This window comes from Zingiber officinale, chromosome 9A (genome assembly GCF_018446385.1).
Source record: "Zingiber officinale cultivar Zhangliang chromosome 9A, Zo_v1.1, whole genome shotgun sequence".
Classification (NCBI taxonomy): domain Eukaryota; kingdom Viridiplantae; phylum Streptophyta; class Magnoliopsida; order Zingiberales; family Zingiberaceae; genus Zingiber; species Zingiber officinale.
Window position 1 is genome coordinate 14,792,098 of NC_056002.1, and position 72,089 is coordinate 14,864,186.

The window sequence follows — 72,089 nt, forward strand, 5'->3', positions numbered from 1 at the left end:
TGCATCTACCACAATGAAGTTTGACCGGCGAGTTCTCATGAGCGACTCTTCCCTCAAATAGATAGCTACCTTAACTTGTCTGATCGGCTACACCTCATTATGAGTTAACTCGTACAGAGGTGTAGTTATTGGCTGAAGCTCACTTTTGTCTATCTAAAGTTGTTCGAATGCCTTCTTGAAAATGATATTGATCTAGCTGCCTATGTCAACAAAAGTACGATGAATATTATAATTGACGATCATAACTTTAATAATTAATGCATCATCATGGGGTATTCCACCCCCTCCAAATCTTTGGGACTAAAACTAATCTCGGACCCATGTGCTTTCTCTTGACTGCGCCCAATATGTGGATCTCCAATCGACGTGCATGTGACTTCCTAATCCGATTGGAATCACCATCTGTCGGACTACCTGCTATTATACCGATGTCACCTCGAGAGGCATTGCTATAATTTTCTTCCTCCCGAGTGTGTTGGCACAGAGAGCGCTTGGCAGGCGCCCGATCCGATGCTTGGTTATTTCCTTATTGGGCCCATTGCTAGTTCCTATCAGTTGCAACACGGTTCTGACCCGGGGGTATGTTCAGTCGACATTGATGCTGGGGGTTAGAAGAAGGGGATTGTTGACAAAATCCCTAATTAGCTGGTTGACGCAACTCTTAATTATAATAGTAGCAATCTTATGTAATATGAGTCCTCGAGCGGTGGTAAGTACAAAACATATGAGCCCATTGTTGGGGCTTGGGGAGGTGCACTCGATCGACCTCAATATGTTGGACTACGTGTAGCCTTGGAACATGTTGTGGTAGAGGGTCTAGTTGGGGCCCTTTTGGAGGCACGGTATTGGGGGCCGCTCGACGCTTAGGAGCGGTGACGGGAGAAGGAGCCACCTCTTTTTTCTGAGTGGGCTGAGCTTCTTCAACATTGATGCATTTGGTGGCTCATCCGAGTAGGTGATCGACATCCCTCAGAGGCTTCTTGATGAGGGATCGAAAAAAATCACCATTCATGAGTCCCTGTGAGAAACCACTCACTAAAATCTCCTAGGTGGCAGAGGGGGCGTCCATGGCCGCCTGATTGAATCTTTTTATGTAGACCCTCAATGTCTCCTTAGGCCCTTGCTTGAGCGAAAACAGACTTAACGTCGTCTTGTGATAACGACGGCTACTTGGAAAATGATGGAGGAACGCCCGACAAAGGTCTTTGAAACAACATATGGACTCAACCGGAAGTCGGTTGAACATTGCTATGTCGAACCCGATAGAATGGTGAGGAACACTCTGCACTTGACCTCGTCCATATACTGGTTATATGGTGGAGGATAGCCGCATTTTCAAATTTGAGTAAGTGATCCTTGAAGTCGGTCGCGCCTCTATATTCGCCGATAGACAAGGGTTAGAAATGAGCCGACAGTTTGTCATTCAGGATTTCATGGAAGAACAGCATACTCACCCACTCGAGAGAGATACTGGTCATTGGGGTCTTTCCGCTCAGCCCATGTCATCAACACTACAAAAATAAGGGTTTTAGAACTGGTTGTTTAAATTTTTCGAAGCGGTTTCTGACCACTTCAAATATATTATAAGTGGTTTTATTTACGGCCCAATTTCTACCGCTCCAAATGGGGCACACAACTAAAGGATGTTGGGCTCTTGGGTTGTCCGCTACGAGCGCTTCCTGATTTACCTTGGTGGCCGGTGGAAAACTTCCATAGGACCAGACTGATCACCCCAAATTCGATGTTATCTAGTCTGATTAATCTTTTTTTTTACTGTATCGTAATACCCACCGGTGGTGGTGAAACAAAAAATAACCGGTCCAAATGATTCTTTTTGAAGCGGTTACTAACTGTATCAAAATGTAAGTACATGGAGTGTTTTATTAACCGCTCATGTTGTTTGACTCTAGAAACGGTTTTTAACCGATCAGAAATGTCCTCATAGCAAGCGGTTAATTTACAAATGCTATTGTTGCTTTACCATTGCAGCTAGTGATTATCAACCGCTTCAAAATAAAGATGTTAAAAGAGATAAAACAGAATTATCAAAATTGACCAGATCAAATTATCAAATCAAATCATATTAGTATTTGGATTATTCTAATAATTCTATTATAATTATTCTCAGAATTATTCTTAGAATAATTCTGTTATTTATTAATTAGTTATTGACCAAGTACTTTTTGAACATTATATATTGTATTGTCCTTAGAACAAATATCAATGAATAATAGATTTTATTGCTCTCATATTATTTCTTGCTCTCTCTCTATTCTTCCTCTTACATGGTATCAAAGCCATCTCTTTTTTTATCTTCCCTCAACTTCTTGAGAACAAACGAAAAATACTTATTTTTCTTCCACTGCCAACCCCATTGCTTCTCTTTCCTTTGCCTTAATCTCTTTTTTTTTTTCGTCTATGTGGTTTTTTTCTCCACTACCACCGGACAAGTTATTTTTTACTTTAGATGTTGAATACTCGACGACATCAAAGAGGCCAAAAGCAAAGTTCAGACCGATGTCAGATTTGTCACATCGTTGGTCATACTGGAAATGTATGCCCTAAAAGACTTGATTGGTCTAGGGTAAAATCTCAAATTTGCCTTGGAATTGGGCATTTTGGTATTCAATGTCCTAGTCCATTTGATTCAAATTTCATTGGTGGTCCTACAACTTCAAGACAACCATCTATTTCACAAGTATATCTTAAAGTTCTTTCGTCTGTGCCTACTTGTGGTAAAACTCTAGAGTTTTCATCTACTGATTAGTATATTGACACTGGAGCAACTCATCATGTCACATCAGATTATAATATCCTTATAGACATAATACCATATTATGGCTCAGATACGGTGCAAGTAGGTGATGGTTCAGGTTTACAATTGCTAATCTTGGAAACACATATGTTCATTTATCTATTCGAACTTTTCACATGTGCAATGTCTTTCATGTTCCATTTATTACTAAAAATTTACTTTCTACACGTCAGTTTTGTCTTGATAACAATGTCATTTTTGAGTTTCATCATAATCATTATCTTATAAAGGATAAAGGAACAAATGCTATTGTGTTTTATGGGAGAATCAAAAATTGCCTCTATTGTCTTCAGAGTTCTTCAATCAAAGCTTTTGTTGGTGAACGCACAAATAAACCAGCTTGGCATACTCGACTTGGTCATCCTTCCCTTTGTATTGTTTAGTCAATCATCAATAGGTATGGTTTACCTACTTCTATTACCTCCTCTCCATCTCATTCATGTAGGGCCTGTATGGAATCTAAAAGTCATAAGCTACCTTTCTCTTCATCTGATCATGTTTCTAATTTTCCACTTGAAATAATCCATTCTGATGTTTGGGGCCCTGCACCTATTTTGTCTAATCAAGGTTTTCAATATTATGTTACATTCATTGATCATTTTAGCAAATATACTTGACTCTATCCTATGAGAAGGAAATCTGATTTATTAGATATATTCTGTAATTTTCAAATTCAAGTTGAACGATCTTTTAATCGTAAAATACTCTCTTTTCATTCTAATTGGGGAGGCGAATATCAAGCTCTCCATCGTCATCTTGTCTCTTGTGGAATTGTTCATCGAGTTTCTTGTCCTCACACTCCAGAAAAAATTGCTCTGCTGAGAGAAAACATAGACATATAGTTGAAACTGTCTTAACTCTTCTTCATCATGCATCGATTCCATGCAAATTTTAGGATGAAGCTGTTAGCACTGCAGTATATCTCATAAATCGACTTCCTACTCCATTGCTCAATCATAAATGTCCTTTTGAAAAACTTTATAAGCAAACCCCTGATTACACTTTCCTTCAAATTTTTGGTTGCGCATGTTATCCATGGTTACGCCATTATTTTAAACACAAACTTGACTCTCGTTCACTACAATGTGTTTTTCTTGGTTATAGCAATTTACTCCATGGTTATCGTTGCTTGCATATACCAACAGGATGAATTTATATTTCACGACATGTTACTTTTGACGAGTCTTTATTCCCTCTTTCGGTAGCTTCTTCAATCTCTCCTCCAGATACAAGGGGCACTTTCTTAATGCAACCTAATATTATCAGAAGTGATGGCATCCTAGGTCATGCTCTAGAGCTCTCTAATAACTCTCCTATACCATCAGAATCACCTCAGGTTACTGCTCCAATCTTAGAAGCCTCACCGATCGAAGATAATATGTTCTCTGGTTCCTCGGATAATGCAATTCCGTCATCTACATCACCATGTTAGCCTACTTCCTCATCGTCATCAACAAGTGATTCAGATGATAATGCTCCTCGTCGCATGCTTCCCATTAGTGATATTTATGAGCGTTGCCCACCAAATGCAACTCGATATCCCCTTCCACGAGCTTTAGTGGTCTCTTCAAAATCTATTGAACCAACTTGTTTTACACAAGCAAACAAGGATCCAAACTGGCGTAGTGCAATGGCTACAGAATTTGATGCACTTCTTCGCAATGGAACATGGACTCTAGTTCTGCGCACTCTCTCAATGAATGTTGTGGGCTCTAAATGGGTATTTCGTCTTAAGCATCAAGCTGATGGTTCTCTTCAAAGATACAAAGCTTGACTTGTAGCTAAAGGATTTAGTCAACAATCAGGTATTGACTTTAATGATACTTTTAGCCCAGTCATCAAAATTACATCTGTCAGACTATTATTATCAATAGCTGTTAGTTCTAATTGGCTTATACGACAATTGGATATTTTAAATGCATTTCTCCATGGTCATCTTGAGGAAACTATATTTATGGAGCAACCACCTGGGTTCATTCATCCACAATTTCCATCTCATGTTTGCCAACTCAAGAAATCCTTATATTGTCTTCGACAAGCTCCTCGTGTATGGTTTCATCGACTATCTAATTGGTTACAAGCTCAAGGATTTTGTGGATCAAAGACTGACTTGTCTCTATTTCACAAATATAATGATGGAAATATGATATTTTTTCTTATTTATGTGGACGACATTCTGATAACCGGCAATGATCACAAGGGTATCATAACTTTATTAAGTCTTCTCAATCAAGAATTTCCTACTCGAGATTTGGGTATTGCTCGTTTTTTTCTTGGTATTGAGCTTATTCCACATAAAGATGGCTATCTTCTCTCTCAGAGCAAATACATTACTGGACTTCTTTAAAGATCCAAAATGGATGGAGCACGTCCAGTCTCTACACCAATTGCTGTAAACAACTCTCCAACTTCATCCTCTCCTGCTCTATCTGATCCACAGATTTATCGAAGTATTGTTGGGGCCTTACAATATGTCACTATCACACGCCCTGATATTACTTTTGCAGTAAATCGTGTTTGTCAATTCATGCATGCTCCAACTGAACAAAATTGGGATAATGTAAAAAGAATACTTCGCTATCTCAAAGGTATTATTGTATATGGTTTTCTTTTATATCGCCAATCGTCTCGAGATTTACATACATATAGTGATGTGGATTTGGCAAGTTCTCCTGAAGATAGACGCTCTATTAGTGGATATGCAATATTTCTTGGACGAAATCTTATCTCATGGAATTCGAAAAAGCAACCTATAGTATCTCGTTCAAGCACTGAGGTAGAATATAAAGCTATAGCAAATACAACATCAAAAATTATTTGGCTTCAATCACTTCTCTCTGAACTTCATCTTGCATCAAATATTACACCAAAAATTTGGTACGACAATATTGGAGCAACATATCTTACAGCAAATCCAATCTTTCATGCTCGTACAAAACATGTGGAAATTGATTTTCATTTTGTTCGTGAACGTGTGACAACCCAGCAGTTATCTGTCTCTTATATTTCTACTGAAGATCAAATCGCTGACATCTTTACTAACCCACTATCCAGACAACATTTCAACAAGTTAGCAAGCAAACTCAACGACAGAGATCTCCCGTTGAGTTTGTCGCGGGGGGGAGGGGGGTAAAAGAGATAAAACAGAATTATAAAAATTGACCGGATCAAATTACCAAATCAAATCATATTAGTATTTGGATTATTCTAATAATTCTGTTATAATTATTCTCAAAATTATTCTTAGAATAATTCTGTTATTTATTAATTAGTTATTGACCAAGTACTTTTTGAACATTATATATTATATTGTTCGTAGGATAAATATTAATGAATAATAAATTTTATTACTCTCATCTTATTTTGGGCTCTTTTTCTATTCTTTCTCTTACATATGTATGAGCGGTTTTCCTGAACGCATGTATTGTTTTCATGGATTGTTCTCGAGTTTTAAGCTTTGTTGTTGCTTCATTAATGAAGCGGTTAGGAACTGCTTCAAAATTAAGATGTAGGAGCGTTCTTATTTTCAAGAGCCATTTAAAACTGCTTCGGAAATCAATTTTTTATAAATTAAAAATATTTCTAGATTTTTCCATTCCATTCCCCCACAAGCAACTTGACAATGGGAAAAATATTATATATCCAATAGAAATAACTTGGCAATAACAAAAATAAACAGCCAATTACTGGCAAACAAAAAAACTGCACTTTATAATCCACAAAATCAATATCTAAGCTTAAAGAAACATTAAATTCTAAAAAGAAAAAAAGCATACTAATGATCTCAAAAGATGGCTCAAACTAAAATATGTTTCCCCTTTCAAATTTTATCTAATTACCATCTGATTCTTCTGATGAAGGAGTTCTACGATCATTTTACTGTGAATTTGATGGGGCATCCATGTGTTGATGCATGATATTTATCATTATACATGGGATATTATCATATGAGGTCTTGGGATTAAAACTCGGTGTGACTGAGCATAACCTTCCCCATGTCTTGGTCATTTGCACTAATGGCTAGTAGCCACCCGTGATTTACCTCCTCCGTGTTGGCCTAGGGACGGGTTGGCGGAGGGTGCTGAGGGCGAGCGAATCGTCTTTTGCCACATGATATTTATCATTATATGTCCCCTCGGATGGGTTTAGTGGTTGCGCATGATGTGTTGCCACAATGAGGTTTGGGGTTCGAATCTCGGTAAAGTCAAGGTAAATATCTCCCTTATGTACTAGTCACTATTCCAAATGTACTAGTTGTTAGGACCAAAAGTAGCTAGAGGGGGGTGAATAGCTCGTCGCGTTCTCTCGTTGCTCGGCTTTGCTCGGCGTTGCTTGTTTCTTCAAAGATGTGCAGCGGAAAATACAGAAACAAACACACAACGCTAACACGGTTGGTTTTACTTGGTATCCACCTCACAAGAGGTGACTAATCCAAGGATCCACACCAACACACACACCCTCCACTAAATAAAACTCTCCTTTATGGTAACTACCAAGGGCGGAGAAGCCCTACAAGACTCAATACAAGAAGAGAGGGAAAGGATACAAGAAATACAAGCTTACAATGAGTATAAACCCTAACCCTAGCTTCTCTTCTTGGCTTTGATCCGCCTCTTGACTTGGAAAACTTCCAAGATCCTTCAAGAACTGGCGATCTGAGCTTTGTGAGTACTGTGGAGGAGCTGGCGAGAATTTCGCAGCCATCACACGCCTGCAGCTATAAACGACGCCAACGGTCGGATCCCGATCGATTCGAATATCCCAATCGATCGGGAGGCTTTGGATCGATCCACGGATCGATCCAGGCGCTTTTCCAGAGCAGCCCGGATCGATCCGGCGCTTATCGCGCGGAGCGTCCCAATCGATCCATCGATCGATTGGGACCTCTGATCGATCCACGGATCGATCCGACCTTTCAGTCGATCATGGATCGGTGGATCGATCCAGAAGCTGGATCGATCCATCGATCGATCCAGCACTTGATTTTTGTCCAAAACCAAGCCCCAAACCTCCCAAACCAACATCCGGTCAACCTTGACCTGTTGGTATGTCATGCCTAGCATCTAGTCGCTCCCTTGACCTGCTAGGACTCCCTTACCAAGTGTCCGGTCAATCCCTTTGACCCACTTGGACTTTTCTCTGTGCCAAGTATCCGGTCAATCCCTTTGACCTACTTGGACTTTTCTCTGTGCCAAGTATCCGGTCAATCCCTTTGACCTACTTGGACTTTTCTTTCATGCCAAGTATCCAGTCAATCCTTTGACCTACTTAGACTTCCCAGCACCAGATGTCCGATCATCCTTGATCCATCTGGACTTTTCTTCTGCCTGGCTTCACTCACCAGGACTTTCACCTAGCTTCACTCACCAGGATTTCCATCTGCCTAGCTTCACTCACTAGGACTTTCACCTGGCTTCACTCACCAGGATTTCCATCTGCCTAGCTTCACTCACTAGGACTTTCACCTGGCTTCACTCACCAGGATTTCCATCTGCCTAGCTTCACTCACTAGGACTTTCACCTGGCTTCACTCACCAGGATTTCCATCTGCCTGGCTTCACTCACCAGGACTTTTCTTCTGCCTGGCTTCACTTACCAGGACTTTCATCTGCCTGGCTTCACTCACCAGGACTTTTCTTCTGCCTGGCTTCACTTACCAGGACTTTCCTTCTGCCTGGCTTCACTCACCAGGACTTTCCTTCTGCCTGGCTTCACTCACCAGGACTTTCATACTGCCTAGCTTCACTCACTAGGTCTTTCATTTTGCCTAACATCCCAGTTAGGACTTCCCAGTCAAGTATCCGGTCAACCTTGACCTACTTGACTCTTCTTCAATCAATATCTTATTGTCAAACATCTAAACCCAAACCAAGACTCAGCTTGGTTACCCAGGTCAACCTTGACCTGAGGGATATTGCACCAACAATCTCCCCCTTTTTGATGTTTGACAATACCACAATAACACTTACAATCCCATATGTAAGTTAGGCTAATCCCATAGCCTCCTTCTTCATGCCACTAGGTAATGAAAGCATAAATTAAGCTCTTCATTCTCCCCCTAAGAGGGCAAACTCCCTCTAGGTAATGAAAGCCTAACTTACTCCCTTTCATGAGTCCTTTCATTCTCCCCCTATGACCTTCCCATAGGTAATGAAAGCCTAAACTTAACCATACATTCTCCCCCTATTGGCACACATCAACCCATCGTTGGACACACATCAACCTATGCTCCAATTCTGGGCACACTTCAACAAATCCATTTGTTGAAGACTCTCCCCCTGAAGAGTTGCTCATCGTTGTTCACAACATCACTCGTTGTGATCAACACGATAATGAAGGTCCCATACCCTTCATTTATCCTTAACTTCTCCCTCAATGTAGACAAATACCCAACCTTGAGCATTATCTAACCACTTGAGTTCCCACTTGAAATAATGAGGATATCCACTCCCCATTTCTCCCATTTCAAGTTTAAATGCTCAACCTTGAGCAAGTTCACAACAGAAGGTTAACCACCTTCCAAGGTTCATGAAAAATAATTTTCATGTCTTTAAAGAGTCCCTCCCCCTAAAGACATGGTGGTAACTTCTGTCATTGCACCAACAATGACTTGGAATCCCTAAAACATTAGGAAACCCAAATTTAGAAGTTTTGAGGTTCAAATATTCAAAATTTGAAACAACCTCAACCTAAACTTCTACTTAGTCTTCGTTAACCAATCCATCCTTGTTTTCAACATGAAAACACCCTTTGTATGTATACAAATATATTTAAGGGGTTTGGAATGGTTACCTAGACTCAAGGAGGTTCAAAGATGCTGAAATCAAGCCTTCCCAGCCAAAATCAGCAACTTGGATCGATTGGAGTTGGGTTCCAATCGATTGAACCTTTCTGAATCGATCCACTGATCGATTCAGACTCCCTGGATCGATCGGCTGATCGATCCAGCGAGCTTCTGCTCGCGGGAGACTTGCCTTCTGAATCGATCCACGGATCGATTCGGGCACTCCAATCGATCCATGGATCGATCGGAGCTCTGATAGTTGCTGAAATTCCATTTCAGTCAACTTCAGAAACCCCTAGAAAATTCTACAAAAATCCAAAAATCATGAAATTTCGTGTAGACATTATTTAGGGCATATACTATCAAAGAAAAATAGTTTTCTATGAAAATACATCATATTTTCAAAGATTGACACAAACTTGAAAACTTGCAAAACTTTAGTGTTTTTCTTCAAGTTTGTGTCTAACTATTCAATGGTGATTACTATCAAAAGATAGCCTTCATCAAGGTTTTCCAAAAACATTTTAAAAGCATTTTCAAAACCAATATCCCATCACATTCCTTGGGCTTAATGCACATGACTTGTACATTAGCTTTCCCAATGATGGGAAAACACATAACTATGTGTTTTGATGAACCTAAAAACTCAAAAGAATGCACTAAATCAACATCTTGAGCTTTGTTCATCATCCTAACATCTCACTTGTATCTAATGTGCACTAAACACATACAAGTCATCTCAGAGGTCTTTGTGAGATGTAAAATTTGGTTTTTCCCTATTCTAGGGATCATGCATATCTATCTAGGCATTTTAGAGATATTAGACATCCACCCAGGATGTCACTTGTCAATAAGTGTCGTTAAATGACATTCGTCCTTAATTACAAGGAATTAAACTTAATGCATGATTATGTTATGGCATACATCAAAAGAAAATAATTTTCAAAAGAAAATATCCTATTACTACATGATGTATGAATGTCATGACATGGTATTTTTGGATTTTTCATAATAAAACATGAATGCAAGACTAGACATGATGTCATGGCATATGATGGGCAAACAATCATAGCAAGATTTAGCATAAATAAAATATACCTAGATTAACTATCTAAGTATCCTTAAAGTCTTAGCTAAACTTACAACTTAAACCTAGATTGCCCTAAAGTGCTTCAAGAAAATGCCAAAGCCTAAGTTTGCATTTCTTATTCCCTTGATTAATTTATGCCAATTAAAATTAAGCATATTCCTCAAATGTTGGCATATTCCATTTTTCCACAAGAGTAGCACTTTTAAATTAAGGCTCGGATTGCCTTAAATTACCTAAGAACATACCAAAATCCCAACTTGATAGTTCTTATGAATTTCCCAATATGTGCCATTTAAGATTAAAATCAATTCTTCCACCATTAGGCACATTTTACTCTTTCAAGGAGTAAATAATAATTCCATTTCATTTTCAAAGGTTAACTAAAACCTTGAAAATGCTCCTTGAGTGTCAATTTCCTCAAAGTTGGGTTAACTACCCTTCTAATCGGAGTTGACACTCTCTAACCCATTTATGGGGTAGAGAAGATACTCCTAGGAACCCAACACCTATTGGTGCTCCTTGGATGCTCTAGGTACTCACTAGGGATAACTTCCCTAGATACCTTCCTAGTGACCTTGTTGGGCTTCTTAGAAGCCTTGGTCACATTTTCTAGGTCAACTCTAGGGATAACCTCCCTTGTGACCTTGTTTGTGACTTTCTTAGACTTCTTAGAAGTCTTAGTCACATTTATTGCAAAAATACTCTTAGGGATGACTTCCCTAGTATTTTTGGCTTGACCACTAGACCTAGGGTTTGTTCCATAACTATATGAAACTCTATGGTAAGAGGGCACATCCTTCTTAGCTTTTGGTTTGTATCCCAAACCTCTATGGCCATTGGATGACTTTTGTACCCCTAAACCTAGGTTATGCTCATTTTGCCCTAATAGGATATTTTCCATCCTTTTTAGGGTCTTTTCCATTTTATCAAGTCTTGACCTCAAGACTTGATTTTCTATCACTAAGTCCTTAGTTTTAGATTTTTCATTTGATTCATGAGCATATTTGTTCTTGGGCTTGTATCTAAAATCTTTAGAGTTATTGCCCAGACTTTTACCTACAATCCTAGCCTTAGGTGTAGTAGTTTTAGCATGAAAAGCTATATGTTTTTCTTTAACGCTATCATGCTTTCTATTTTCATGGTAAATAGCATTAAAATGATAGAAATTTGACCTAGCATCCTTTTTACCATTTTGTAAGGGAATAGGCTCAATGAAAGTTACCTTCCTTTTTACCTTAGAGGCTCCCCCTTGACTAGTGCCTCCTTGAGCCGTGACCACCTTCTTCCCCTTGGGGCATTGACTTCGGTAATGCCCCTTTTGATTGCAAGAGAAGCATATGATATGCTCCTTGCTCTTCTTCGTTCCGGGGATGGTCTCCTTGGGCTTCTCCTTGCCCTTTTGTGCCACTTGGCCCTTCTTCTTGGCCAATTTAGGGCACTTGCTCTTGTAGTGCCCATGTTCCCTACACTCAAAACATATTATATGATTTTTATTATTAATTGAAATATTCATACCTTTGCTTGTAGGGGTGGCATCTTTTTCTTTGGATCCAGAGGTAGAAACTTCCTTTTGATAGGACCTTGATTCTCCTCCATTTGATTTTTCTTGACTTGTGGAGGTAGAAGCTTCTTCCTCCTCTTCATCTCTTGACCCGGATGTAGAAGCTTCTCCTTCTTCTTGATCCGGTGTCACCAAGGATTGCTCCCCCTCAATCCTAGAGGTGGAGGCTTCATCATCTTGAATATGAAACAAGGAGTATGCTCCCTCCTTGTTCCCTTCGTTGCATTCCCTTGAAGATGAAGCTTCTTCTTGAACTTCTTCTTCGGAGGTTGAGCATCTCTCAACCTCGGAGTCCTCCTCTTGGTCTTGATCCAATGAGTCGCCCTCTTTGGATTCTCCTTGATCTGGTACAGTGGAGGGGATCTCATGAATTCTTGCCAATTTGCTCCAAAGCTCCTTGGCATCTTCAAACTCTCCAATTTGTTCCAAGATGTTTCTTGGCAATAAATTGACCAAAAGCTTGGTCACTTTGTCATTGGCCTCACATCTTTAGATTTGGTCTTTGCTCCACTTGCTCCTTTTGAGTACTTTGCCCTTGGAATTTGTGGGAGCTTCAAAACCTTCCATGAGAGCAAACCATTGCTCTATCTCCATCATAAGAAAATTTTCGATTCTTGATTTCCAAGAATCGAAACTCGTAGAAGTGTATGGTGGAGCCACCCTTGTGTCAAATCCAAGCCCATCTTGGAATTGCATCTTGAAGTTGAGCTTGATAAAATCTTGAACTTGAAGAATTTGCTCCAACTTCTTCACCCTCTAGCTTTTCTTGTTATACTTGACCCTTCCGGCGATGATTCCGGTGAAGAGCGGCCTTGCTCTGATACCACTTGTTAGGACCAAAAGTAGCTAGAGGGGGGGTGAATAGCTCGTCGCGTTCTCTCGTTGCTCGGCTTTGCTCGGCGTTGCTTGTTTCTTCAAAGATGTGCAGCGGAAAATACAGAAACAAACACACAACGCTAACACGGTTGGTTTTACTTGGTATCCACCTCACAAGAGGTGACTAATCCAAGGATCCACACCAACACACACACCCTCCACTAAATAAAACTCTCCTTTATGGTAACTACCAAGGGCGGAGAAGCCCTACAAGACTCAATACAAGAAGAGAGGGAAAGGATACAAGAAATACAAGCTTACAATGAGTATAAACCCTAACCCTAGCTTCTCTTCTTGGCTTTGATCCGCCTCTTGACTTGGAAAACTTCCAAGATCCTTCAAGAACTGGCGATCTGAGCTTTGTGAGTGCTGTGGAGGAGCTGGCGAGAAATCTGGAGTGAATCGGAGAAGAGATGCCGCAGCCATCACACGCCTGCAGCTATAAACGACGCCAACGGTCGGATCCCGATCGATTCGAATATTCCCAATCGATCGGGGAGGCTTTGGATCGATCCACGGATCGATCCAGAGCGCCTCTGTGCTCTAGAAAAGCGCCTGGATCGATCCAGCGCTTATCGCGCGAAGCAGCCGCGTCCCAATCGATCCACTGATCGATTGGGACCTCTGGATCGATCCAGAGGCTCTCTGTTCGCTGGGACAGGTCTGGATCGATCCACTGATCGATCCAGAGCCTGGATCGATCCACTGATCGATCCAGCACTTGATTTTTGTCCAAAACCAAGCCCCAAACCTCCCAAACCAACATCCGGTCAACCTTGACCTGTTGGTATGTCATGTCTAGCATCTAGTCGCTCTCTTGACCTGCTAGGACTCCCTTACCAAGTGTCCGGTCAATCCCTTTGACCCACTTGGACTTTTCTCTGTGCCAAGTATCCGGTCAATCCCTTTGACCTACTTGGACTTTTCTCTGTGCCAAGTATCCGGTCAATCCCTTTGACCTACTTGGACTTTTCTTTCATGCCAAGTATCCAGTCAATCCTTTGACCTACTTGGACTTCCCAGCACCAGATGTCCGATCATCCTTGATCCATCTGGATTTTCCCTTGCCTGGCTTCACTCACCAGGACTTTTACCTAGCTTCACTCACTAGGGTTTTCCATCTGCCTAGCTTCACTCACTAGGACTTTCACCTGGCTTCACTCACCAGGATTTCCATCTGCCTAGCTTCACTCACTAGGACTTTCACCTGGCTTCACTCACCAGGATTTCCATCTGCCTAGCTTCACTCACTAGGACTTTCACCTGGCTTCACTCACCAGGATTTCCATCTGCCTAGCTTCACTCACTAGGACTTTCACCTGGCTTCACTCACCAGGATTTCCATCTGCCTAGCTTCACTCACTAGGACTTTCATCTGGCTTCACTCACCAGGATTTCCATCTGCCTGACTTCACTCACCAGGACTTTTCTTCTGCCTGGCTTCACTTACCAGGACTTTCATCTGCCTGGCTTCACTCACCAGGACTTTTCTTCTGCCTGGCTTCACTTACCAGGACTTTCCTTCTGCCTGGCTTCACTCACCAGGACTTTCCTTCTGCCTGGCTTCACTCACCAGGACTTTCATACTGCCTAACTTCACTCACTAGGTCTTTCATTTTGCCTAACATCCCAGTTAGGACTTCCCAGTCAAGTATCCGGTCAATCTTGACCTACTTGACTCTTCTTCAATCAATATCTTATTGTCAAACATCTAAACCCAAACCAAGACTCAGCTTGGTTACCCAGGTCAACCTTGACCTGAGGGATATTGCACCAACACTAGTCACTATTCCAAAGGCTAGTAATCACCCATGATTTACTTCTTTCGTGTTGATCTTGGGACGGATTGACTTAAATATTGAGGATGAGCATATTCACCTTTGCCACCATGATATTTATCATTATAGATGTCATCTGTACAAAAAAAATCAAAATTAACATCATACATTTGTAAAAGTAATTGACTTACACATTTGATATTATACAATATGTAAATATTAACAATTATATTCAAGTCCACTAGACCCTCCATTTTTATCGTGCCTTAATTTCTATCTATCACTGTGAGTCACGAATCTCCATATCTTTCTTCATTTGTTCTTCCATTTCTTTGAATTTCTCTTAATATCTGCAACAGTCTGATAACTTTTTCTGTAGAATGAGCCACGTCTACATGATCAGAGAAGACTTAGCTAAGCAATGCACCTACTCTTAGTCATCGAACTCGACCAGAATATTCAAGTCCAAAAACATCACTACATAAAATTTATAATTAATACATATATATTTTATTGTAGCTTTAACAAAAATGATATGAAATTTTAAAGAAAATATAATCGGAATGCATCCTCGTACACTTTCATTGCTTGTGTTCCCTCTTGTGTTCCCTCATGCATGTTTTGTAGGCGACGCTGCACAACCTCATCCAACAAATTCTAACAAACAAAATTTAAATTGAATGAAAAAATAAAACTTATATTACTAATTCACACATTCCAAACTACAAAATAAATGAAAAGAAAAACTACAACCAATAGTTAACAACATAAAAAGTTAAGTGCATTTTATATCATTGTTAATATATATTTACAATACCATAGAAGGCGCGCAGCACCTCATTGTGGCCTGATAAATATACTCAAAATATGTTTTTTATTTGGCGCTTTAATAATATTAAAAAAATATAATATTTAATTTTATATATATATATATATATATATATATATATATATATATATATATATATATATATATATATGCTAAGCTCAAGCACCACAGCTCGATTGCTCTCTGTTAATTATTGTACCCGACAACTTATTTTATAATTATCTCTATATTCAGATTAGGGGTATAAACGAACTTAATCAAGCGATGAAAACTCTAAAGCTCAAATTCAGGTCGATATAGATATATGCATGCTTATGCTCGAAAATTTTAAAATTTTTTATTCGAGTTCGATTTGAATCAGGTTTAGATTTGAGTTCAACTCAAAATATTTGAACATATTCACGAGCTATTCGAACTATTATACAAAAATAAATACTCAAAATATTCGAAATCTATTTATTTAATATATATTTATATTAATAAAATATCAAAATTTACGAGCTATCGAATGATATAATTTGAACTCGAATTCGACTAAAAATAAATTCCGACATGTTCAAATTAAACTTGAATTTGATTAATTAAATATTTTTGAACCGGCTAAGATCTTTTACACTCCTAATTAAGATATGTAACATATGTTTACATAGAAAAAACAAGTTGATTTTGTAGATATACTACTAAGTGATTAAAGCATAGGTGAATAATACAACTTAATTCTGATTTTTTTGTTGAAACTAATTTTGTGGCTATAATAATAATAACTACTACTACTACTACTGCTATTATTATTATTATTATTAAGTTTTTAAAACTATTAGAATTAAATACTAGTTATGACTTTAAAAAAAATAACTATTATTATTCTAATACTAGTTATGACTATTAGAATTAACTTTTTATTTTCATAGTTTTTTTTTAAAAAAAAATAATGCCGACCATGTTTCCAAGTTTTTTTGAAAGAAAATAACTGATCACTCAAATAAGTTGAGAGATTATAAAAAAAAATGGCAAAATCAATTCCTAGTAACAGTGGACATGGTGGATGGCCGATTGGACTGATGAAATATGAGAGTTGTAAATGACAGAGTTAGAATCCTTCCGTTCCTATTTCTAAAAAAATATTATGCTTTTAGGATGGTTGTAACCGCTTCTATAAGTAATCTATAGGGCCGGTCTTAGCAACTGCTTCTAAACATGTATTTTCTACCTTATTAGAAACGTGTGATGTTTTAAGAGTGGTTTCGCTGTTGGGTTTTTCCGGCCGCGAAACCATTTTCATTCCATGAGGTGGCATTTGGTCAAGTCAAACTTGACCAAATGAAGAAGCTTTGATGATGTGGCATTGGTCAAGTCAAAGTCAAGTCAAAACTTGACTCTTCATCTTCCTACTTAAGTCAAGTCAAACTTGACCATTTCTCTCCCTTGGTTGATCTAATCTAACCATTGGTTCAAGTCAATTTTAATTTAATGAATCTCCATTCATTGAATTAAATTAATTAAATGAGTCTAAGTCCAAATTAGACTCACTTAACACATGAACCAAATTGAGTCCAACTCAATTAGCCTACTTTGGATTACTCTTAATCCAATTTGGTTCATCATATGAACCTAATTATTTAGGTTCATCAAATGAACCTAATCTCCATCTAATTGCCCTTAGTGTGTGACCCTATAGGTTCTTGTAACGTTGGCAATGCCCCTAAACTCATTTAGGAGCATAAGTAATGAGCGGTATCTAGCAACACATCATTACTACCCAAGTTACAAGAATGTTGAGATCCAACATCACCTTGTGACTACTAATTGTGACTCCTCGCAAAATATGACAAGTGTCCTTCTATCCTAGACATCTAGATTGATCAATGTGAGGCATAGACCGTGTCATCCTCTAATCAATCTAAATCTTGAACTCCAAGTAGACTCACTCAATCAAATGAGCTCAATATCCTATATTGACTCATTTGGGCATAGCCATGCACTTCGTGGTCTCACTCTATCAAGAATATCGATGTCGCTCCCGTCATATAGGAGAGATAGATCCCATCTACATCACTCACATCCCTCTGCATAATTCATTACATATCCAGTAATTGCCTTTATAGTCCACCCAGTTACGGGTGACGTTTGACGAAACCAAAGTACATAACTCCTTATGTAGGGATCCATGGTGACTTCAGGTCTAAGGACTAGTAGTCATACTAATAGCCACATGAGAAAGTATATGACACTCATATAACGATCCATGATAATTTCTCATGGCGGGTCATTCAGTATACATTCTCCAATGCATACCCATGTGTCAACTTGATATCTCCATATCCATGACTTGTGAGATCAAGTCATCGAGTTGACCTACATGCTAGTCTTATTGCATTAACATTGTCCCTGAATGTTAATACTCGACTAGGAATGATTTAGAGTAGTGTTCCCTATATCATCTCACTATCGGTTCAGCTAACCGATTGATATAGGTAAGAACCTTCTACTCAAAGACGTTATTATACTTAGTTTATTTGGCACCAATACAAGTAAGTATAATAATCAAAAACCAAATGCCTTTATTTATATATAGAATATGATACAATAAGTCCAAAATACAATCATCAAATGATTGGCTCTAGGGCTCTAGCTAACATTCGCCCGCTTCAAAAAAATAACATGTAGAAGTGATTAATGTAACTGCTTCAATATATGATAATTAGAAGCAGTTATATTGAAACGCTTCTAAACCATTTCTATTGAAGCGGTGTTTCGATAAACGGTTTGATATCTTCATATTTTTAATGCGGTTGTAAAACCGCTGGTAAAATACCTATTCTAAAACACTATTTTTTTTAGTGCAAGGGTGTTCAGAACAACGCTTGGTGATGGGGAGATGGGTGGAAGGCTGGTCGACTGCACAAGTATTTGCGGGAAGGCAACCAAGGGAGGGTGGATCAATTGGAATGCAATCGGACCTTCCACTTGGATCACTCGATCGACTTAATGGTCGGTCATAGATATTACGTGGTCATTCGGCAAAGGGCACTCAGTCGCCGCTTCTTGTTGTTGCATTATCTTTGTCGCTCGGGCAATTATCAATAGTTATAAATCTTCTTGTGTCAGAGTTACGGTGGTGAGTCGTCATGTCTCATCCATCTTCAAGTTTCAAATACAGGTGATCCATCTTCAAGTTTCAAATACAGGTGAAGTTTCTACAGACGACGTCAAATATGATCCTATTCAAAAATGGTGAAGGTGGTTATATAGCTGGGAAGGTGGCTCTGATGTTGACCAAACGAAGACTCCTCGTTGTCCTGCACGCCAAAAGGAGCGTTAGAAATTGCATCAGGGAAGAGATCCCGATGCACAGTTTAAAGATGATGAATAGTAAATGAACAGTAGCAAATAAGTGTGTGTAATCGCATAGCATCGCGTACTTCCATCTGTAGATGGAGACTCCATTTTATAGTGTTATTGTTATATCTATGCACGAATTCTAAAATATTTTTAAAAAAGGACAGACCATAGATAGGCCTTGACACCTTTCCCAAAATGAAATCGCAATCTCTACAATTGACAGGTTGGAAGTTTCAAATATGCAGCTTGCATGCAGAATATTCTTTGTCATCCCTGATACAAAATGCTAAAAAAGAATATTAGGTTGTTGGACTACGGGGCCCACAATATGCTTACCTAGCAAGCTGACCGAGTCCTTAATGTAGTCCGATCGGTCATCACTCGGAAGAGCCGCCAAGTTGGCCTTGATGAATGCAGTCGGTGACTCGGTATTCACTCGGCTTCTTTACTGAGACAGAGAGCTCGGGTGGACCAGGTGTCCAGTACGTCCGATCGAACATATATCTGATCGATAGGAGTACTCAGTCAAGCTAGTTAATTATATTATTTCTGAATTAGAACTAAGATGGTCTCTGTCGAATGATTCAGCTTGAAGTTTTAGCAATGCTACATGGATCTGCGTCTGGCCGGACCCTTAGTCCGATCGACTATCAGTTCGGTTGGCCATTGGTCCGGTAGACTATCTCTAGGCCAAAGTAATCAACTGCGCTAGTCTTGAAGGGTGATCATTTTTTTGACTTTGACTGCTGTGTCAAGCCGACCTCTAGGACTTTTGACTCAACCCAAAGAGTCTGCATTATTCACGGTATCAATTACAATCTAAAATGTTTTAATTAAAATTTTGTATAGTAGGCTCTTTGGTATTTTTTTTTAGAACAGTATAACCTAATAAAATTCTTTTGATTTTAATCCTTACCATCAGTTAAGAGATGTAAAAAATCAAATAAATTGTGGAATAAAATATTTTTAAAAAAAACGCACCGTATCAATTACAATCTAAAATATTTTAATTTAATTTTTGTATAGTAGCTAGAATGGTCTTTTTTTTAGAATAGTATATCCTAATAAAAAAATTTTATTTTAATCCTGACCATCTAAGAGATGTAAAAAATCGAATCAATGGTGTAATAAAATAGGAAAAACGCTAGAAGGAGGGCTTGAACCTCCGACCTTGTGGTTAACAGCCACACGCTCTAACCAACTGAGCTATTCCAGCGTGATTCGAACATCTATTATGTTTATTTTAATTATTTTTAAATATTCTATGCCATAATACGAATTAAAAGAAGCATATCTATTTTTAAAAGGTGCATTTTGTTCAAAAATGAACCCATATTTACTCATCGCATGAACAAAAAGATTAGTACTATTCGCGCTCAATTTGATTCTAAATATAATGAATTAATGAAGAAAAAAAAATCGCCTTAAATAGAACTTCACAAGCATTCCATTTTCATGAGTCTTGGAACGAATCAAGAACTATACAGGCTTCTGAGCTGAAAGAGTCCCTTCATCACCCGACCGTGGAAGAGTAAACAAAATGAAAACATGCTGCTTTATGGCTTAGTATTTAAAGTACAATAAATACAATACAATACATACAACAGTCAATATAAATTAAGAACCTACGACATGATCTCTGCAATGGCCCTACAAGGAGTGATGAAATCCATACTAGTTGCCCATCAGGTGATCGAACCCTCCCTGTTGAAGAGATGCCCCTAGGTTAGTGTTGGACACATTGTGTAGTAGTTATGTAAGCCAACGACGAGTTGCTGGGTCATCCTGCAAAATAAGAGAGCGCCATGGTTAAGGCTGATGGAAGGAACATAAAGGATTGGATTTGATCATTTGCTAATAGCATAAGCTTTCAAAATAACTGTTAACTTGCTCACTCATGCACAAGGAGTGTTTCCTGTGGATGACTTAGTTTTTCTAGCACTTACCCGAAGACAGTTGTTGAATGTTCCATCCTTCAGCATCTCCGGGAGACAACCGCACAGTGCTCCGCATGCCCTGCAAATAAGGGGAACAAAGATACAAGAGCAGCAGTCATTAGTAAACACAAAATCATGAAGTTAATAATCCACTAATGGTTTGTAAAACAGACCTTTGATTATCCGACAGCCTCAGGTAACATCTGATTATGTGCTTAAGCAGCCTTGTAGAAGGTTGGTCAGCCAGAGACGCAACCATGTTGCCCAAAACGCTGCCGACAGCGAAGAACCGCTCTGCAGAAGCACAAATATGGCGAAGGCCTACATCGTCCAACAAGATCTTCTGAACAATGAATGTCGCCACCTAATAAAAGATGGATGCAGAAAAATTAATTATCTTAGATGAAGAATAATATTTTCCACCCAGAAATGACTCAAGGACAATAACAGATATCACCGCTTAGAAATGATGAGTTACATATTGAATGATCGACAAGGTCAAAAATTTATCGACGCTAAGAATTTAGATTCATCCCTCTGTCAGTGAGAGCAACCCTACATTGTTTAAGAGCTTTGAGTTTCATACTAGTATCATTCCATTTAAAAGCAGGGCTTCTGTCCACTATTGCAGTGTTAATCATTTCAACCAGATGGGAATCCTGATTTTTGGATACAGGCTTTGAGTTTTCAATATCAATCTTCTGACTAGGCAAGTTTTTTGTAGCTTTCCATGCAGTGGGCACCCTAGACATGACAGTGCTTGGGTAGGTCTACAAAGTTACATACAATGGCAATTGAGAGAAAGGAAACATGGGAGATTCTTGTCAAAGGAATACAATAGAAAACCAACATTTTATATATAGAAAAATGCGTATCATACTTTTTATGCATCCCATGCAGAAAAAACAAACAGTATTTATGAATCTTCAACTTACATGCCCCTAGAAGAGTAGAATCAAATGTGAACTGGAATAAAGATTAAATTAAAGACATGAACCGAGATATATCACATCCTAAGCTATATAATGATCCTATTTCTTAGTTTGAGATGATCCTAAATAAAGACAATACTGTGAGGAATAATGATTCAGGCTGAATACATAAGTGCCACTACATGAGAATGTATTTAGGGGATCAAAGTGGGGAACGATTTTTTCTTTAATTATAATACATGAGTGTTAAGGTTAAAATGTAATTAGTGTTCCATCTAGATCATGGTATGTAAGAGTTAGCATCTTTTCCATCCTTGACCAAAGTATCGTGCACTAACAGCATGCTTATCAAGGCAGCAACATTGATTGTAAACACCATGTTTCAGCCTGAAAGATGAGGATGCAGTTGCAGCTTTGCTGAAAGACAATGCATAGGGTAGGGCACTGCTTTAATGATAGATTCATACACATAGGGAGACACTAATTGGATACATTTGAACCAGGTGACCCATAAACCTTATTCCGCAGTTGATTAACTCATTTAGGCCTTAAAAATAATCCAGATACCTTGCACCCTTAGTTTGGATTAAATCATTAACTCAGAGTGTTATAATCACCCAGCTTAATGCTTGAAGAACTCATCAAATCCTTGGTACGCTTGGCACAAAACACCTTTTTTTTTTACTAAAATACATATAGGTAGGATCCATACCAAGTGGCCAAAATGCTTAGACACAAGTCAATGGCAGCATCTGGCAGCATACTTTTCAACCGTTACGACTAGTCTATAACCTCTTCAAGATTAAATCATGTGCTAAAAATGATCCTTGTTCACATTCTCATTTCTCTTGCATTGAGGAATAAGAAATTCTACAAATATCTTTAGATTCTCCATTGTTTAGTTGAAGACAATAAAAAGGCGCTCCAAACAAGATATTGTAGATCTATATAAAGAAAAGGAAAAGGCCTAGATATAGAGTTTTTTTTCTCTAGTGATGGTTCCTGTTTCTTAATGGGTAACGTGTGTACTAATGTGCTTCTAGGATACACTACTGATTCCATCATTATTTGCAAAACGGTAGATTCAATTGGTTCTGATGATATTTCCAAAACCCTCAATTTCTTGATCATATTCAGCAGCTATTGTTGAACCCAACAACAAAACAAAGAACTCCTGTGACAATTTAGAATCTCAAAACCAGATTATTTTAGCAAGCAAAAACCTTTGAATACCTGAAAGGAAAATTAAAAATATTAAGCACTCCTATTCAGTTCTCAACAGCAGCATATAAAGTTAGAGAAGAGACTAAAACAATATACAGCAGCTTTGCAAATCGCTAGATAAGTCATAGGACGCAAGAATCTAACATCCATCTCTCAAATTGCACCAGAGAATGATATGGTTCAATTGAATAAGTAATGATGGTGCTTGAATGCATTCAAATTGACTTCATAGTTGAGAAATTACTCACAATTCAAGTAGGAGATGCATACCTTAGTGGACGGCGCAGCTTATCATGCGAAAGAAGAAAAGCAAATAGTTAGTTTTCTAGGAAAACAAGGAAAAGACGTTCTAGAAAGAAGCATTCACAATCGATTTGCTTTCCATAAAAAGGATTGTCTGTCCTCTGCGATAGCGCCTGCAGTAAAACCTTTAATCGCATTGGACCAATAAATCCCTTCGAATGACCGACCTCAAAAGAGAGGGCATCAGGGACTCGAACGGCCTTAGCCTCGAGCATGACGCGCTGCGCGTTTCGGTAGTGGGCGATGGCGTCGTCTGCGAACTGCGAAGTCCCACTCCTCGGGCCGGACGGCCATGTCAATCTCCTCCTTGGCCAGCTCGAAATATCCTCTGAGCTTGAGGGCGACGGCCTCGGGAGGCGCAGCGGAGGGAAGGGAATCCGTGGCGCCGTTGAATTCGATCGAACGAGGCGAGTGGACGAGGAAAAGGAAAGATGCAGAAGTAATCGAAGAATAATGAAAAAATTCTAAAAATTTTCTTAACGTTCAACGAAAGTATATAGATTAGACTAAAAATTTTTATGAAAAAATATCTAAATATTTTTACAGAAATAATTTACTTTACAGACATAATTTTTAACAAAATAAATATAAAAAATAGATTCTGATTAAAAAAAATATTCCGAATTTTTTAAAGTCAAAAATGTAACAAGCGGAATTCAAACCGAGCCAGATCGCCTTGACAATCGCCTTGACAAGTGAATCGGTTTGCAAATTGATTAACCCAGATTAGATATGGTTTCTACAATCAGAACTAAGAAGAGTCTTAGGGGACGTTTGGTTCTTTTCTAGAAATAGGAATCGGAATGAGAATTATTGTATTAAGAAATGAGAATGAGTATGAATATGGATATCACTCTTAAAAGTAATGTTTGATTAGTTGTATATTTTCTATCGGAATAAATCAAAATTTCCTTTTTTACCCTTAAAGGAAAATAAGAAAAAAAAATAGATGTGAGAGAAAAATATGATGAAAGAGAATGATGAGAGAGAAAGTATGATACGAGAGAAAGTGTGATGAGAAAAAATGAAGAGAGAGAAAGTATGATAAGAGAAAATGAGAAAAGAGAGTGTGATAGGAGAGAGCATGATGAGAGAAGATGAGAGAGAAAATATGATGTGAGAGAGCTAGAGTATGATGGGAGAGGATGAAAAGAGAGAAAATGTAATGAGAAAAAATGAGGAGAGAGAGTGTGATGAGAGAGATTGAGGAGAGAGAAAGTATGAAGAGAAAAAAAGAGAACCGTGAGTGTGATGGGAGAGATTGAGGAGAGAGAAAGTATGATGAAGGAGAAAGTATGATGAGAGAGAAAGTGTGTTGAGGAAAAAAAAGAGAGAGTGTGATAAGAGAGATTGAGGAGAGAGAAAGTATGATGAGAGCGAAAGTGTTATCAGAAAAAAAAAAGTGTGATGGGAGAGATTGAGGAGAGAGAAAGTATGATAAGAAAAAAAGAAGGAAGAGAGTGCGATGGAAGAGATTGATGAGAGAAAAAGTATGATAAGAGAGAAAGTGTAATGAGAAAAAAAGAGGAAATAGAGTGTGATAAGAGAGGTTAAGGAGAGAGAAAGTGTGATAAAATGATGAGAGAGAAAATATGATGAGAGAGAACGAGGAGAGAGAAGTGATATGAAAGAAATAAATAAATAAATATATTTTGATATTTGATATTAAGGGAGAAAATTTTAGTTTTAGGTCAAGGGTATTTTTGGAATAAAAGAATATTTTGATTGATGAAAATAGGGTAATGACTCATTGAAGGGGAGGCACATGGGAATAAGTTATTACCCAATTTCAAAGATTCATTTCCTTATTTGTATTCCTATTCCTATAATCCAAACATTAACAATGACAATCAGTGATTCTCATTCTCATTCCTCACTCTTATTCCCCTAAACCAAATGCCCCCTTAGTAATTGAAAGTTTAAACCCTAATTCTAAATTCAAATAGCATCGTAAATAAATATGCAGCTCTAATATGTTTGCATAGTCTAGTGTTTAATAAAAAAAATTTGTCAGGATTAGTTGGATTTATTATTTTTTTCTATTACATTTGTATATATTTAAACAGAAAAGCTAAAGGATAAAATTATAATCAAATTATTAGAGAATTTTATTTATGAACCGTTCCTAAATATCTTTGATTTATCTTATATTGAATGAATAAAAATGAGAACTTAAGGACTGTCAAGTTTAAGTTTATCATGAATACTTTGACAACAAACAGCTAGTAAAACAGTCACACGATTCCATTTGTCAGTTTATAAACCAATTTTTAAATCAGACCCGATGAGAAAATTTTCAAATGGAAACCGAACAAAAATCAAATAACTAGAGAGCCAAATTGACCGACCAATAAGGAAAAAAGAAAAAAATTCATTTTCATTTTTAGTGGTAAATGGACGAAATGGTTACTTAATGTGTTCCCGTGTTACTAGGAGACGATCCTGATGAAGTTAAAGCAAGGCTGAAGTATCGGGCTCAAGCAGTAGTCTGTACTATCAGATTATGCAACTGAGCATCAATGTTTCTGATGATCCAAAGGCCTAATCATCAAGTGCAGTCAAGGCCGAACAAATGAATCCGGCACTGGAGTAATGAGAATGAGGAGATGGCATTGGAAGGACGAAAAGAAGTAGTAGAAGAGGAGGTTGACAACATATTCTTACTGCATTATTCCTGTAGGAAGTGAGAATAATGCGCTATTCTGCAAGGTGATATTGATTTCGATGATTCGCAAGAGTTTAGCAAATTGTAAATGTTAGCAAACAATGAGGATACCCCGCATTACCTGAATCATATACCAGACACATCTCCATGCATCTTAGAGAATATAATACAGTTGTCATTATCTCTACAAATCTAGTTAGACAAAGAACAAAGTCATAATTTTCAGAGACACTTGCAAAAATATAATAATCATTGATGCGGTGATGAAAGAAGGTCATGTGATGCGATGATAAGAAGGGGTCCATCTTGAAAAAGGTCTTCGTCATAATGGAAGTCAAAATCAAGACAATCAACGTAACGCCCCACTATCACTGGTTGGGCAGGTGAGTGGTTCGCCCGACCAAAACATGAAAGGCTCGATCCGACATCACTACTATCTCGTCCATCAGCTGAGCTAAGACGCTCAAGATAGGAATGAACGCCAAGTGTCTGCAGAAGCAGGCCGAGCGGCTACCCCGCTCGGCCTTACATCAATGTCTAGATCAGCAGAGTAGAGTCATGGCCGAGCAAACCACACGCGGGCAACGCTACTACAACCGAACGGCTATATCCCGTTCGATCTAGGTACACGTGCAACCAGACAATGGAAGTATCAGCCGAGCGGCTACCCCGCTCGGCCAAATAGTACATTCATCAGCCAAACAATGGAGACTCCAGGTGAGCGGCCACCTAGCTCGACTCAGCAACGGACGACACTGGAACAGGGGACTTTCACCCGAGCAACCATTCCGTTTGGCTGAGCAACAGACACAACAGGATATCCTTCGACATCCTTTTGGGAGTTAATGTCACAGACGGGCGGCATGGTCAGACAGAAGATCGTACGGGGGAAGCTTCCACTGTCACTTCAGAGACATGCTCGGCCCATCAAGGTACCATGTCAGGGACACTTTACTTACATGTCTCTTCAAAGAAAGCTTGGGATTGCGTGTCCACTTTAAAAAGCGTGCACCCATGATACAAGAGCCCTATATAAAGGGAGGTCCAGACATCGGCGGAGATATGCTTTTCTCGTGATCTCTATAGTTGCGTTACAGTGCCCTTTGCTTCTTACTTCGCCTGACTTGAGCATCGGAGGGGCATCGCCGGGGATCCCTTCCCTGGCTCGACATTGACGCTGCTTGTGTTGCAGACAGGTGCAAGTCCCTTGGAGATCAACAAGAGTATCACGTCTTCAATATTCACCTTCTCGACTTTCGGACAAGATGAATCATAAAATAGTACTTCAAAAGCTTATTTATGGACTTCACGATCACTTCTTCTCTTGGTCATTTGCAAAGTTAGACCATTGTTCGGCTTTAAACCAGGCTGCGAAATCTCTAGGTCATGCTTCTTGAATAATTTAATATACCTAAAAGTGATTCTCACATGGTAGTCTGCACTGATATATGTAATAATTATGATCATGACCCATTAATATGCAATAATTTTGAAACCAAAGGATGTGATGACTAATGTACATAGAAGTAGAGTAGCATATATATACTAAACATAACTAAGCTAAGCAACCATGCCACTTTTACTTTTCAATGAAAAATCATATTAGGTTATCTAAATATTTTAACAAAGTTAGCAAAAAATAAATAACTAATGCTTATTCAGAGCCACTTACTAGAACCGTACTTAATAATTAACTATTCACCTTTTAAACTGCATCATTGATATTATTTTTTTTTATCATATCCAACAGTGAATGCTATATGTGTCTGCTAGAAGTTATCAAATTGATCTATATATCGTAAAAGAAAAAAAAATCAATCATGTCATTACATGCACATGGTTATATTTGTGTTGACCCTGAATATAGAATATACTGTTGATGCTCGAAGAGAATACAGGGCAAATTTATGATGTTCATGCCTAAAAAAAATATGATGATACATCAAATGGATGAAAAATCTAATAATATATATTTTTAGGCAGTTAGAATATGTACCAGTCATTTAATCCAATCAAAGATTCATAATTTCATAGATGTCAATGATCAAACTCGCTGTCAGCTATGCACCAAGAAACTATGAAAATAATTCAAAAAAAAATTGTGCATTTCTTACAAGTTATACAGTTTAGAGCAATAATTTCGCAGATTAGTTAATAGTATATATGAGGAATAATTTGACGGTGCAAACTAATATTTGTTGTTACAAGAGTTGCAAAAGAGAAAGAACTCAGAGCTTCTTCAGGCATACCCTCAATGGTTCTCTTGTTTACTTACCAAAACTTTGATATATGTATATATATATGAATGGTGTGTGTCACAAATTTATTACCAAAAAAATAAGTTTAAGTTAAAGAAACTACCTATCTCATTTGGGTTTTCCCATAATCTAAGTATATAAAAATCTGATTCAGGCGCAAGGACCCTAGGTGGTAGTCTCTCAGCACTGTTGGGATTTGTTGGAACATGAATATAGAAGAATCAATAAAAAAAATGAATGCAATATATTCATAAAAGTATCAAATCCTTTGGCATAAACATAGATCATTGTTTCATCAACTATATATATATATATATATATATATATATATATATATATATATATATATATATATATATATTAATCAATTCAGTTCCAAATATATGCATGTGTAACTATCTAATATAGAATTAGGAGTCATTTTACATGGTAAAAAATAAATTTAGTGAAAAAGATAAATAATAAAGTATATCTTGATAACTGATAATTAGCATTTAACTAGAATCATGAAACGATATACTTCAAAAGGAAAATGAGTAGAATACACTTGATGAGAACATAGTAGTAGACTAATAGATCACATTCGAAAAATGGTACAACATAAAAATAATTATTTTTCATATTACTCAAAACTATACCTTCTCTGTTGTTAAATATCAAGATGGACCCATCTTACTTTATTTTCAAATGTTTTTTTTTCTTATAAAAACCCAAACTATCACCTCTTCCCTCCATTTTTCTCCAAGATCAGTTTCGAACTCCATTTTTCTGATCCAGTTTATGGCGGAGAGCTTTCCTTTCTCGTCCAAGGAGCAAGGCTCGTCATCGAACAAAAGGAGCTCCTGGTTGTGAACCTCTCCGGAGGTGCCTCCTCTGTTACCTTATTTGTTACCCTTATTTATTGCGTTCTTGTATTTTCTAATTTCTTCTCCTTTATTTATCAAGTACGACATCCTACTCGATCCCTTGTATAGAGATCACATAGATCGAGGAGTCCTCAGTGGTGGTTCAAGAGATCACAGAGATTAAGGAATCCCGAATGGCAGTGGTATCATCTGAATCGGTGCTTCCTCAACGTGACTATCTAAATTTTTAATTTCTCTCATTTTTTTAGAATACTTATTCTTTATAACTTAAGCCGATAGAATCAGATGACGAACCACTTACATTGAAAATCGGGGTAAGCATTAGGTTAATGTTAACCATAAATTAATCGAATTAATCAAAAACTGATTTAATATTTGTTAACCGACTCAAATCAAAATTTTATTAAAACTGAATTAACCGAATCAAATTAAAAATCAGTTATTTCGGTTAATACCGAATTAACAAAATTTATTTAAAAAATAATTAAAAATTATATAAAATTAACCGAATTAATCGAATGAAGAATTCAAAGCGATATTGAAATTGGAACTGAATGATCTAAAGAAAAATTTCTTACCCAAGTCTGAGAAAGGTAATATATCTTTTTTTTAATGTTTTTTTTTTTAAATTAAGTAGCTATATTTATTTATCTGGTTAATAATGATGAACCACTTAGGAAAGAATTCAAAACGATAAAGTACTGAATGATTTAAAGGAAATTCTATTACTGAAGTCCTAGGAAGGTAATATATATTTTCTTCAATTTTTTTAATAAATTAAGTAATTGATTATATTTTTTTATCTTGTTAATAAATAATAATGTTTTGTAGGCAACACTAGAAGATCAGCATATGTCAGTAAGATAGTTATTTTTACAGTGGGATTTATCTTGTATGTCATTGCTTGGGTATACAAAGAGAACTTTGCAATGAGATTGCCGATCCTAGCTACGATGGTTTTTAGTTTGATGTATTTTGTATAAATAGGATATATAGCACATATAAGAGTTAGATGTTATAGGAAGACAACTTTAACTTCTATTTTTGTTGTTGGATTAGCTTAGTACTTGAGCATACTCAACTCTTTTGTGATGACAAAATATTATATCATTTATAGATATATACTGTTACAATATAAATGCATACGTTTGATATAATTTGTTAATGTTTTGTGTTTTTTTTATCTTGTTAATTTGATACTTATTTGATCCGGTCAATTAGATAGATATTGCTATACTCCTTTTCTTTTCCAAGTATTGCCCACGTATATTTTCATATCAGGAATAGACATTAGATGATGAAAATATATTCTTCATCTATGTCTGTTTTTCTTGATGTTTTTTCATGTCAAAGTGTACGAGAAGAAAGATAACTATGCAGAACTCTAATTTTGAGAGAATTAGGAATATAGTAAATCAGTTTAGAAAGAGAGAAGTAATTAAACTGAAGAAAATGGATCTGCTAGTTTCTGAATCTCAGAAGTTGACCAACTTTGCAATTTTAATTTTCTGCACCATTCTTACTATGTATACAATCTCTGGAAAGAGTATATCTAATACCATTTACCTTCAACTGTAGTAGTAGTTACTGAAGGTATGTTACATATACCATCTTGATGGTTTACCTAAGATCTTATACCTAATGAAGAGCAAAGGATTGCAAATAGATATGCAATCCATCTTTTAAAATAAGAATTATTACAGTTACTTTTGACCCAATGAACCCAAGTACCCAATTTGAAAATACACCACTTTAATCATATATCGAGTACCATAGCATCCTGGAATTATTTAGAATCATTTATCTAAAGGTGGCACTATGTAGATTGCTTCAGGAGAAAAGATCTGCCACCTCATGTCTGTGTTTATAAACTAATTAGTATTTAGATATTCCCTTTCCCTATTAAATTATTGCAGCTGCTAGTTTATCCTTAAAATGCAAGACTCTGAAACCATCTAGAGAATCTTAGCTTCATGTCAAGTCAAATGTGATCTACTAATGCAACCTGAAAGAACCTTTGCAAATCTAATTCATTGTTGCTTTTATGGAGTCTAAATTTCTGCTTGTTCTTTCTTTCTTTTATTTTTCATTTATGGAGTGGAAGAGTTGGAGACTACATTAATAGAGATGGTGAAGCAAGACAATAGATGTCTTTTGAATGCAAAAGTAATACGTGGCGTGCCACGGTTTCTTGATGTCTTGTTGATTTCTCCTTTACATTCTTAGACTGTTGTCACTTTCAAGAAGGGTCCCCATGTATGCACACATGCTCCTGAATTCATCAATATTAGTTGCCTTAACAATTCTAACTGGCCATTACTAACACAAGGGCCTCTTGAGACAATGGACAAGAAACTGGTTGCTTGGGTGCTCACTTTATAGAATCCTAGAATTTAAACTATCCATGCTATAAAAAAAATATTCCATATTTAGGCGACTTCAAAATTTGTTTAGCATTACTAAAGCAATTATTTCTTTTTTTGTGCTGATCATAAGTACTTTATTCAAAACCATTTTACAAACTTCAGTTGTCTGAATATGGATTGGCCTGTTATATAGGCAATGACATCTGAAGACAAGTGAACTCTACCTCCCTAGATCTTTCTCTTCCAACTTCTTGTATGAGACAAAATCTAATGCCTTATCTTCCTACCTTCTTTGAGATAAAGAAAATTTTGTTGCTTCTTATTTCTCTCTATCTCTCCCTATTTAGTCGCTCTCGTATCTTCCTTGTCTCAAGTATATTTTTAGCATATATTTTTCACAATCAAGGAACATTAATATCCTCTCTCTCTCGTCTTTATCCCTTTTCAAAATTCTCTACTGTAAAAGTGCTTGAAATACTTGGAGTGATTTTGCATTTCTTAAAATACTTTTTTCACAAGATGAAAAACAAAGTACTCTTAATCAGTTTTTGAGTACTTACTAGATTGTCAAATCTTAACAATACTCTTTTTCTTCTTTGGTGAAAAAATGCTTTAGCAATCTGATATCTAATAAATAACAATATATTTGAAATTTAATAATGGGATTCTGAGTGAAAGGATTGCTAGTCCTCAACAATGACAACACTAGACTTTCTGCAAATTGGCAAGTGGTATCTAATAAAGGTGCATAGTCTCACATCCAAACATTATCAGGACTTCAAATTGGAAATTCTTTGAATATTCTCATTATGTTATGAGACAAATATCATTATTTTTAAGAATTAAATAATCAATTTTAATTTTGAATGGAATGGCTAATATCTTTCATCATCTTCTATACAATATACTTTCTGTAAATATAATGTGTAATTTCTAATGAAAAGTGCACCAGCGGAACTTTATCAAATTGCATTAATTGTTTGAACATATGCTTATTTCATTCCATACCGAAGCCAACGCTTCTCATTGCCACTAAGCATGATATGGTCAAGTTAACACTAGGCTCTAGCAGAGAAGGTTACATTGTTCAATGCTTGATAAATATCATGCCTTGTTTCATGATACTTGATATATGTTTATATCCTTTCACATTGTTCCTTATAATTAATTATTTGTTATCTAAGCTAACAGGTTTGCCTTTTGAAGATATTGATACAGGTTGAGCAAGAACAGGAGGTTACAAAAGAAGCCCACCTCTTCGCAAAGCAAGAGGCTAGTGCTCAAAGACATTCTGCTTGTCTTGCAGGTTATTCTCATAGTTGATTCTTTGTTTTGATCAAGTTTGAGTATTCATACCTTATTCTCATAATTAAAAATTATATAATAGACATATTCCAGGGATTAAGTACTATCCGTTGTTAAATAAGATGATGATTTGCAGGGGCGGATCCAGTGGGGGGCGGCATCGGCGGTCGCCCCCCTTGTCGGCGGTGGAACCCCTAGTATTATAGGGTTCCACCGGTGGAGATGGAGGATATCGTCCCTTGTTTATCGTAATCTGCTCTTCCATACTTGAATTCCTGGATCCACCACTGATGATTTATATTAAACATCAGTTTTACAAGTTCTAAGATACAAAAATTTTTATCAGTGTTTTGACATCAAATTTGAAAGTTACAATGCATAGAGTTATATTTAATTATTTATTTGGTTCATGAATAATAATGCATATGAAACCAACTCAGAGTATGATATATATGGGGTAGATAGCTAAGAACCAATTAGTGTGGAGCTCATAATTCTGTCAGAATTTGTATTCTAAACCAATTTTCCAACAAAATTATAGGAATAGCAATTTTGTTGCATTAGACAGTGTTAAGACCATACTCAACTATTCTTGAGGCCCCAGACATAATCATAGCACTATCTTACGTCAAATCCTAATAAAATTTAAAAAATAAAAATATTTTAAGTTAACTAATTTAAGAGTAATAAATTATTGTAATATTATTAATATACATTTTAATTACTAATTTTTTTAAAAAAAATATCAATTAATTTAATTTTGATGAAGGAAAGTCTTAATGATAAAATTTATTATTGTGTGAATTAGATGTAATAAATTCGAGTAATAGATATAAGTATAAACTTGTTTACCAATTCCCGTTTCTTGAAGACAACTTTTCAATATTATATTATTATTACATTGTTAACTTAAGTAGCTCTCTTTCTCTTTTGACCCATGACGTCCATATTTTATATTTAGATACCTCGGTATTGCATCTATTTCTTGGTCATTTCAATTAGTCTTTTGACCATAACTTACTGCGAATTTACCAAAAAATAAAACTCAAAACACAAAGAAAAATTATTTTTTGACGGGAGTGAGACTGTGAGAGCATGAACTCTCCATATTCAAGTAAACACTCGGGACATAATTATATGTGATGGAGAGGTCTACAAATATCTCCCTATAAATCGTTTTCAAGAAAATTAGAGTATCAACATCAACCTTTACAAGCAGGTCTTATAATTAGTTTATAATTAGTTTGCCTTTAAATAAGTTATACATCAAAAGATTATTATATAAAAAAATCTTCTAATTCTTAAAGGAAGAATAAGTGAATTATTTATTCTTCTTCACATATTAAGATGACTAAATCGTCATAATATGAAACTGAACGTGTCAATAAACTTCTAATTTATTATTATATTTGTCTCAACTATTTTTATTATTTTACAATATATCCAAGAAGAGAGTACACGTAATTTTTTTATATACTTCCAGTTAAATATAATATAAAGATATTCAATATTATTTTCATTTAATATTTCGATATAATATCTATTTCGACGGAGCTAAGAAAATTTGTACTGGATTTACTAATATAAAGTGCATTTTGGATTTACTAATATAAAGTTCATTTTCAATGTACAAGATTTTATTATTTTGTAAAATGATACTTGTTTTTCTATTATCTTCAATAATTTCTTTTATGTATTCAATATTATTATAACATTATTTTCAACTAATGTTAACTTTAAAAAATACCTTTTACCTTAAAGGATGATAGGGATTGTATTATTTGTTAGACGACATGATTTATTTAAAGAGAACTAGTAAAAATGATAAATATAATGATTTATTAATTAACAATCAAATTAATCCTCTATTATAACAAATATATTATCTCTGGGATTATGATATCGGTAGAACATCTAAATTATCACTTAAGCGTTCACAGTCTAATCCCTAACTATAGTGTATTTGTAAAAAAATTTCCTCTAAATGGGGAACGCAATCAAATATTGTTGGATTTTTTGGCTAACCACTACGTGTGTTTCCTGATTTATCCTGATGATCGATGAAAAACTTCTATAAGATTGAATCGATCATCTCAGAAATAACGAATGGGACTAATAAGAATTATCATTTTTTATAACAAATATATTATATATTTATATAGATAAATTACTAATATTAGTCGTGAAAGTTTTAATATTGAAAATTTAACTATAGTGTCAACCATTTGTATCCACTTTGCTTATAACTATTTCCATCTAAAATATTTTAGTTAAAATTTTGTATAGTAGCTAGGATGTTCTTTTGGTTTTTTTTTAGAACAGTATGTCCTTAATTAAATTATTTTGATTTTTATCCTTACATCTTTTAATAGATGTAAAAATAAAATAAATTGTGGAGCAAATTAAAAAATTTGTCGCTAGAAGGAGGGCTTGAACCTCCGACCTTGTGGTTAACAGCCACACGCTCTAACCAACTGAGCTATTCCAGCGAGTTATTAGCTAGTTATATAAATTATAATTAAGTTTTATAATATATACGCCACAAACTAAAAAAGTGCATTTTGTTAAAACATGAACTCTTATTTACTCATTCCATGAACAAAAAGATTAGTACTATTCACGCTCAATTTGATTCTAAATATAATGAATCAATGAAGAAAAATAAAAAATGTTTCGACTTAAACAGAACTTCACAAGCATTACATTTTCGGCTTCCGAGCTGAAAAAGTCCCTTCACCCGACCGTGGAAGAGTAAACAAAATGAAAACATGCTGCTTTGCTGCTTAGTTCTTAAAGTACAGTACAATACAATATAATACAATACAATACACAACCGTCAATATAAATTAAGACCCTACGACATGAAGATCTCTACAGTGGCCCTCGTACCGACAAAGGAGTGACGAAATCCATACTAGTTGCCCATCATGTGATCAAACCCTCCCTGTTGAAGAGATGCCCCCAGGTTAGTGTTGGACACATTGTGTAGTAGTTGTGTAAGCCAACGACGGGTTGCTGGGTCGTCCTGCAAAATAAGAGAGTGCCATGGTTAAGGCTGATGGAAGGAACATAAAGGATTGCTTTCAAAATAATTGTAAACTTGCTCACTCATGCACAAGGAGTGTTTTCTGTGGATGACTTAGTTTTTCTAGCACTTACCCGAAGACAGTTGTTGAATGTTCCATCTTTCAGCATCTCCGGGAGACAACCACGCAGTGCTCCGCATGCCCTGCAAATAAGGGGAACAGAGATACAAGAGCAGCAGTCATTAGTAAACACAAAATCATGATGTTAATAATCCCCTAATGGTTTGTAAAACTGACCTTTGATTATCCGACAGCCTCAGGTAACATCTGATTATGTGCTTAAGCAACCTTGTAGAAGGTTGGTCAGCCAGAGACACAACCATGTTGCCCAAAACGCTGCCGACAGCGAAGAACCGCTCTGCAGTAGCACAAATATAGCGAAGGCCTACATCATCCAACAAGATCTTCTGAACAATGAATGTCGCCACCTAATAAAAGATGGATGCAGAAAAATTAATTATCTTAGATGATAGAATAATATTTTCCACCGAGAAATGACTTAAGGACAATAACAGATATCACAGCTTAGAAATGAGTTGCATATTGAGTGATCGAGAAGGTCAAAAATTTTATCAACGATAATAATTTAGATTCATCCATCTGCCAGTAAGAGCAACCCTACATTGTTTAAGTTAGATTCGATATAAAGATGATGGCATAGGAAGACACAAGCAAAAGGTCAAATCAATAAGCATATACATTTGATATGGCAATTGCTATAGTTGCAGCAGGAGAAAACTAATGTGAAGTCCAGAATTACAGATACGAAAATGGAATTGTATATCACGCACTGTTTTTGAGAGCTCACTCCCCATCTCCATGGTGCGCAGACACAGAGGAATTATTTCAGTCTGGAGAAGAAAGCTGATGACCTCGGTATCGTCAACCTACAATGTTAGGAAATCTATGTTCGTGATTCATTATTTGAACATATAAAAATAAGAGAATAATACATTATTAAAGGGGGAAAACATCACTATCAATAAGAAGATAACAGATATTCACCTAGTTTATCTACAAAATAATATAAAGCTGTCTTTTAAATTAAATTTCTTATCTTGCCAGGCAAATTATGCTGCAAGCATCCATGGATTTCAGATAATTCAGCATTTTGGTAACACATTTAGGTGCATGACTCTGATCATTAAGTTTGCTTTCATTTTCGAGAATATTTCCTTCTATGAGCTTGCCTTTGCCTAGTTCTCAATCAAGTTAAAAAATTATGACGAAACTTCTATAGTTCAATGACCAATGTCAATTTGTCCAAGTTATTTGTAGTATCTGATTGATTACTCTCAAGATTGTGAAGGTAGCCAGCCACATGATATAGTCCATAGAAAATCAAATTTGTCGAGCATTCGTTTGGTGGCCTATGCAATATTCATTTCCGTGACAATTGTCAATCATGCACAAAGCTATAGTAAAAGAGTTCATGAAATATTAACCTTCACAAGTGCTCCAATTACTCCCAAGCTGGTAAGCCTCAAGTACTCGAATGGCCTTGTCTTACTTGTTGTATTCAAAAATGGATACAGATAAAGAGGTATATGTGCTGTCAAAAAATAAACACGTTAAACCACAGAAAAATAAAAAGGAAATAATTGTGATCATATAACAACGATGGAACAGGTCATAAAAGAACTTCCTTGAACCTCAATTTAAAATGGATTCAGATAAGAACACCAAAGGTTCATACAATGTGATAGTATCCAAAGAACTAAACAAAACAGTTCATTTTACTATGCAATATCACCAAATTATAAAAAATCTTCATGTAGAGTAGCTATTTATGCTTGCATCTCGTTTCATTCAAGTGTTACAAATTCATAATTTTCCATCTTTATTTTTAATATGGATGGTCAGAAACAAGAAAAACCAATTCTTAAAAAAAAGCAAAGCTGATCCAAATGATAATACTTATCCGGCAAACTATGCGTGCAAAAGCTAATATTAGTCGGAAGGAAATAGAGGAACAGAATGCAATGAGCAGATTTACATATATAATTTTCTATGTCAAATCTCAAAGGTGAGTAGGATAACTATTATAACATTGTACTTGTAACTTTTTTGGCTCAAAAGGTTGCTTCATTGTCAGTACCTCAGAAGGTCGCTTCGCTGAGCAAGCAGCATTTCCTAAATCTTCATGTGCATGAATCAATCATGAATGCAAAAATATCCTGACTAATCTAGTAATCGGTTCAAAAGGGTCTTCTTAAAGGTCAATATTACAGTATTGTTTGAGCAGCCATTTGCCGTGCACAGATTAAGGAAAATTTGGCTTGGTGGAGATTCATTAACAGTTCCCTGGTTATCTCACTCCAGTTGTAACCAGATTTGAACCCATTTTGGGGGAAAATGACAATCAAATCCATGAAGAAAGCATAGGCATTATTGTATAGAATCATCAACCTAACATTATCATACAAACAGTAGATACAAATGCTAACAAAAATTATGACAATATGACCACCAAGCCTTTTATCAAATCATAAAATTATCAAACGTTACAATCAAACATACACATTAATTAATGAAAACTTCGTGATAATAAGCAACTTACCATTCAGAAAAAGAATCCGTGTATCCGGATGTGATGCAACACACTGGAAAATTATGTTAAAGGAAAGTGATTAGCTTTCAGCAAATAATAAAGCACCGAAGGAAATTAATGCTTATGCAATATCATATTAACCAACTTGTACAAAACAAAACATCTTCAGCTAAAAAATTATACATAGCATTCATCAGTTGAATTAAAATCTTAATCTTTACAAAGAAAATCTTATTTAAATCTGTGAGCTTCTGAAATTTTGTGTAGCAATGGAAAACTTCAAAACCAAAGCAATGTCAAATGTGCATTTCTCAAACTAAAGACTTAATTTCCTAAAGCTTCGTCTCAAGGAGTTTTTTTTGCAGCTCTGTGCTCAGCCAAAATGAGCTTCAAATTTTAGTGCATTATTATGCAAATTTTGATCCTTAGCTATCTAAACAATTACAAATCACTGAAGCATAATGCACATTAGGGATTGAATAATATTCGGACAAAGACTGAAAGATTAAGACCTAATTGGTTAGAGAAAATTCCTATTGAGTCTGGTTTTTTTCAACTGGGCTATTTGGCTGAGAGGGAGAACCAATAAAAATCTACCTCGCTTAAAGTACTAGCTCACTCAAGTTACAAAAGAGGTAATGAAATAATGATCCTATCTTCCACCTCATCTGCCTATCAGGAATAAGAAAATTATAAAATGAAAATCAGTATCATAGTATGTTTACATGGGAATGGTGATAAAGGAATGAAAAATGAAAAACCTTCATTACTTGGCTTTGGGGTGTATGATCTGGAGTGAACACTAAAACTGGTATGTAAACAAAGAAATAAACAACCAATTAGTTCTTCATGTATTTTCATTACAATTTCATCCATCCCAGTCTCTTCTGGAAGACCATAGGGGCATTAGACTAGCAAATAGTTTCATTAAAATTTGAAACTATTTTTTCCTTGTATCTATTTTGGTTTTATATATATGAGTATATTATAATTTTAACAAATAAAATTTTGAAATTTGAGTTTCTCTCTTTCATTCCTTCCCTCCAAGGAAACCAAAATTAGGGAAAGATTTCCTAATCACATTCCCATGAATTTTTCTTCCTATCCGTTCCTTTCCCTTCTTGTTTCCTTGTATGTAACAAGACATAAAGATTTTCAAACAAAGGATTTGGTGTAGTTATGGGTGAACAACTAACCTGGAGAAGAGCAAGGGCATTGCAAACTCGATTTGAAGCTCCTGGTGACAATGTTGGCGGTGAAAGTGCAGGATATATTGAAACTATCTCCTGCGAAGATATTGACAAATTGTCATCGATAATAGACCAAATTTAAGTGATATCTAGCAACCAAATTAGAAAAAAGAACCAATATCACAATGATTAACATACTATCTGAACAGAAATTTATAGCTGCTAGAGTAATACTTAGACTTAAGAGGGTAGTCTGATGCACAAAGCTCTACCAATGCTAGATCCTGGGGAAGAGTCGGACCACATTAAGTCTATTGTATGCAACCTTACTTTATATTGCAAAAGGTTGTTTCCACAACTCAAACCCGTGACCACAAGGTCACACAACAACTTTACCATTGTGTCAAGGCTCCCCTTCATTGCTTAAACTTAAAAATCAACAAAAACATATCCCCAATTATAATATAATACTACAAGTACAACACGATTCAATTGAAGTATCTAACAAACTAGTTCTCTTTTAGACATTGAAACAATCGTAAATCCCATACCTCTATGCAACTAGCAATTGGTGAATGGATGCGAGAAAATATAGTAATATGAAAACATCAATACTGGATTGAATTGACATTACACATATGAAGATCTATTTTAACCATCCAAAAATAACTTGCGCAAACACAATTTTGCATGTCAACATACTAAAAATGTGGTCAATACATACCTGAAGAAGTATTGCAATAGTGCCATAAGAATGCCACAATAATGGAGCTAAATCTTGAAATATATCCCTTTTCTGAAAGGAAAATTTCAAAGAGTATGCTGATTACTTTCTCATACAAGAAACAGACTCATCTGAACCAAGTTTAGACCAGAGAAACCAATAATAATATGTTTTAAGATTGCCTATAATGTTTCAACTGATCTCTAAAAAAAGACATGAGTGGCCATTCAAAAAATGAATACACCAGCCATAATAATAAATTGGTTGGAATAATGTATGATCAATTAAATTGACAGGCATGAAAACGTATGTTTAAACTTGGAGGTTGATAGAAAGGGAAACTTCTAATCCGTCCATTAAGAAAGGATAATGGATTATAGGAAATTCCTAAATTACAAGAAAAGCATTAAAAGGTGGCCTAAGTGACCACTTAATCATATGTAGCATGAGACTCCGCATATAGCTTATGCCCCCCACATACAGTGGGCTCAGTATACTAGACAAGTTGATTTATGCTGCCCACATATACAGACCCAAAAATCAGAACTCTGGATCAGTTGAATTGATTTGGGTTCAGTCAAATAAAATAAAAATCCTAAGCAATACTAGTCCTAGTCTCTTCTCATATGATGAGAGATTGTATGATGCTTTTCCTTGTCATCAAAGGATAGTTCTTGTGATTGTAAACCACTTTAAAGCTATATTTTGATGTGGAAACTTGTAAAATACTCGTATTCAAGTGTTCAATTACATGAATGTTAGCCATATGATATGGTCTCGATTAACCACATGCAAAATGTACGCGCTTTTCAAAACCTTGATACCAAGAATTAAAACTGTCCTAGACCGCTTCACCCTGAGTTCGTCATTTCCTTTCTAGTAGTTGCAAATACTTCCAGAAATGCCCTGTTCCAGAATCTGACAAAGCAACTATAGGAAGATACAGTCGAACATTCCTTGTACCATGTCTATACTAAGCATTCTACAGATTATGCATCTTACTCAGACAAGCGGTGTCCAAATTAACACAAAGACCACTATAACCAAAAAAAATCTTCCTTCCCCGAAAAAACACACACATAATTTTCCCTACACAACAAAACCTGAACAAATATTTCAATCAGTAACCATGATCTGCTAATCCAAGGAACGGGCTTTCGACGAGGAGGTATGGGGGAGTGGTTGGAGGGAAGAATACCTTGGATAAATCAAGGAGGGCGTTCTCCCTGAGCTCAGCATCACAGAGGTCCAACACGAGCTGCTCCGCGGACGCAATCTTGCGGTCCTTGGGGGGCTGACCGGAGGAGGCGGCGGAGGGGGAGGGCGGGGCTGGGCCTCCGACGAACGAAGCACCGCCAAGGGAGAGATTAGGGGGCAGATTCGCCATTCTCTCTAGGTCCTGTTCTTCTTCCTCTGCAACCAAGAAAAGGGGAGAAAAGAAGCGTGCAAGAATTACACTTCGAAACTAACTTTCCAGTTAATAAGTAAATCGATAAATATTTATAGTCATAAAAGAATATTAATAAATAGATATTTGAAGTCAAGATATCTGAGTCTTTGACTTCGTTTACTTTTTTTTTTTTTGAAAAAAAATTATCTGAAAACAATTTAATTTTTTTTATCCAAAAATATATCCTAAATAATAATAATAAAAAGATATTTTCATTTTGCTTCAGAATTTTCTTCTAAAATACCTTTTTTAAAACTCTATTTATATTATCTTCCATTTTTCACATATTATAACTACTAAATTTAAAAAATAAAAAAATCTATAAAATAAACAGATAAATTTATATGCTATTTATATATATATTAACAGACGGAACTCAATACTTTAAACTTATTTATTTTATATTTTTTTTATAATTAAACGAACCGGTTCATTTACAGCCCTCTATCAATATTTGTCCATTAAGTTGCAGAAAAATAATTCACCATGGAAAGATCATAGACATGTAAAATTGCTTTACACAGAATTTTTGAGAAGTTTATCATCCGTTGATCCATGCATCTTCCTGTTCAGAGATTTCATTGAACAAATCACGTCGTATCTAACTTAAGATAGCATATTTAGGTGTTCAACATATCATCATCTACTCGTTTAAATTACAGAATCATAGCATGAATCAAAAACTCAAGTGCCTTTGCTATCAATCACAATTCAAAGTACCCGAATGCTATCACAGATCTCAAACAAAAGACCAATTCACGAACATGAAAGCCAGGCAATAGGGCGCGTCCGCATCGTTCAACACCTTCCAAGCTACGACTTGCTCATACGATATCGGCCTCCCCATGCTCGAAGAACCAATGCCGGCAGGAAGGTAAGCAAAGCCCTGAAGTAGCAGGAGGGTTTGAGATGCGTTCTTAAGGCATTGGCGATGATGGTGAAGTAAGAAATTTCTATCAGAGCTCGAAAATCAGCTCACCTGTTGCATGATCTTGGGGAATTCGGTATAAAGCACCTTCCTGCTGTTGTCGTCCATGACTCTGTCTAGTGATATGTCCTGCAGAGCTATAAGTGTAGTTTCTAGCATGTCGAGGCCGGCTTGGTTGGCAAAGTTGAAGACGGGCGGAACCTATGCAGGAGTTGAGACGTCTCGATCAGAATATTGCAACCACATACAGCAAGTTAAGGGAAGATGGAAACAAGTCTGACGAATCAGAAATCGAAGTACTCGATGGAAACTTGCCTTCAAGGCACAGCACATGATTGCATCTGAATGGTTCCATATGTTCTTCAGACACGATTCCTTAGTTTGTGGGTCTGCTGGGAAGAGCTCTATTCCAGTGTGAAACCTGGAATTTTATTCTATTTTATAGTTCGATGTCATGAATATAAAAGCAGAACCCCGATACAGGCGAGAAGGTACAAGGTTTGAAAACCATAGCAGGTTCATTCAAATGGACAAAAATAGAAAAACAATCAGGAACATAGGGAGCAGAAAAAGATAGTACCTGTAACTCCGAAAAATCCATTCAGACAGTGTCCGGGCCTCAGGTGAAACAAGGGAATGCTTCACCCCGACATTAGAACTGAGATGCGAAGGTGCAATTGCCATAGCTACTCTCTGCACCGAGGCTACTATGCTTCGTACATACTGTCGTGCCATTTCAGCCACATTATCCCGGAGATGATTTTCATATGTGAACTGAAATGCTATCATCAAAACTGATCGTAAATTCAATGCACTGCCAGGAGTTTCATTTTCAGCACGCGCTGCGGTTCCAGAACCAACCTCAAGCGTGGAAGCCAAATCAAGGGTTCGAGTAGCTTTTGGAGAATCCTGCGACAAATTTACACAACTAAGAAGCAAGACGACACAAAAAACAAAGCATTCTCACTAAGGCACTTCCTAGACAATTGACTATATACTGAAATGAACACAAAAAACTATAGAAATTACTAACTGATCGAGTTCAGAACAAGTAATAATTACCTAATAAAGAAGAGAAAAATTATCGAATATCGTAGAGCTTCTCGATAAATGAATGATCCATAGACATAGAGTTTTACAATAAATAATTTATGAAATAAGAGAAATTCAGAATTCCATACTGTTTTGGGATCCAGCGGCATTATACGGAAACCAGAAGGTAGAAGAGGCGTTTCGTCAGCAAAAGATTCATCGAATGGTGCAAAAACAAGCTGCGAGCGTGCACCAACTGCATTCTCATCAATGCCACTACAAAGCTGCCAATAAAAGAAACAATAGCAGTCGGTGAGAGACAGAAAATATGCCATCACATGATACATGAAACATGGAACAGCTTATTATTTGTTGGTTCTTTTATCTGGCATTTGATTTGTAGAACTAAACCAGAATCTTAGAAAGGCCGGGAATCATGAAAATAACCTCACTTGTCGAAGTTCATCCCTTTAAGTAAATGGAACAAGAAAAATTTAAATTGCATGTAGAAAGAAAGATTGATGTTAATTCTGTTCGAAATTTTTTCTTTGAAACTGACCTGTAGCAAGTTGACGTTTCTAGACAAAGCAGGATCTTGGGTAAAGCCATGGTCTACAAGCCTGACTACCTCCAACATCTACACGTAAGGATGATGTAAATTATCCACGTAATTGAATTAGACGTATAGAACTGCAAATCTTGATTCTTGACCGCGTAAGTAGATTACCTCTTCCTTCTCGATGGTGTGAGCAAGAGGAAGTATAACCTGATTGCCTGAAAAGCCACCACCAGTCCTCACACCAGGAATAGAATATGGGGTAGATCTCAAAGATACAGCAGCATAAGCATCAATGCCGAAGTCAGCCCATTCGGAACGGTGCTCCCTCAGAAAGCAAACCAATAAAGCAGGTGGAACATTCTACATCACAGAAGAAATATATCTTACTTGCAACAACAAGATTAGACGGATGAAGCTGGAAGCAGGAAACTGTCTCAGAAGAAACATTGATCCCATGAATATGGCAGAAGACTACCTGCAATAACATGGATGCTTTCGCACATAGGATGCCACAGCCAAGGGAAGAAAACATGGCTGAAGAGTTAAAAAGAGACCCGTGAACTTTGTTTGGAGATGACCTTATAGCAATAGTGACATCCTCAGATCCAGCATCACTACTCATCAATGACCATCCATCGTCAGCAAAACCGTTCACGGCATCATTGAAACCTCTGCAGTTTAGCAATGTGGTTGCCAATAATTCCATGAAAGATAGAACATTGTTTTGTCAAATGACAAGAAAGAGTTATCAACCTGCTCAGTCGCTGGCTGAAGTTCCTCAACACGGCAGGGTGATATCCCCCACCGCAAACAACTTCATTGCCAGTCTCTTGTGAAACTTGTCTAATGTGGCATAGTGCCTGTAAAAGACATCTCAGCATGTGAGAAAAGAAGAGCACAATAAAATCCACAATCATAATGGCAAAATAAGACTTACAGCAACTGTCATATTCTGTGCTACAAGTTTGGGCGATTCGTACATTGGTCTAATAACCTCAGGCACACTGCAGGCCTATATCATACAATGAAAATTATGGAAAAAGATTAAACTTTTATTTAGTCCAACGAGAAATAGAAGTCAGACCATGAAACTCACATCCAAATCTACATGGTCAACAATATGAATCATTGAACCACCTCCCTCGCATGGGCGAATAAGATACCCGCTAGGAAGCATCTCAGCTCTAACAAAATCTGAAGCTGCTGGCCCAACAGGACCACCAGTTGCAGGAGTCAATGATCTTTCACAAATCTACAAGTAGGAAGAGGTCAATGTATGAGTGCCTCGCATTGTTAGCCACTTAAACAAATTAGTTGCGACACTAACATAATAAGCTGTATTGGTGACAACTATAAATTAATTGCAACATTATGAGAGTATAGTGTGAAGGGGAGCCTTGGCACAACAGTAAAGTTGTTGTCATGTGACCAAAAGATCATGCGTACAATGGATCCTTCCCTGGGACCCCGCATGATGGGAGCTTCGTGCACCGGACTACCTTTTTTTTATTATGAGAGTAAAGTGTGCCATGATAATTATTGCAAAAAGAATATTATGTCATCTTAGCAACTAGAGATCAAAATACTTCATACAGATCAAGGACATCATGGTCATACCACAAGACTGCCATCTTCCAGACCAGTAGTGTATCTGAGAGTCCAAAAGTCACGTGCTGATGCCAAAGTAGTAGGTGCATATGTCTAGAAACAATATATGAATAGTCACAAAAAAATTCAACTTAAATAATTTAATATATGTATCCCAGAGACCCTAAAAAGGCAACAGAAAAGACCTGCATATAACAAAGCTCAATACTCCCTCCATTTCCAATAGGAATTACTGTAAGCACATCAAGGCAACGACAATCGCGATACCAAGATGAACGATCTTTAAGAATCTCTGCAACCTAGAGCAAACATTTACAATTAATTATACAGAGAATGATATTACATCCACTGGAAAACTGTATAACATTATCTCCGTGTGGCTGAGAAACATATCTCGCAAGAGAACTTGAGAGTAACTTACCTTAATGGGATCTAGACTCACAAGACCACAGGCTCGAGCTGCTACTCCAGTACAATTGTGGGAAACAGCAACAATTCCAATAGAATCCGGACCAGGCTGTAGATAAAATAACATATACAATAGCATCATAAACTCAAAATTGAAAAGTGAACACTTCTTGACGTATAGCAGAGGATCGCATTAGTATCACCTTCATTCCAACCATCTGAACCCAATCGACAGCAGTTCCAGTAGCCTTTGAGAGGAACTCTGCCAAGGTCTCCTCCGCAATAGCAAGTAGACTATGAAGGAAATTTCATAAAACCAGAGTATATTTAGAAGAACAAACAAAAGTCATATGGTGTAATAAATCACAATGAGAAAATTTTTCTACCCAGCTGGATTGTTAGCATCTCTTTGTGGATGCTGAGGTGTTGGATTTTTTTGGTGTGGCTGCTGACCACTTGTCACTGCAGATTCACAACTGGTGTCGGTAGTTGCTGCAGATGCCTGAAATATTTTAAGGAAATTGAGGTATGAGCTATATATATATATAAAGTGGAAAAAGACAATTGGCAACCAGGATAGGCTGAGATGGATTGGCAAACAAAGATATACCAAGCAACAAATCAATTCATTGTGGTTGTACAATCAAAATCATAAGATGAAAATCAGAAGTACTTGCCAAATGCAGAAGCAGGAAGCATAGAAGGGTAGATGGATGCCTAGTAATAAAATTCAAAAAAAAAAATTTAAATCATGCTTAATCCTAAGCGAGTGTCAGATTTAAGAACACAGTAGGATGCAGAATTCTAAGTACACAAGCAACTAGAAGGACAAGGATTCAAAAAAAGATGCAATGAGGAAAGAAATATAATCTGCCAACAAAAATAAAGAAAGAATTATTTCAAAATTAACAGGAAATACCCTCAGAAGAATAGAGATTTCAAATAAGTAACCATACATTGTGCAGTTGCTGGCGCATATAGCCATTGTCATAAACAAGTTGAGAAACCTGCTTCTGCAACCTGTCATTCTCCTCCATCAACAGTTTGTTCAAAGCAGACAACTTTCTGTTAACAGTTTGGAGCCGAGAAGACTCTTTCTTTTGTTTTTCTCGACATCTGCAAAAGGTAATTACAATAAGCACAGGAAAAACACACATGAATTAAAATGTGTGCAAAAAAAGGAAGCACATAAATTTTCAAAGTAGAAACAAATATGAAATTTAAGCTCCACAAAATTTGAATACTAGCTCCTGATTGCAGTGTCGAATGTGTTCAGGGAGCAAGAAAATAAGTTCCAACTTCCAAAATACATTCGAGGAGTATTTTCTTCATACAGTTTATTCCCACCATTCTTCATTGATGGTTTTTTTTGTTTTTTCTTGGAAAATTCTTCATTTATGGAAATAGCATTAGGTCAAAGTCAATATTAGCTCAATCTTCCTTTGCTTAAAAGCTACCCTTTCTACTCCAAACAATGAACTTCACAGAAGATGCAAGCTTGTAAAGCCAGAAGCAGTGAGGTAAACTTCTCAAACTTGTCTTCTTAATGACCATCATCAACTTCATTTATTAAAATGAGAGATAAGACCTAAAGGGTCTAAGGTCCCAAACATAGTCCTAAGGGAGGATTTAAGAAACAAAACCAAGTAATTTTGGTATCCGGCTTATTTTTAGAAGACCAACAAAGCAAACTGCTATACATAATCATCCAACTCACAGATCTATTAAATTGATATTAACAGTTACGATAGCACCATAAATCCATAGAATATCATCACAAAAAGATCTGAATAAGAAAAGACACAACCCAGTCGTTGAAATTGCAGGACAACCGAATCACGCACTGATTTATTGGCATCTTGTTCAAATATTAAACGACACAATCATGTTCACCAAATTAATCATGACAAAAGAATAATATATTCAGTATCTTCATTCTATACTACTCATAAATCTCAGCTCCCAGGTAGCTCAACTAGTAGACAGCGCAGTAAGAGAAAAAGGTCGCACTGAACTTCACTTGCCCACTTCACCTGACATTTGACCCATTGGCAAAACAGTTCTCCTTTTCACTCCTTTCATTTTCCTTCCCAAACAAGGGGGAGGTTCTTTTGCTTCTTTCTCCTCATTTATATTACTCAAACAAGGAGGAAAGAAGCTTGCCCTTCTTTTCAAGTTATGAGACAAGCCAAAAACGTAAAAATAAGCAAATAAACTCAGAATAAGAACAGTTTCAGAGACAAAACAAGGAGGAATGGAAATGCAATATCACCAAAACATCCAAAATTTTCACTATCTTTCCCTATGACGTATTTTTCCATTTTTTTTAAAAAAAAATAAAAATAGAAGGAGGCAGTTCATAGGTGAAGTAATAATAAGCATTTGAGACATTCCCAAGCACCAAAAACCAGCTTGAAAACACGACAAATAACCAAGTCGGAGAAGAAGAAAAAACACTCAAATGTTTAAGTAAAGCGCTCCAAATCTCCCAAACTCCAATCTTTTCTACCACAAGTTTCTTCCTGTTAATTACCTGCGGTTCTGGAACCAGACTTTGAGCTGCTTCGGCTCAATATTGGACAGGATAGGGCACTCCCTGATTAGCTGCTGTCGCCTAAGAGAACTGGGCTTCGGGCACTCATTGTACACCCTCTCGAGCGCATCCACTTGCTCCGGCGTGTACCTAACGTATTTCCCTCCGTCCACCGCTAGTTTCTGCCCCTTTCCAGACACTACCGTCGCCATCTACCCTCCAAAGCTTAAAAAAAATCTTATCTTTACTAACAAACCACCGACTCCCACCGAGAAAACTCAAACCCTAGCACGCACCGAGCTCCCTTCTCTTCCGTCTCGTTGGTGGCAGAAAAGAAGCGCAATCAAAATCCAGCATCACAACCCAAAAGAGCTTGTCAGCCCCGCCGCTCGCAACTCGACGAAGAAAGATTTACCGAACCCTAGTCGCTGCTCCGCTGGATTCTCTGCCCCGTCGCAGTGGCCATTACTGATGGGAGAGCACCGAGGTCTCTTCCTTTTATTAGCTTCAGCTCAAAGCTCTTTTTTTATAACTCGCCCATTAAGCCTTTTCCGATCATAGACCCTCTAATATCGGAAATTACCATTTGACCCTCCAAAGTACAAATTTGCACAAAAAAGAGAAATATTGCGAACGGAATTGATCAAGGATCAGAAAAAACATGTGAGAAAAAATATTTTTGAAAAATATAAATAATTTACAAATATTTATATCATAATTTTTCACTGATCAGAAATTATGTTCACTAGTAAATGAAACAGTATAAGGATAAATTGTGTGCAGTAAGCAACTGTTCAGTTTACTTGTGTGTTTTATCTGCGTGGTTCCAAGCACCCACATCTTTCCTCTTGGAATCGAAAATTCAAATTTTAGCACACAAATATTCTGATTTTTTTTTCAAAAGAGAGAGAGAAAGAAATAGTGCTCATAAATGCCATGCATGCTGTCATTGCTGTGTTCAAGTCTGTTGGAGTTTTCTGCATGCTTCAGAGCCATTGTTGCATCGTTACCTGCCCTTCATGACAAAGGGAGAGGAACAGCGTGTGTTTTGTGCACTGCAGCACTCCAAAGAAACAGAGAAGAGCAGCAGTGTGCTGTCTTTGTTCCCTTTCTTTATGCTATGACTGTGCAAGTTCCATGATCAATCTCTATCTCTCCACCAATGAATGCGTGCCAATGTTTGGCATGTGAGTCTCCCTGCACCCGTTCAAGTCAGAATTACAGTGATCATCGGTGAGCAAAGATATCATGGTTAGAAGGTGAATTCTAAAGGCATATTAGCAATCTAAGGGACACTTTGAAAAGGGGGATAAAGTTCAAATGCAAACTGAAACTTTTCTGTAATCAGACTAAAATAAAAAAAGCATCAATTCCATCTTAAAGATGCCATTAGGCACACACTTTGAGGACTTTAGTCCCTAGGGCCATGGCCTTAGGCCATTAAAGCCACTTTATTGGCATGAGATACAACCAAACAAACAATCACTTTCCAATATAAATTGTTCCTGCAGCAGTGACAGTGGCAGTGTTGGCCACATTCCCTTCTTCCCTTTCCTTCAGTCCCAATCTTGTCATTGGCTCCCTCCACAGACAAAGAGAATGTACTCTGAAAAAGCTTGTAGCCTAAAACCCCTAGCGGCTCACTCAACTTTGCATCAAAGAAACACACTGGCTATGTGATTATACTACTTCTTTTGCTTCACTGAAAGAACATAGAACAGAATGTCTGAAAAGGTGTTTGTGGTGTGTGGTTGATTTTAACTTCTCTAAAGGAAAATACTCTAAGCATTGTCATCTAGAGAAAAGTTTAAGGGCCTAACAACAACCATTAATGGATAATGATGATGATGATGAGAAGGGTAGTAGAGCCAAAGAGCACAGGCCTCATGATGTCTGCTTGTCTCCTACTCGGCTTGAGCTATTCATGTGTTTGCTACATGTGTATCTCCCCATTGCTTGCCTTTAAAATAAAGCAAGGGCATGGGCTACGGGCATGTTCTCTTCCATGGCATGAGCTCTGCACAATCAACAAAGGGGGGGGTTAGTGGCATTTTAACACATATCTGATCGACAAGGAATGGTCCCTAAACTATTGCATAACGTGATTTCTCAACCACCATCAACTTTAAGCGTTCATCACAAGCTGAAATGACTGATTTTTAAAATCAGCGGTTCTGTAGATTAGCTTTTGATTAATGAAGGAGAAGTGTGAGGTTCTCGGGGTGTCAGGGACCGCAGCTCACGCGTGTTCTTCGAGTTCTGTGCTAGCTTTGCATGCCTGCAAGTCTTCGGCTGTCTCTCTCTCTCTCTTTGTTCTTTTTTCGCTAGAAAGTGGCATGGAATTGTTGATCACTGTGAAGAAACTTTCTGATTCAAGGCATTGACTCATGCAAGATTTCAGGAGTACGTTCGACAGGGAATTGCTAGTGCACTGGGCCTGCTCTTTCGACTCATGCTGGGGGTTTGCTTTTTGCAAATCCAACGGGTCAGAAATTTCAGTTCAAGCAGAATGAGCCTGGCCGAGCTATTGTTGCGGTTGGATTTAGATTTAGGTGAAATTTTTATTAGAATTTGAGTCTAATCGACATACGATTGTTTGTGCTTCTCCTTTAATGTACAAGTAATCACAAGAAAAATAGGAATTGTTTTTTGTGAGGAATATGGCTGTAGAAGGCTAAAATGGAATTACTCTTTGAATTGAAAGTAGAAAAAGTATAAAGACATGTTTAAGAAAAATAAATAAAGGTAAAAATTAAGATGACATTCCATTTGTTTTAATATGTAAAATTTATATTAAAAAAAATCAGAATACAATATTTGAAAATTAATAGCTTTTATAAATACACTTCTAATTCCCGTTAAATATGAATTTAACATGGATTTACACACTGATGTAGATCGACTCACTATCGAAACTTTTATTTTTAATCCTCTATACACTACAAGAAAAAAGCCTTACAACAATGGTTTTTCACCGTTGTCGTAACCCCTTTCGGACTGTTGTTAAAGGCTGTGTTGTTAAAGGGGGTACTCAAAGACAACAGTTTTTAACCGTTGTCTTTGAAGACAAAGAAACAGTTTTTACAACGGTAAAAAATTGTTGTCTTTTCCTTCAAAGACAACAGTTTTTCACCATTATTTTTGAGCGTCTACTTTAATAACAGGGTCTTCAACAACAGTTTTAAACTATTTACGACAACAGTGAAAAACCGTTATCTTTTTTTGATAAAAAATAAAAAAAAATATTAAAATTTATTATATAATTTTCTAGTATTATAAATCATTCAAAATACTAAATTTGTAAATAAAATTTAACATATAATTTTCTGACATTTGAAAATAATATTTACAACATTCCGAAGAAATTTCAAAAGCAGCCAACAAAATGACAACGACACTATTAAAACAAAGGTAGAACAACACAACATCCTAATCCTAGAAGAGTAACACAACATCCTAATCTTGATATCCAGTTTTGAAGAGTTGGATCATTTAAACTACTTTTACCATGTACAACACTAGAAGAGTAACAAAACACTGCTTCTTAATTCTCCTAATCTTTCATCTTCTTCATCCTTGCCATGTTTGCATCGTACTTGGATCGAAGTGGACCAAGTAGATAAAGAAAGAAGATAAACTAAATGCCTTCATCTTCTTCATCCTTGCTTCTTAATTCTCCTAATCCTTCAAACTCCACCTGTAAGAAGAAGATAAAGAAATGTCACTTGATCTAAACTAAATGCCTATGAATAATAAAAATGCATTTTCCTGTTTAATAAAGGATGTGATAGCTTGTTTCAACTAATGCATTTGTTTCACCATATCCTATATCAATGAACAAGCTAATGCATTTGTTTCAACTATTTCCTGAGCAACTAAATTGTATTGCTGAATGCATTGTGCCTGTTAGTACACTCAAGTAAGACTGTGACTTAACTTAATAAATTGAAATTATGTTAAATTATATATCTGAAATAGTCATGATAAAGGAAAATTGTAAATAATATTGTGACAGAGGCTATCTAGAACAATCTTGTAAGAATAAAAGGTTATCTTTAGGATCATTACTAACCGAAACAACTTGAGAGCAAAACATTGAAAATGGACCTTTGATTTCACTGTTGCATTGGTATGGAATAACACCATATGTACACTTAATAAGTGAAATTTGTAGCATTGAACTGTACCGTCAAAAATCCTCCAATGGACAAACTACAAGTATGTTAAACTATCTCTCCGAATAATTACACTGGGAGCAAAGCATGGCTAAATACATCATCAATTAGGAACAAACTACTAAGAATAAAGAAAGGAAGAATGTAGATGAACTGAAACAACTACTGGCTAAATACCTAAGTGGATCTTCAAAAGTATAGTTATATTGCAAAATTGTTTAAGCGTGACTCTTGAGTATGCAATATTAAACAGTATAAGGGAATCCAAAAGAAGAATGCATGTGCACAAATGTTAGGAAGGTGAATCCAATGGTCAATTGCATTTTATGGACCTGAAGAATTTTAACTTTTTTACGCAGATCATCAACTAATCTTGTGGTTGGTCTTTCTTGAAGTTCTCTTCTTATCTACAAAAGAGCACTATCCTGCAAGAAAATAGAGATATAGAGATTAGGAACTGTAAGCATTGCTATTTTATCAAATCTAATTGTGTTAATAAAGGATGTGATAGCTTTAAACATGTCCAAGATCATATTGTTGTGTCGAGAAATTGTGATAAAATTTTAATTGAACTATAATTGTTGGTCATCTCAAATGCCAAAATGTTGCAACTTATACTTCATATCAGTTATCGTATAAAAAATTAGGTATAAACAAAGAACTGAAACCTTTTCATTGATTAGTGCATTCAACTTCTTTATCTCATTCAAATGCTGCTCCCTCCCCTTTAATAATGTGGATTCCATGTTATGAAGCTCCATATTCAACTCAGAGATTATTTTCTCCTTTGCATTAAAGGAGCTCTCCAACATAATGTTCATCTCCACATCACTACAACATATGCATTAAAAAAAAGAATTGAATAATAACCGGGGAAAAATGACAACATCTAATAAAAATTTGCTTTAAACAAAACAATTAATTTCATCAATTATGAAATGGGTGCAACAGTTGCAAACGTCAAGGAATTTAATTTACGCTAATTGGAAAAAAATGAATTGAGCAAAATGTTTTTAACATACCAATAAAAAGTTGTATAGATCAAGATCTATGCATAAAAGGTATTACAAAATACAGGAATGAAATATAAAAAAACTAAAGATTAAAGATCAGTCTAGCCCTAGGTAGGCTTAACATCTAGGCATGCAAATTACTATGTAGCTTGAACATTAATATAAGGAAACATTGAAAATGCTTCAATGATCACTTGAACTCAACCAAATAGCCTAGGACTTATCAATCAGATAGTTACAACTTTCAATTGTTGTCTTTGTACCGATTGGTGAAGAAATATTTGTCTATTTTGTAAGAAATAGAGTATAAAATATTTTCTTGTCTTCATTGGTTTCGTCTATTGATTGCATCTGGGAACGGAAAGTCCCTGCACAAAAAGTAACAGTAAAATATTATAAAGTAACTTGGCAGAAAAATAAAAAATAAATAAATGATACAGAGAATATAGGAATAATAATACAGAGAATATAAGAAATACAAATAAACTGAAAATCTCTGTAGACAAGCATAATTGCAACATATTCTGTCGTGTTGTATATATATTTACCAAATGCATTTTCCTTCCACATGCTTGAACTCTAAAAATAATTCAGAAAGTACCCCAATAATAAGACTGACAACAGAAAACACCCCAAACATAAAAATTTAGTTTTATTTGCAATTATGACAGATAATCATATAACTAGCTTCAGTATTCCCACAAAAAAAAGATATGTAACATAACAATATACTGATACAAAGAAAACTAAAGGGATGACCATTAAAGGAAAGAATACCTTAAATAAAATGAATTCAGAAAGTTCCCATAGGCTCTGGATTAATCCTTTAAGTTTACTTTGATCATGAGCTAAAACATTGCAGTGAATAGTGATCCGGCAGTAAGAATGGGGGACCCACTTCCTGAAGGGTCTTAGCTTGAGAACCGATGAAGGGCTGACTAAGCGGTTAAAGGCCGAGCCGATCAGCCGGGTTGGTCCGAGCGGAGTTAGAGATGACCCATCCATGGGGTTGGGTGTCCGACGCCAAGGCAGAAGGATCGAAGGGCCGACCGGGAGCCCGAACGGCAGGGGCCAAAGAGCCGAGCGGGCAACCCGCCCGGACAAAATAAGGGCGAGGGGACAAAAAGGTGGCCGAGCGGCCTATGCGCTCGGCTCGGGATATGGGATATCGGATGATCGGTAGATACAAGATCGCACGATGGAGGATCTTGCCGTCACATCATGGAAAGGTTGATACAGTAGCAGTATGGCCTCAGGGACGCCTTTTCTGACGGATCCATATCTGGGCATGGCCCTTCTGACAGACCCATGCCTGGGCATGGTCAAATGCAGGTGATTGCTTTGATTGGCGCGCCCAGGCTTCTTCGAGGGGTCTATATAAGGCCTCAATTTCTTCACCGGAGGTATGCACGTCTTCATCTTGAGGCCACCTTTTTGTCATTCCTCGCCTGACTTGAGCGTCGGAGGACCGTCGCCGGACACCCCTCCCGGCTCGGTTTTGTTGCAGGTTCGCCGGAGTACTCGAGGATCCAGCAGAGAGCGCCACGTGCCCAGCGTCCGCTGACTCTTGGTTCGGACAGGATCAAATTGGCGCCGTCTGTGGGAACGCTCCTGCATCCGATCGGAGACAATGGACGAGGCTGGACGACAACACACGGTGACGCTTTCAACAGAGGAACTCGACGCCCTGGTCGAGATAAGGGCCGCCAAACTCATGGAGCAAAAACAAAAAGCATCCGCCGAGCGGGCGGAGCAGCAAGCAACATCTGCGTCTCATGGCCGAGCGGAAGCACCTCCAACCACCGTCGCATTCCATCGGGCCTTGTTTCGCACCCCTGAAGCCATACCAGCCCGAAGAGATAGAGGATCTTCCTCAGATGAAATGCCAAGGCGGGATGACAGGGAGCGGACTCCTCCCCCGAGCGGATCAATCGTCAATTTTCGGAGGTTATCCTACGAGACCCTCTGCCCAAGCACTACGTGCCTCCGACGATCGGCGAATACAATGGAACAACGGACCCGGATGATCATCTGGGTAAGTTCGATAATACAGCCACGCTCCAATACACGATGGAGTAAAGTGTAGAGTTTTCCTTACCACCCTCTCGGATCAACGGTGGTTTCAAGGCTTCCGGACGGATCCATCACGAGCTTCAAGGAATTCCAACGACCTTCCTCCACCACTTCGCCAGCAGTCGGCGTTATCAAAAGACAAGTGTCACTTATTCGCCATCAAGCAAGAGCCGAGAGAATCGCTCCGAGGCTATATTCAGCGATTCAACCAAGTGGCGATGGATATCCCAACGGCCACATCGGAGACGATGATGAATGCCTTCACCAAGGCCTTGTGGATGGGGACTTCTTCCGGCCGCTCATCCGAAAGCCGCCCGAGATTATGATCACATGCTACATCGGGCCAACGAATATATAAATGTGGAAGAAGCGCAAGCCGCCCGGAAAAAGGAAACTCGTAGATGACTGATCAACTGCCTCACGACCGCGCTGCTCACCCACCCAGAGGACCGAGGGTCAAGCAATTCGATCCCCCAGATCGCACGCAAGAAGTAGCTGCCGCCCGCCCAAGCCAAAGAAGAGGTGGACCCCTATGTTCGCAAATTCCACCAGACGGACACGCACAACACGAGGGATTGCCAAGCCTTCCCTTTGTGTCAATCCTGCTCCTGTGAAAGTCGAACCACGGCCGCCTCCCATCGGCTGTGAGACGAGGGACTCATGAAGCCGACCGACCCGCACCGAGGACGACACCACAGACACCCGACGGCACCGATCCCCGAGGCAGGAGAATCGCCGGCGTCCGGAGAACGGTCACGACCGTCCGCCCGGAGGAGGAAAATAGGAGCAATACTTCCCGGCGAGATCAACGTTATTGTTGGTGGGCCGACCGAGGAGATTCCAACCGAGCCAGAAAGGCGGGTCCGTCACTGCAGATCCACGCGTCGTTGCAGCCAAGAGCGGGCAAGTGGGCCGGAAATCACTTTCTGGGGACTTAGAAGGAGTGAAGTACTCTACCGACGACGCGCTCATTAAAGCGGTAATAGCAAATTACACCATTCACCGCATATTTGTTGACACAGGGAGCTCGGTCAACATCATATTCAAGAAGGTGTTCGATCACCGAATTGATCGAGCCGAGCCGCCGCCATGACGACCCCGCCTACGGGTTTACGGCAACGGTTCACCGGTCGGACAACCTACCGTCACTACCGGGAGAAGAGCCGCCAGAGGACCAGGACAATAAACTTCGTGGTGGTCGACTCTCCTCATCCTACAACGTCATTTTGGGACGACCGGCGCGAATTCCGAGCGGTTGTCTCAACCTTCCACCGAAGATAAAGTTCCCCGTGGAGGACAAAGTAGAAGTGCGGGAGATCAGCTTGCAGCTCGGCGATGCTATATAGAGATGATCCGAGCGAAGCTTGTTCCCGGAAGGCGCCCCGAATTGAGGTACACGCCATAACCGAAACCTCTCCTGCTTTAATTTATGATGAAAAGGAGGAAGTCCAGATCCATCCGACCCGACGGAGGCCACGACTTTTATCGCCCCTGTCGAACGGGAAAGAACGAAGTCTTCAATGCCTCCCAACGAAATCACTGGCTTATTGCCAACGGTTATGGAACATGAGCTCCGCATCCGTTTGGACCCCCGACCAGCCAAGCAGAGGAAGCAAGACTTTGGGGCCAAGCAGAATGCCATTATCCGGGCGGAGGTGGAAAAACTACTAGAGGCCGGACACATTCGTGAAGTATAGTTCCCGAGTTGGCTAGCCAACGTAGTCTTGGTCTCCAAGCCAGGAAATAAATAGAGAGTCTGCATCGACTTTCGAGATTTAAACAAGGCATGCCCCAAGGATTTTTATCCTCTGCCCGGATAGATCAGTTGGTGGACTCCACGGCCGGCTGCGAATTAATTTGCATGCTAGACGCCTACCAAGGATATCATCAAGTCCCGCTCGCCCGGGAAGATCAAGAAAAAGTAAGCTTCGTAACGGCCGACGGCACATATTGCTACAATGTGATGCCGTTCGGATTGAAGAATGCCGGGGCCACCTATCAACGCTTGATGAACAAGGTTTTCAAGGAGCAGATCGGGCGGAATCTGGAAGTTTATGTGGACGACATTCTTATCAAATCCGTCCGAGCGGCCGATCTTTTCAAGGATATGGAAGAAACCTTCCGAACGTTACGCAAATATGGAGTCAAACTAAACCCCAAAAGTGCCTGCTCGAGCCAAAGGAGGGCGTCAGTATATAGTGACCGAAGGGAATTGAAGCAAATCCCAGCAAGATTAAAGCACTGCAAGACATGCCGCCCCCAAGAAATACAAGAGAAGTGCAAAGGTTGACCGGTCGGATAACCGCTCTATCGAGATTCATCTCTAGAACCGCCGACCGAGCCTCGCCATTCTTCAAGATCTCAAGGCTACTAAATTCAAGGGATGAAGAATGACCAGCATTTGAAGAGTTGAAGACATATCTTAATTCTCTACCAGTGTTAGCCAATCCGGGGTGAGTCACTTTATATGTATCTGTCATCAACGAACATGCTGTAGGCTCAAGACTTGTGAGGGCGACGGCGAAGAGCAGAGTGTATTTTCTAAGCCACATTTTAAAAGATGTCAAATCTTACACCGGGCTTGAGAAGTTGGCCTTTGCTTTAGTTCTAGCCGCTCACCTGCGACCATATTTCTTGGCTCATACCATTATTGTCCGGACGAACAGTCCACTTGTTGAATCCGAAGCGTCCGGACGGCTTATCAAGTGGACGACAGAAATGAGTGAATTTGACATCCAATATCAGCCCCGCCCGGCGATTAAAGCCCAATCCTTGGCTGATTTTGTGACCAAGTGCAAAGGCCGAGCCTGAAGCTATGTGGAGAATATATGTGGATGGATCCTCCACTCTTGGAAGTGGGATCGGAATATTACTACTCTCACCTCATGAAGAAAAGATGCACCATCCGTCCGGCTAGATTACAAAGCTACTAACAATGAAGCAGTATGAGGCCCTCATAGCCGATTGCAAAAGACGGCATGTGGAGCAACTGGGTGACACTCTATTCTCGATTCACAGCCGCCAAGAACTTTCCCAAGACCTTTGAAATCAACTGTTCGCTCAAACTCTACGCCGAGGCCTTTGAAAACTCAAAGCTACTTTCCAAGAGGTGCTTATTCGGAAGATCCCCCAAACGGAGAACAGCCGATGAGTTAGCCAAACTAGCGAGCTCAATAACGCCGGTCGCCGTTCAACCAATCAAAAAAGACCATGGTGGCGCATGTCGACCGGATGCAAGGCCTCACATTTCCAAGTGACTGAGGACACCTATTATAGAATTCCTCCGTCAGGACCACACCATCCGATGATATGCACCGCTCCTCGGAAGAAGAGCCACGGTTCACACTCATCGGAGATCGCCTTTACAAGAAAGCTTTCGCGCCTTTGCTGAATGTAAGCTCGGAGGACTCACCACATCCTCCGTGAAGTACATCAAGGATCATGCGGGGTCATCCGGCGGACGCTCATTGGCCAAGAAGATCCTCTTGGCCGGATACTTTTGGCCAACTTTACAAACAGATGTCGCTCAGACAGTATCTACATGCCTTTCATGCCGTAGTATCACAACTTCTCCCACCGACCGGCAGAGGAGATGAAGGCATCAACCATCTCATGTCCGCTCGATCAATGGGGAATGGATATTGTGGGTCCATTTCCGGATGGCGACCGGCAGAGGAAATTTTACTAGTGGCGGTAGACTATTTCTCCAAGTGGGTGGAGGCCGAGGCCCTGGCAAAGATCACCGACGGATGGTTAAAAATTCATCCCGCAACACATCATTTGTCGGTTCGCATCCCTCGCCGACTAGTGTCCGACAACGGCGGCAGTTCACAAGGAAGATGTTAGAGGATTGGTGCAAAAGCTACGGCATTGAGCAACATTTCACGTCCGTGGCCTATCCTCGAGCAACGAGAGTCGCCAACCGGAAATTCTTCGTATTCTCGCGCTCGGCTCGACCATTTGGGAGGGAGTTGGCCGGATGAAGTGCCGAGCGTCTTGTGGGCTATCCGAATGACGCCAAAAGAAGGGACGGGAGTCACACCGTTCCATTTGGTATATGGCGGTGAGGCTGTCATACCGGTCGAAGTCGGCGTTGAGTCAGCCAGGATCCAGAGCTATGATGATGACAACGTCGAACGAAGAAACATGGAGCTGGACTTGGTAGAAGAGGAGAGGGCAAAGGCGTCCGTTCGGCTGATGGCATACCGTCAGCGGATGAAGCAAAACTACAACCGGCGCGTAATTCCCAGATCGTTCCAAGTCGGCGATCTTGTCTGGAAGAAAGTCAAGCCGGTCGGCGACGTCGGCAAGCTTGAAGCTCCATGGGCAGGCCCTTTCAAAATCATCGAAAAGCTCCGCTCGGGCGCGTATTATCTGGAGGATGAGGACGGACGGCAGCTAGATAGGCCGTGGAGCGCGAACCACCTCCAGCCTTACCGGGCGGGGTGAAAGAGATGAAAAGTCAAAAGAGCGAATATAAGGCATTATCATCGTAACCCGAAGACCCCAGGCCGTTCGGCCGGGCTGCGTATAGAATAAAAGCAGCATTCGAAATCGAAGACCCCGAGCAGTTCGGCCGGGCTGCATATTAGTGTGGCAGGAAGGAAACCAAAGCCCTGCGCTGCTCAGGATGATAGAGGGAGGTTATTGCCTGGAGCGAAGGCCGGAGCCGGTCGGCCAGGTATATGGTTTTCCGAGCCAAGTGCTCGACAACGAAGGCCCCGAACCGCTCGGCCGGAGGTATACGGATCAAATTGGCGCCAAACGCTCTAAAAACGGAAGCCCCGTACCATTCGGACGGATATAAATTATCCGAGCCAAAATGCTCGGAGCAGACCCTGAGCCGTTCGGCCAGGAGTACGTTCTTGGGTAAAAGGGGCATAGGGATTATCCGAGCCAAGCACCCGAATAGTGAAAGCCTCCCTGCCGATCAGGTTCGCAAGCGAATGACCCGTGCTGTTCGGCCGGGCATAAATATTGTTCAAGCGCGGGATATGAAGGCCAAGGTCGCTTGACCTGGTAAGGAGTCAACCTCGAAGGCCGTCTAGCCCAGACGTTAAACCGTAGAGACGAGCCGGCGTCTATAAACCCTCCAAGCGAAGACCGACGAGCACCGCTGCAAAGATCGAGCCGCACCGATCGGCTATAAACATCCGTGCCGACGAGCACCGCCGTTAAAGATCGAGAGCCGCCGATCGGCTATAAACATCCGCGCCGACGAGCACCGCCGTTAAAATCGAGAGCCGCGCCGATCGGCTATAAACATTCGTGCCGACGAGCACCGTCGTTAAAGATCGAGAGCCGCGCCGACGGCTATAAACATCCGTGCCGACGAGCACCGCCGTTAAAATCGAGAGCCGCGCCGATCGGCTATAAACATCCGTGCCGACGAGCACCGCCGTTAAAGATCGAGAGACGGCGCCGATCGGCTATAAACATCTCGAGCCGAAGAACGTCGTTAAAGATCGAGAGCCGCGCCGATCGGCTATAAACATCCGCTACCGACGAGCACCGTCGTTAAAGTAGAGTCGCGCCGATCGGCTATAAACATCCGCGCCGACGAGCACCGTCGTTAAAGATCGAGAGCCGCGCCGATCGGCTATAAACATCCCGAGCGGAAGAACGAATATCAAAGTAAGACCGTGGAAACTACAGATATTAAAAAATTCGGGCCCGATTGGGAGTTGGTCCTTCGATACTCGGCTTTGTGGACTTCACGCAGGCAGGATACGTGCAAAGTGAGTAGGCTACCTCGCTCGGACCCTATGCAATGTGCCAAGCCGATCGGACGCATGAAGGAGAACCCTTAAGAGCGGGACTGACTCTAAGTATCAACGTTAAGCAAACAGAAGAATATTATGGACAATGAGTAGGAAAACAAAGGAGCAGCGTTTCTTTAGAAGAAGAATTATGCCGAACGGCACGCACAAAAATTTTACATCCGCCGAGCGGATGAAATACAAAAGGAACTCGAAATAACCCGCCTCACTCAGGGTCTTCAAAGCTGAAGAAGGCGTCAGGAATATCATCAATCATGGCCGCCAGGTCGGGAGGGGGATTCCCTCGGGAAGGTGGCCCCCTTTCTTCAAGTAGGTCACGGTGACCTTGACCGCTCAAAGTGGAAGAGACGTTGCCACCAAATTTTAGGCCGAACCTCTCCGAGTGGAGGTATTCTTGGCGCGCTGCTACCCTCTTTATATTTTCTGAATGTCGCCGGAAGCGGTTAAGGTGTCTTGAACAACCTTCAAGTCCACCTCGGCCTTTGTGCGCTCTGCCGAACGGATCTCTCGCTCGGCATTCAGCTTCTAGCTTCTAGATCGCGATCTAGGCCCGGACTTGACTTTCATTTTATCTAGATCAGCAATCGCCGTCTCTTCCGGCCACTGGCGCGCTTCACGTCCCCGCCCCGCTTCTTCACCAAGTCTTCGAGTCGGGCCACCTCCGCAGCCAGATCGGCAGCCTTCTGCCTCGAGGGTTTGTTTCTCCCGCTCGGCCGACGGACCCCGACAATTGAAGTTTTTCCAGAGACCCTCCAGCTCGGCTAGCCGACGGCTAGTGGCGATTTGCTCAGCCCAATGTAAAGGAAATAATGAAATCGGGAATCAAATAGTGGCATGGAACAGGAAGAAAATGAATACCAGAGTGGCCTGTGCATGTTGTTGTCGCCGAGCTGCTTGGCGTCATGAGGGCCGCTTGAATCACAAGATCCTCAAAAGCTTGGCAAGCGGCCCGCTAGGTTATTTCGTGAACGGGCTTGAGGGCCGATCCACGACAAGAATATTCCTCCGATGGGAATCGGAGGGTGGTCTTGATGGTTGGGTGGCCGGCCGCCACTTCCTCAGCCTGGCCGGAGGACTCCCTATGGTGGAAGTTTCGCCCAACCGATGTAAGCTGCGACGAGTCCGGGAGGAGAGTCGATGGGCCGCAGAGGCGATGTCACAGAGTCCCGATCTGACGGCGCGATCGGGCATATAACGCCGATCGGCCATGTGGTTCTCTTGGGGTGGCGGAGGACGGAGTCTCTTCGACGTTTTCGCCGAAGTTCTAGCGGTGGATCCCCGGACGGAGGGACGAGGAAACAGGATCCGCCTCAACCTCCGCTGAAGCGGATGGGCAAGATCTCTGCTTGGGCGACCGCGCCCTCTCCCGCAGACCGCCGGGCGGCTGATGAGACCCGCCGCGAGCTCCTGGTGGCCGCCGATCTCCACGGCCTTCATGAGCGGTAGCTTGAGCCACATGACTTCACCGCAATAGAAGAAATTAAAATCAGTTAGATAAAAAGGTGAAGGGAGTAAGAGTCTCTACCCATACTAGGGAAGATTGCCCGAACGGGAGATAACCCAAAATATATAACACTTTGAGCAAAGAATCGTCGATCTTGTATCACGACTGCACAACCAGTCACGATGAAGATAGGTCGATTGTTTCGAACTTGCCGAGCTCCCTACCGAGCAAGACATGGTCCGCCATTTGGTTCGAAATGCCTACCGCCGAAGTCGGATGTAGAAGAAAATTCCTTCCAAAGGCTTGTTGAGGCCGATATTATCAAAAATTTAAAGCCTATTCTACTCTGGAAAATGAAAGTGCCCAACTCGGATTGTTTGGGGTAGAAGAAGAAGTGGAATATTTTGGGGTCAAGTGGGATACTGTGCAGCTTAAAGAGGACAACCACCCCGCTCAGCAACCTAAAGGAGTTCGGCACAAGTTGGCCGAGCGGGATGCGGAAATAATTACAAACCTCCAAAATGAATGGATGGGTAGGAAATCTAAGGCCTCCCTGGAATTGGTCTAGAAAAAAGCAAATGGTGCCGATCGGCGGGTTGTGGGGCCGATCAGACGGGTCGGCTATAATTATTTCGTGGTCATCAGGGATCCCATACGTCCGAACAAGACGCCGAGCGCCCTCTTCATCAAACCGACTCTCCATGGTCATATACCAAGGGCCATGAACACCAACAGCGGGCTCAGAGGAGCTTGCCATCTCGGAGAAGCAATAAGAGGGCAAGAAAACAGAGGAACGGGAACGAAAGAGGCAAAACGACTTGGGAGGACCTTGTAAACGAAGGGAGAAGACTCACTGAGAAGGAAACAGGCGGAAAAAATCACCGGTGGGGTGGTAGCCGCCAAAACAGGAACTGGATCGTCGGAGGTCGCAGCAGAAGAAGAGGCGGAAGGACAACGCACGAGCAAGCATGCGGCGAAGGAAGTAGACGGAGGCTTTATACTGCCGAGGTTGGTTGGCCTCCGCCGTCGGATGCAGGTCACGAAAGACGAGGCCCTCATCCGACCGTCTATTTCAAAGCAATCGCGTCCCATCGTACTAAGCATCGCCGCCACGTGAGAAGAGCCACGTGGCGCCTTGCCACTAGGCGCAATTAATGCGCGTCATACCGCGCATGCTGCGACTTAATGGGAAGGATTTGCGCGATTTTCGAGAAGATTTAAGCAAGCAAACGTCCACGTTGAACAACAAGGCATCCGAAACGAAGAGTCGAGCGGCTGAATCCGGCATAAGGGCCGAACGGCTAAAAGGAAGATTATGGAAGCGGCGACCGCCCGCTCGGACACATATAGTCCAGTCAGTCGGACTCACTGCCTCCTTCGACTAGACTTGAAGGGAAGGCAAGTGATCCGGCAGTAAGAATGGGGGACCCACTTCCTGAAGGGTCTTAGCTTGAGAACCGATGAAGGGCTGACTAAGCGGTTAAAGGCCGAGCCGATCAGCCGGGTTGGTCCGAGCGGAGTTAGAGATGACCCATCCATGGGGTTGGGTGTCCGACGCCAAGGCAGGAGGATCGAAGGGCCGACCGGGAGCCCGAACGGCAGGGGCCAAAGAGCCGAGCGGGCAACCCGCCCGGACAAAATAAGGGCGAGGGGACAAAAAGGTGGCCGAGCGGCCTAGGATATGGGATATCGGCGGAAGCATGTCCGATGATTGGGCCGTACACAAGATCGCACGATGGAGGATCTCGCCGTCACATCATGGAAAGGTTGATACAAGAGCGATGGCCTCGTGGACGCCTTTTCCGACGGATCCATATCCGGCATGGCCCTTCGATGACTCCATGCCCGGCATGGTCAAATGCGTGATTGCTTTGATCGCGCCAGAGCTTCTTCGAGGGTCTATATAAGGCCTCACTTCTTCACCGAGGTATGCACGCCTTCATCTTGAGGCCACCTTTTGTCATTCCTCGCCCGACTTGAGCCGGAGGACCGTCACGGACACCCTCCCCCGGTTTTGTTGAGTTCACGAGCACTCGAGGATCCAAGAGAGCGCACGTGCTGGCCCATCGACTCTTGGTTCGACAGATCAAATAGATTTAAATCAAGTAGGTAAAATTCCATTTTGGCAACTCAGATACCTCACGAAACCCATCTGCAATTTCACACTAGAGGTTGAAATCGAGCTCTTAAAAATCTTTAAACTTGATATACCGAAAGCTGGAATAGAGCAGGAGGCTATACTCACCAGAAAAATCCAAATTGATGCTGGAAATCATTGAAAAAGGGATGAGTAGATTCAAAACTCTACTAAGCTTGAACACCAACATCTCACGACTAGAAGCCCTAAGAATCGACCTGAAAGTAGTCAAAAAATTGAAGATTTTGTGACTAAAAATTTACGCAGAAATAGGTCACAAAAAGGACTCTATTTGGCCAGAAACAAGCATAAAAAATATGTAAGGAACAAAACCCCTCAAATGATTTGAAAATGAGGGAGGCGGGGAGGCGAAGGGTGTCAGTGACAGTGGCGAGTACGCGGAGAAGAAGTTTGTCCAAGAGCAGCAGAGATCTCTTCCTCCATCGCAGGTTCATTTCATTAGGGTTTGTGTTTGATCACTGAGTTGCATGTTGAAGAGTGCATGATAGAGAGGCCTTTTAGTTGAGGCGGCAGCGACGCATATGGCAGAAGCGAACCTGAGGCCCATCTAGGATGGAAGGCAGTGGAGCATCTAGGGTTTTCGACGAGAAGATGCAGGAGGAAGAAGTAGAGGACACTTACTATTAGTGGATTTCATGTCGGAGGTCTTGCCGGTGAGGGCGTCCTTAATGGACTCGTGGACTGCTGCTGCTCCTGCGCGGCTCCGGTGAGCGAGAGATTGTGAGAAAAGAGAAAAGAGGGACGGATTGAGAAGATAAAAGGGTGGAATGCGGCGGCAAAAAACTTTCGGGGAGAGGGAAAGAAAAAAAGCGGGGCAAAAATTGGCGAAGGGGAAAAAACGACGAAGGAAAAAAAAACACCAGTATTCAACATCACTTAAGAGACAACGGCTTTTAAAAATTGTTGTCGTAATCCCAAAAAAAAGCACACATAGACAACAGTTTTCAAAAACTGTTGTTGTAGCATTTAAAAACCGTTGTCGTAGTCTTAAAAAAACATAAATAGACAACGGTTTTTAAAAACCGTTGTCGTAGGCCAAAAAAATTGCTAAAAGACAACGGTTTTGGTTAAAACCGTTGTTAAAAGGTAAAAAGACAACGGTTTGGTATAAAACCGTTGTCGTTTGAGTGTTGTTGAATGAGGTTTTTCTTGTAGTGATATAAAAGGATGGGATCCTCTAATCTGCAAAGACTGGACCAGTAGCTGGTCCAAACTTTACATTGGTGGGGGTAATGACCCCCACTTCTTAATAAGTGTGGGTCATTGCCTCCCACCAATTCCCTTTTCCTGGTCCAGGAGCGGACCAGGAAAAGGGGACCAGAGGATCCCATCTCCTATACAAAATATATCAAAGCAGACATAATAATGTGCATTGCCTTCGTCAATAAATATTTATCAAGGAAATAATACTCAAATACTCATAACAACATCCTTTTGTAAGTAGGCATTTCTTGTTTCAGGGACGGAGTTAGGATATTAATTTAGTGTAGGTGCGGTTGTGGTCGCTCATGCTATTCAGAGACAATTAATGTTATCCGGCTTGATGTGGGGAGAGAAGGTTGGAAGGAGATGAAGCCGAATTATTCTTGTTGGAGAGAGAAATGAGACAAAGAGTTTAGGCCTAAGGTAAAAATATGCATAATATTCTTTTATTATTTTATGACCAATGTAGACAACCGTTGAGTCCACATTGTCTCCGACCACATTTGAAGTCATAGGAAAGTTATTGTAGATAAGTGTGGTAAGCAAATATTACCTGTATGTTTTTATTGACACAACAAATATAATAGTGTGCCTTAAGTCAAATACCTTCTTTCATATGCAGATTAAAAAGTGACATGTGCTAAAGGATTCATCCAGCTAAGTAGATAACTCATTTTTTATTTTATTTTGTGTGACAAAGGATTGATCTGGTTATAATAAGTATATTTTAGTGGTACAGTGTAGACAACTGCCCACACTGAGCCTACATTGGCTCCGTCCATATCTTATTTCATACGTAGTCAATCTTTTATTTTCCTTCATAGTGTCCCATTAAATGTTAAAAGGGCACATCTTGTCAAAAAGACATCCTAATATCATTATATGAAAATGGAAAATAGATTTCACCACTATTTACTTTAGGGATGACAATTTTCCTCGCGAGTTTAGAATCCCGCAGGGAAAACCCGAAATGGGAATGGGGATCCCCAATTTTCGAGGATGAGGCGAATTCGGGACGGGTATGGGAATACTATCTCCATCCCTGAATCCGCCCTGAATATTATTATTATTATTAATAAATAATAATATGATTTTTTTTTAAAAAATATTAAATAATAGTGTTAATATTAATATTAAAATTTTTGAAAATATTATTATTAATAATATTATTAATAATAATATTATTAATATTAATATTATCATTAATAATAACTATTAAATAAAAATAATAATAATAATATAAATTAAATTTGGGAATGAAGCGGGGATGGAGATTTGATCCCCAGTGGGTTCGGGTTCGGGGAATAACCCGAAAAAATGAGTACGGGGCGGGGATGAGAATGACAAGCCCGCCCCCGCCCCACCCCATTGTCATCCCTAGTTTACTTCGGCAATTAATAATTATGAAGTAATATATAATAATCAATTTCGATAATAAATTTGATACAATAAATATACTTTTAGATTTCGTAGATTTAAAAATACATGTCTCACTTCTGATTTTATCTGATATTTTACTTCATAATATATAATTGATGAAGTAATAAGTTATAAAATAAAATTTATATATCTAAGTGTTGAAGCAATAAGTGAATGGATTAAAAAATTGTACTATGGCTTAAACCAATTTACTATGTTTTCCCACCAACCCTACTAAAACTTAATTCTGTTGAAAGGACTTCGATCACATCACGTTTTCTCCCCGACGTGCGATTGCCACCCGACGACGGCCACTTGACGGCAACCTTCTCTTTCGTGTTCACCCCCGACGGTAGCCTTCTCCTTCGGCATTTTCTCCTTGAAGCGCGACGGCAACCTTTTCCTTAGGCGTGGTCTCCGCCAAAAGAAAACTCAGGTTTTTTTCCTTTGCGTTCCCCTCCAACGACGATAGCTGACGGTAGCTTCTCCTTCCCATCCCCCCCCCTTCCTTGACGGCAGCTTCTCTTTCCCATTTTCTCCTAACGGAAGGATTCTCCTTCGCATTTTCTACCGACGATAGGTTTCTTCCCTCTCCACCCCTTCTTTCCTTTACTTTCTGTTGTGCCTTAGTGTTCTTCATCTCTACAGCACTGTTGGCGGGAATTGACCTTCGATATGTCGCCCTCTTTAAGGCTTCTTGCCACGGGAAGAAGGCAATTACTTTGTAGAAGTTTGAGCTAGAGATGGTCATCCCTAACAGATCTAGTCCTGCAGCCCTATCAACTCGTCAACTAGGTTGGTTTATGACATTTCTTGTAGTTCTAGTGACTTGAAGTTGATAATTGTAACAAGTTATGTATCTAAGCAAGACAACCGAGGTGGGACAGGCAAGGCAAGGTAGAGCAAAAAAACTTTTCTCTATCGCCATCCTACCAATATGTTGGTTTCTATTTTCTATCTCATTCTGCCACCTTTCAAAGTATGCACCTGCACATGAGTATGAGAAGTAGGGTGTTAATAACATATTAACCCCAAACACTAAGAAGCGTCTGATAATGTGGGGTTTAAAACAAATTTGTCACAATTGATTGATGTTGTTCCTTGTGTAAAATGTGGAATGTATTATATTATATTACCTTACCTTTCAGTGTATGGTATTTATGGTTGATACTGTATTTTTTTTTAAAAAGACCCTATATATGTTTTTTCCCTACCTTTTTTCATGTAGAATTAAATGTCGCAATAAATGTCTCTTCAAATATAGAAATTACTTTGTTAATATGCAATGTTCTTTTCATGTTCTTGTTCTATAAATTATGTACAAGACTCATCAAGCATATAGTTGATTGTTACTATTTTTTATGTAAAGTCCAGAATCTATTTGATATCTTAACTTTATGAGCATGCTATTAATTGTTTATTATAATTTTTTTTTGTGTGACATGACTTCTAGAATAGAGTGTCACTATATGATTTTTGTATATTTTCATTTTTTTTATGTGTCACATGACTTCTGGAATTGAGTGTCACTATATGACTTCTTGCATTGTATATTTTGCTTGATTGAAATGAAGTTCATTAGAGATTATTTATAGAATCCTAATATTGACTCCAATGATATTCATTGTCCTTGTTACAAATGTATCAATCTTAAAAAAGGACCGGTTAAGTCCATTTTAGAGCATTTTTATTTTTATGATTTTAGTCAAAATTATGTGAATTGGATTTGACATGATGAGTCTATTAGTTAGAGCCCTAAAGCCAATCATTTGATGATTGTATGGACTCATGTATATCATATTCTTTTATATTAATAAAGGCATTTGTTTGGTTATTATACTTATTTATATTAGTGCCAAATAGACTAAGTATAATAGCGTCCTTGAGTAAAAGGTTCATACCTATATCAATCGATTAGTTGAATCGATAGTGAGATGATATAGGGAACACTACTCTAAATCATTCATAGTCGAGTATTAGCATTCAGGGACAATGTTAATACAATAAGACTAGCATGTAGGTCAGCTCGATGACTTGATCTCACAAGTCATGGATATAGAGATATCAAGCTGACACATGGGTATGCATTAGAGAATGTATACTGAATGACCCGCCATGAGAAAGTATCATGGATCGTTATATGAGTGTCATGTACTTTCTCATGTGGCTATTAGTATGACTATTAGTCCTTAGACCTGAAGTCACCATGGATCCCTGCATAAGGAGTTATGTACTTTGGTTTCGTCAAACGTCACCCGTAACTGGGTGGACTATAAAGGCGATTACTGGGTATATAACGAATTATGTAGAGGGATGTGAGTGATGTAGATGGGATCTATCCCTCCCATATGACGGGAGCGACATCGGTATTCTTGATAGAGTGAGACCACTAAGTGCATGGCCATGCCCAAATGAGTCAACATTAGATGTTGAGCTCATTTGATCGAGTGAGTCTACTTGGAGTTCAAGATTTAGATTGATTAGAGGATGACACGGTCTATGCCTCACATTGATCAATCTAGATGTCTAGGATAGAAGGACACTTGTCATTATTTTGTGAGTAGTCACAATTGGTAGTCACAAGGTGATGTCGGATCTCGACATTCTTGTAACTTGGGTAGTAATGATGTGTTGCTAGATACCGCTCATTACTTATGCTCCTAAATGGGTTTAGGGCATTGCCAACGTTACAAGAACCTATAGAGTCACACACTTAGGACAATTAGATGGAGATTAGGTTCATATGATGAACCAAGAGGATTAGATTCATTTGATGAATCAAATTGGATTAAGAGTAATCCTAATTGAGCTAACTTGAGTTCGACTCAAGTTGATTCATGTGTTCAATGAGTCTAATTTTGATTTTGACTCATTGGATCAATTTAATTTAATAAATTAGATTCATTAATTTAAGTTAACTCGAATCAAATGGTTGGATTAGATCCACCATGGTAGAGATTGAGTCAAGTTTGACTTGACTTGAGAAGGAAGACCAAAGGTCAATTTTGACTTGACCTTTTGCCACCTCATTGGTGAGTTGGCATTAGGTGGACCAATAATGATGTTCCACATCATCATGGGTGCCACCTCATGGAAGTTACAAAGCCATTCTCTTTAATGGTTTCATATTAATTGCAATTAATGCAATTAATTTGGGTGTTTTTTGAGAGTGGCCGGCCACTTTTGTGTGGGGGTGTGAATTCATTTTCCCATTCAAGTGGTGTAACTCCTTCTTCTTCCTTGTGTTCTTCCTCTCAAGCTCTCCCTCTCCCTCTCCTCCTCCCTTGGCCGAACCACATAGGTGCTAGCACACCTTAGTTTTTGGTCACCTCCATCTAGTGTGTCCGTGTGGATACTTCTAGAGGACCGACACTTGACGGTCTTGAGATCCGGCATCATTTGGACGAGCGGGACTCGCGTGGGGCGCGCATCAAAGGTATAATCTTAACTTTAGTGTAGATCTAAAGTTTTACAAACTCGTACAAGAAAAGGTTTTTCGAAAAAGTTTTGTTTACGAATCTTTGCACGGATCTACGGCTTTGGGTTACTCGGGGTTTCCGCGACGCGAAAAAGCGGTTTTCGCGGCCCGAAGAACTCAACAGAGTCTGCCAAAGATGATAAAGTAAAAGGGAGTGTCAATCTGGAGTCAATTAATAATTATTATAACAACTTTGAAACCACTCATATGTGTGAGGTAGCGTATGATAACTATAAAGAAAATCTTGAAGAATTTATGAAATTTTTAGAGAAATCAAAGAAGCCATTATATAAGGGATGTTAATGTTACACAAAATTGAGTGCACTTGTGAAATTGTACAATGCTA

The 72,089-nt window shown here is 39.1% G+C and overlaps 2 protein-coding genes and 2 non-coding genes across 5 annotated transcripts; all 4 read right to left on the reverse strand.

Annotated features, from left to right (window-relative positions):
- Positions 1-20,217: 20,217 nt before the first annotated feature.
- On the reverse strand, positions 20,218-20,291 carry TRNAN-GUU. The gene has a single exon. It is a non-coding gene; the product is annotated as a tRNA-Asn (tRNA).
- Positions 20,292-20,601: 310 nt separating this feature from the next.
- LOC122020611 (CCR4-NOT transcription complex subunit 9-like) lies at positions 20,602-41,947 on the reverse strand. Of its 2 annotated transcripts, none has more exons than XM_042578613.1 (9): positions 41,681-41,947; positions 40,483-40,554; positions 39,765-39,854; positions 38,578-38,620; positions 37,463-37,569; positions 36,809-36,904; positions 21,186-21,376; positions 21,022-21,091; positions 20,602-20,860 (listed from the first exon to the last, which is right to left on the reverse strand). In XM_042578613.1, the coding sequence occupies exons 1-9, from the start codon at positions 41,867-41,869 to the stop codon at positions 20,828-20,830; spliced, it is 891 nt and encodes a 296-aa protein (XP_042434547.1). In that variant the 5' UTR covers positions 41,870-41,947; the 3' UTR covers positions 20,602-20,827. The 2 variants fall into 2 exon arrangements, with proteins under 2 accessions (XP_042434547.1, XP_042434546.1); XM_042578612.1 differs by lacking the exons at positions 20,602-20,860; positions 21,022-21,091; positions 21,186-21,376 and adding exons at positions 35,584-35,956; positions 36,091-36,160; positions 36,255-36,445 and having other exon boundaries at positions 41,681-41,936.
- TRNAN-GUU lies at positions 35,347-35,420 on the reverse strand. The gene has a single exon. It is a non-coding gene; the product is annotated as a tRNA-Asn (tRNA).
- Positions 41,948-42,534: 587 nt separating the features above from the next.
- Positions 42,535-49,522, reverse strand: LOC122019785 (homeobox-leucine zipper protein HOX32-like). The gene is made up of 18 exons (XM_042577302.1): positions 49,001-49,522; positions 47,424-47,583; positions 46,854-46,969; positions 46,671-46,761; positions 46,481-46,576; positions 46,245-46,358; positions 46,069-46,152; positions 45,548-45,703; positions 45,389-45,463; positions 45,205-45,311; positions 44,927-45,122; positions 44,620-44,811; positions 44,452-44,529; positions 44,042-44,176; positions 43,441-43,769; positions 43,176-43,281; positions 42,912-43,061; positions 42,535-42,818 (listed from the first exon to the last, which is right to left on the reverse strand). Exons 1-18 carry the CDS (start codon positions 49,210-49,212, stop codon positions 42,672-42,674), a joined length of 2,544 nt encoding a protein of 847 aa, XP_042433236.1. The 5' UTR covers positions 49,213-49,522; the 3' UTR covers positions 42,535-42,671.
- Between the last annotated feature and the right edge of the window lie 22,567 nt (positions 49,523-72,089).

Bases quoted from the DNA above. Each gene is read 5' to 3' on its own strand.
- LOC122020611 (XM_042578612.1), bottom strand. From the start codon at position 41,869: ATGGCGAATCTGCCCCCTAATCTCTCCCTTGGCGGTGCTTCGTTCGTC. The intron at 39,855-40,482 runs GTATGTATTGAC...ATATCTTCGCAG, and splicing joins CTATTGCAATACTTCTTCAG to GAGATAGTTTCAATATATCC. The intron at 37,570-38,577 runs GTAAGTTGCTTA...ATTTTTTGACAG, and splicing joins ACGGATTCTTTTTCTGAATG to CACATATACCTCTTTATCTG.
- LOC122019785 (XM_042577302.1), bottom strand. From the start codon at position 49,212: ATGGCGACGGTAGTGTCTGGAAAGGGGCAGAAACTAGCGGTGGACGGA. The intron at 46,359-46,480 runs GTAAGTTACTCT...TGTTTGCTCTAG, and splicing joins TGAGTCTAGATCCCATTAAG to GTTGCAGAGATTCTTAAAGA. The intron at 44,530-44,619 runs GTAATCTACTTA...CCTTACGTGTAG, and splicing joins ACACCATCGAGAAGGAAGAG to ATGTTGGAGGTAGTCAGGCT.